We start from the raw sequence: 72,089 nt of genomic DNA, 5'->3' as shown, positions 1-72,089 counted from the left end.
TTTCATATAAAGTGCTTTTTAGCCTTAGCAATCTAAATGAAGTTGAAGTATACATTAAACCGAGAGCGTGCATAACAAGAACGTCCAAATCTTACTTCGTATGAGGAAGTTATGAATTTCTAAGATTTAGTATAGCAGTGTGCAGCCCGAAGTTCAAATTTTAGATCGAGCAATTATTAGCTGACACAACCTAAACGAGAATTGCAGATCTCGTCAATAGGAGCTCAACAATAAAAAGACAGACGAAAACAGACATCGGATGACAAAGTTATAAATCTTTAATGTATTTTTCCTGTCTCGTCCTGTTAAAAATATAGTTTTAAAACTAAATTCAAAATTAGCTAACAGATTCTAAGCGGAAGTTGTAGATTACGTCTCCACCTATTCGTGGATATAAAGAACATCAAAAACAGAAGTTGGAGGTGTAACTTGCGAAGGTTGTCTGAAGTACACCCCACGTAACAACATTACGCTCCGCGGTCTCGCCTACTCGGTCTTGAAGAAGCCACAATGCACCATCCGAAGTTGGACACGTAACCCATCGTATGCGTTGTGTACCTTCTTACGCGCAAAATTATGAGGAACGCCCAACGTTGTAAGGGTCAAAGTTGTGTTGTAATGAGTCGATGTCTATCTAATGTACCTTACGTATATTTTGTAATATATTTACTAAGGTGTCTTTTGTACGAAGCCTAATGTCTATGCCTTAATATTTTTTGTATGCTTTCACGTCTCTTATATATAGGGACATTACTTAGAGATAGATCTGAGTTTTTATAGAACTTGTCTATTTTTCTCTCTGTAAAACTGTTGAAAGCATAATTGAACTGAAACCATATTATATTTACTTCTCGTGTTCATATTACATTTTTGTTACTATGATTTGTTTCAAACTCGATTATCACATCATCAATTGGTATCAGAGCAGGAGTCATTACAACGATCTGTGTCACACCCCAAAACCAAGAACGGCGGAAACGTTCTGGGGCGGAGAACGTCATGTAGAGTATCACAACACAGTAAAAGTAAACAAGCAAACAACATCATCATTTGCATTAAATATATAATTTTAATACAAGCGTGTTCATTACAGTTATAGACACCAAAAATAATGTGAATCAAAATAATAAGATGAGTCTTGGATGCACTCCATCTTCTCAAAAGCTGGCCTCGGTACCTGTCTACTGATGACCTGAGAATAAAAGTTATTTTGAAAGAGTTTATCAGCATTAAGCCGGTGAGTTCATAAGTATTTTAGTGTCGGTGTTTGTATCAAAACGTTTGAACGTAGTTTTAAACATAAGTTTGTAAACATTGGTGATAAAAGTATATGAATGTTTGTGAGTATTTGTAAAAGTTTGAATCTCTTAGAAAAACCTATATTTTCTATTAAAAGTAGCCTTCTACCAAGGCATAATTGTTTTGTATGTTCGTTTACTGTAAAAGTGTGTAATTTCCCAAGTGTAACTATCATTAACAAAATATAGTTTGTACATTAATGTTTAAGTGAAATAATCACTAAATATATGTAAAGGGTAAATTATTGTAGTAATGTAGTGTTGTATTATAGGAACTACTGCTATACTAACTACCTTAAACCGGATTTATATTAAGGTATCATGTGATTAATTGTACCATACTATCGACTTGTAACAACGACATACGAATGGTCGTAAAATGGAATGACGTTTCGCACTGCAGGTCCGGCTGTAGCTAGCAGCAAGGTGTAGGATAGTCAATCCAGTATAGATCTATACGCAAACTCACGCTCTCCCTCCAAGAGAATTCTGGCTACAACTCGGGCCATGACATTTAAGTCATGCTCCGATACAGTGGATCACAATTATTAACGTATTCATGTATATGTAATGTAATGTTACTTGTTCTAGTATCGTTGTATATGTTCTCCTCTAAGTATAGTTGTATGTGTTCTTCTTCTAGTATAGTTGTATATGTTCTTCTCTAGTATAGTTGTATATGTTCTTCTCTAGTATAGTTGTATATGTTCTTCTCTAGTATAGTTGTATATGTTCGCATAGTAGTAAGTATTGACTCATGAATGAACTGACTCATTGATCTAGCAATTGTAGTAGTATGATCCTGTGTTACCCCGATGGTAACATACTAATGATGTAACTAATATGCATGAATATGGAAGTACTTTTATGTCTATATATGTACACTTGATATATAATTAATATTGAAACGACCTTCGGACGGCTACCCGACATCCCACAAGACCACATCCAAATCGAGGAAAAGGAAATAGGGTGGACGGCCTTCCTAAGCCTTTTAAACATTTCTTATATATCTATACATATATGGTCATGCAATTTATAAGCAGTATAATAAAGTTTAAATAAAAGTATTTGATAGGTAAAAGAGTTTGTAAAACATTTTGAAATAAAACAGTTTGATAAACAGTTTGAACAGTGATAAAATCATTGGTTTTATAGTTATTAATCACATGTGATTGATGTAATAACTATAAGTATTCAACTTGTATCCCCCCCCCCCATAAAAGCATTAAAAACATTTAAAAGTATTTCAAAGGTTAATTAAAGGGGTATAAACTCACTTGGGGTGAGTGGATTGGATTGAAGTGTCGGTTATGGTGCTAGGTGACAATTGAAGACTTGTACACACGCACGAGCCTAGTTATCATATAATGAAAATATGTTTAACTAATTAGCCTTATTATAACTAATAAAATGAGTTAGGACACTCTATAACCTGAAAACACTTTGTTTCAAGTGTTAAAGTTCACAAGAATTACATCTAAGTGTTAGTAGGGCAAAACTTGGGTGTTTGGGGTCCAAGGGTAAACTCCTTTGGAGTTTACGGTTTTGGTGTCAAAACTCAAAGCGTTTACGGCAGTAAACCCTATAGTTTAAGGTCGTAAACTCTAGTCCAAGTGACTAGGTGTTGTTTGGAGGTTTAACAAGTCATTTGAAGCAATCTTGCTAAGCGGTTTAGCCTTTAGAATGGACTAGGGCCACAAAACACACTCCTTGAGGTGTTTAAGGCCTTAGGGTATTTTCCCTTGGGTTTACTACCATAAACCCTCATGGGAAGGGATATTGCCTTTGTTTCAAGTCCTTATCACAACTAGGTAAACATCTAAGTTAGCTTTTAGGGCTAGGAAAGGAAAATGGCCCATTTAAACACCTTTTTGGGTGTTTACGGTTTTGGGATATCCTTAGACCGTAAACACCTATAATTTGTGATGTTTGATGTTTTTCAAAGCCTAAACACATCCACGGGTAGTTTAACTAAGTTAAGGTAAGTCTTAAACTTCAAACTAGGGCTAAACATGGGACTTAAGTCACTTTTGAGGGACTTTTTGGTGTTTACGGACCAAGCGTCATCTTGGACCGTGAACACCTCAATCATGGTGTTCTTGACTGATTTTCTTGGTGTCTAAATGATATACTAGCTTACAAGCACTAAAGGATGGAAGTACTTACTATAATGGTGCTTGATTTGAGCTAAAAGGCCAAGAACACTTAGTATGTGTTCTTGGTGTTTTGGAAAATCTAAACAAAATACATAAATGAAAGGATGAATAGATGCACAATCACTAGATTAAGTGTTTTACTAACTTGAAATGGTTAGAACACTTACAAGATCGTAGTTTTGGAATTAAAGGTCGGATGATAGTTGAGAGAGTTTTTGAAGTTTACTCTTTTGACTATTTGGGGACTAAACACAATGACAAGTTTCTTGGGGAGTAAACTCATACATAGTCATGAGTTTACGGTTTTTGGGTGATTCCTAAACCCAAAACATAAAAGTTTAGTCGGGTGATTCTAAAACGTGAAGTGTTTGCGGTTTTCAAAAATAAAAACCCGAGACGACACTTTCTTTCACTCGTTCGTTTAAAATAATATTAAAATAATCAAACGAGCTTTATATTTCTTAAAAATAAGAAATAATGATATTAAATCACGATACGAAGGGGTTGACTTTTAGGGTTTGACCAAAAGAAAATTTTGGGTTGTCACATCATCCCCCTGTTAAGGGAATTTCGTCCCGAAATTAAAGTCTAAACAAATAAAGCAGTTACACATAGCTAAGCAAAAAGATGAGGGTATTTCAGTTTCATATGATCCTCACGCTCCCAAGTGTATTCCGGTCCTCGCTTGGCGTTCCAGCGGACCTTCACAATCAGGATATGGCTTTGCTTTGTCTGCTTGACTTCTTGGTCCATGACCTCTACTGGTTCTTCCATGAAGTTGAGGCTCTCGTTGATATCGATCTCGTCGAGTGGGATTACGAGGTTCTCATCACACAAACACTTTTTGAAGTTAGATACATGGAATGTAGAATGTACGTTACAAAGTTCGTTGGGCAGGTTGAGTTTGTAAGCTACGGGGCCGATCCTTGCGAGGATTTCGAGGGGTCCTATATATCTTGGATTAAGCTTCCCACGCTTACCAAAGCGTATCAAGCCCTTCCAGGGTGAGACTTTAAGAAGGACTCGGTCTCCCACCTGTAATTCCAAAGGTTTCCTTCGCTTATCAGGGTAGCTCTTCTGTCCGTCTATAGTGGCTTTCAATCATTCACGAATTTGAACGATCTTCTCTGTCGTTTGCCGAATGATCTCCGGACCCATGAGAGTGCTTTCGGGAACGCGTCCCTTAGCTAATTGGGTATCACCCACCTCAGCCCAGCACAGAGAGGATCTGCACTTTCGGCCATAGAGGGCCTCGAATGGAGCTGCCTTTATGCTCGTATGATAACTGTTTTTGTAGGAAAATTCGACGAGGGGTAAATGGGTATCCCAAGCTTTTCCAAAGTCAATCACACAGGCACGCAACATATCTTCTAAGGTCTGGATTATTCTCTCACTTTGTCCATCGGTCTGTGGATGGTAGGTTGTGCTCATGTCCAGCCTTGTTCCCAGGGAGTGTTGTAGCGATTGCCAGAATCTGGAGGTGAACCTACTATCTCTGTCGGAGATAATGGACATAGGTACACCATGTAGTCGTACAATCTCCCTAATGTATGTTCTCGTAAGCTTCTCCATTTTGTCAGTTTCTTTGATAGGCAGGAAGTGTGCAGACTTGGTCAATCTATCGACGATGACCCATATGGTATCAAGTCCACCCGTTGTCTTGGGCAACTTGGTTATGAAATCCATAGTGATCCCCTCCCACTTCCATTCTGGAATCTCTGGTTGTTGTAATAAACCGGAGGGCTTCTGGTACTCGACCTTAACCTTTGCGCAAGTAAGGCATTTACTTATAAAGGTAGCAATCTCTGCTTTCATGTTAGGCCACCAGTATAGCTTTTTAAGATCCAGATACATGTTATCTGAACCTGGGTGGACGGAATACCGAGTGTTTTGCGCCTCGGTCATGACCAATTCTCGGAAACCACCGTTTTTCGGGGTCCAGATCCGGTCCATGAAATATAGGACTCCGCCACCCTTGGCTTCTAAATTCTTATCCATTCCTCTGAGGGATTCACTCGTCACGTTTTCAGGTTGCATAGCTTCATGATGGGCCGTCTGAATTTGCTTAGACAAGTGCGAATGGATAGTCATTGTCAATGACATTGACTTTTCGACCAAAATATTCTTTCCAACTTAGGGCGTCTGCCACTACGTTGGCTTTACCCGGATGATAACGAATGTCGCATTCGTAGTCACTGAGTAGCTCGACCCACCGTCGTTGTCTCATGTTGAGCTCCTTCTGATCGAATATGTGTTGTAAACTCTTGTGGTCGGTAAAGATAGTACTCTTCGTTCCGTACAAGTAATGTCTCCAGATCTTTAGAGAAAACACCACTGCTCCTAGTTCAAGATCATGAGTCGTGTAGTTAACTTCGTGTGTTTTCAGCTGTCTCGAGGCGTAGGCGACGACCTTACCTCGTTGCATCAGAACACACCCGAGCCCTTGATTCGACACATCGCAATAGACTACGAAGTCTTCTATCCCTTCGGGGAGGGATAGTATAGGTGCGGTGCACAAGGCTCGTTTGAGCGTTTGGAACGCTCTTTCCTATTTCTCTTCCCAGTCAAAGGCCACGCACTTCTGGGTCAGGGTTGTAAGAGGTTTCGCAATTCAGGAGAAGTTCTGTATGAATCTGCAGTAGTAGCCAACGAGGCCTAGAAATTGATGAATTTCTGTAGGCGTCTTCGGTGTTGACCAGTTCTCAATGCCTTCAATTTTGGATGGATCCACGTGGATTCCCTCTTCGCTTACCACGTGTCCTAAGAATTCGACTCTTCGGATCCAAAATTCACATTTAGAGAACTTCACATAGAGTTTCTCCGTTCGTAAGGTTCCTAGAACTTGTTGCAGGTGATCACCATGCTCTTCCTTACTTCGGGAGTAGATCAGGATGTCGTCAATAAAAACGATGACGAACTGATCCAAGTAAGGTCGACATACTCTATTCATCAGATCTATGAAAACTGCGGGCGCATTGGTCAATCCGAACGGCATCACCACGAACTCGTAGTGTCCGTAACGAGTTCAGAAGGCTATCTTCGGGACATCCTCCTCTAGCACTCGTAATTGATGATATCCGGATCTTAGATCAATTTTGGAAGAGCAGTTCGCCCCTTGAAGTTGGTCAAATAGATCGTCTATGCGAGGCAGAGGGTAACGATTCTTGACCGTTAGCTTATTGAGTTCTCTATAGTCGATACACATACGGAATGATCCGTCTTTGTCACACCCCAAAACCACGAACGGCGGAAACGTTCAGGGGTGGAGGACGTCATGTACAGTATCACAACAGTGTAATATAATAAACAAGCAACAACATCATCCATTGCATTATAAGTAAAGTTTAATACATGCGTGTTCTTTCATTGTAATAAGACACCAAAAAAATATGTAATCAAAATAAAAGACGAGACTTGTCTGCTCCGTCTTCCCAAAACCTGGCCTCCGTACTTGTCTACTGACGACCTGAGAATACAAGTTATTTTGAAAGCGAGTATCAGCTTTAAAGCTGGTGAATTCATAAGTATATAACTGTCATTGTTTTGTTTGTTTGAATATCTGTTTTGAAAGCCATGTAAACCTTTAATTGAAAATGTTGAGGTAAGTATGAAATCCCTAGAAAAACCCTTATTTTCTATAAGTATGAAATGTAGCCTTCTACCAAGACCCAAATGTTCTGTACGTATGAAGTGTAGTCTTCTACCAAGACCCGAATGTTTTGTAAGTACGAAGTGTAGTCTTCTACCAAGACCCGAGTGTTTTGTTTGTAAAATGATAGTTTTTCCTTTGTGTTGACTAGTACCAAAAGTGCTTAGTCTAACTCATCATTTATGTGAATGTATCACAAAATAAAGTAAACAGGAAAAATGTAATATTGTAAGTGTTGTCACTGGGTACTAGGACTAACACAACATCGCGTTAAGCGAAATATGTAACCTAATGAACATCCGAAGATTGTCCAAAACAAGTATTAATGTAAGTGTCATCGCTAGGTACTAGGAGTAACACAATCATCGCAATAAGCGAAAGGTATAACCTAATGAACATCTGAAGATTGTCCAATTGTCCTCTGTAGCAGCAGCAGGTGGGTGGAAGGGTTAGTCCCAATCGATCTACCTAATATAAACAGTAACCTTTGACCTCCGTAGATGGTCATCCACCACTGGTGCTGATCAGTGGGGTTCGGAATGGTAAGTCCCGCCTAGCTATCCCATTGAACCGAGATAGGAAAGACAATTTACACAGTAAGTACTAATAAGTCATCTTCGTAGTTCTAAGTACAAGTATCCAGGTAAGTGAATATAGGATAATGCACCTATGTAAAAGTGTTCCTGTATGGTATTCATGTATATGTGTCCATGTAACAGGTAAGTATATGTAAACATAATCATGTATCAGGTAAACATCTGTAAGTACTCATGTATCAGGTAATGTACTATTATAGACTCATGAATGAACTGACTCTTGTGTGATTCCTTGTAATGGAAGTAATGTTTGATATCTTCAAACTATCCCTATGATAATTTACTGTAATATAATTGGTTGATCATGTAGGTTTATACACTCTTACTACTCAAGGGTGTGGGAAACTAAATGAAAGATGTAAACTATAACATCAATACATATATAAGAATATAAGTGTATATGCATAGTTTAGTTCAAGGATGTAAAATGGTTTTGTAAGACATCTTATGGGTTTTGAACAATAATTAACAATGACTTGATGTCATTTTAATAAACATTTCAAAGGTAAAACATTTGGTAACAATGTGCTTTTAAGATGTAAAACCATTTCATGCATCACATTTTGTAGCATGTGAAATCTGTTAAATGACAAACACAGTTATAAAATACATATCAATGATTTAATAATATGTTTGTTTCTACCTGTATTCCCCCCCCCCCCCCATTAAAGCATTTAAAATCATTTAAAACATTGATTAGGGGTATGAACTCACCTGTAGTTGGTGATTGGAATGAACTGAACGGTATAGGACGGCTAGGTGTCAAGCGAGGACTTGTGCACACACTACGATCCTAATGAACATATAATCACACATATATGCACTCAATTAGACTCAAATGACTAATTGATAATGTTTAAGACATCCTAGACATAGTTAACACTTTATATAAGTGTTTTAAGTCGTAAGGATTACATCTAAGCTATTGTGGGACAGGGTACTTGTGTTTAGGGTTTCCAAAGGACCCTATATGAGAGTTTACTCTCCATAGACCATCACACATGGAGTTTACGGTTGTAAACTCTTGAGTTTACGACCATAAACTCCCAAACATATGTGTTTGCTGTGTTTTGAAGTCCCAAATGCTTTCTAGAATTATGTCCATTTATATGGAGTTTACGGCCTAAGCTTCACTTGGGTCGTAAACTCACTTTTGTTTGTGTCATTTGATGTGTTTAAGACCTTAAACTACTTGGGAAAATAGTCTAGATGCAAGCCTTAAAGTCCTAGAGTCCTTAAATCACCATTTAGTGTTAGGAAATGGAGTTTACGGCCTATGAGTGTTCTGGGCCGTAAACTCCTAATCTTGGGTGGATTTTGGCTTGTTTTCTTGTCCCTAACATGCATACATAAACATCTAAGGCCTTATCATAACACAAGTGTCGGTTTTGGCTTCGTTTCGGGAGTTTACCACCCAAGAACACCTTGGGGTGTAAACTCCTAGATCTAATGATTTAGCCATCTAAATCATGTTATTAGCATCTAATAAGCACTCTAATACTACTAGAAAAGGGTACTCACAATCTGGGATAAAAACCCGTAGATCCGTCAGAGAGAAAATCACTATTCTCTAGTTGGAATTGTGAATAATGAATTAATTTAATTTAGAAAACTATTTATAGTCCTGAAATATTTTGACAGAAAATATTTCTATTCTCGAACTTGGACTGAAACATTATGAAACATGAAATGTTCAAATTTCACAAAACCAGGAGCATCCACTCTCCTGATATCTCCTTAAACGTAAACCCTAATGTACACAATCTTGTTCGGAAAAGTCGGAAAATCACTGAAACTGGACTGGTTTCTATTGAATAGATTTGTTCGCACAAATGGAAATTTCGGGTTGTCACATCTTCCCCCCGTTAAAAGGAACTTTGTCCCGAAATTAGAATGTAAGCAAATAAGATATTACAAATAACTAAGCAAAAAGGTGAGGGTATTTCAGTTTCATCTGATCCTCACGTTCCCAAGTGAATTCCGGTCCACGCTTTGCGTTCCAGTGCACCTTCACTATCGGGATACGGCTCTGCGTTGTTTGCTTGACCTCTCGGTCCATGATCTCTACTGGTTCCTCCACGAAGTTGAGGCTCTCGTTGATCTCGATGTCGTCAAGTGGAATAACAAGAGTCTCGTCGGATAGGCACTTTTTCAAGTTTGACACGTGGAAGGTAGGATGTACGTTACTGAGTTCTTTCGGTAGATTGAGCTTGTAAGCCACAGGGCCGATTCTTGCGAGAATCTCGAAAGGCCCTATGTATCTTGGATTGAGCTTCCCACGCTTTCCAAAGCGTATCAAGCCCTTCCAGGGTGAGACCTTCATCAGTAGGACTCGGTCGCCCACCTGGAACTCCAATGGTTTCCTACGCTTGTCGGCGTAGCTTTTCTGTCGGTCTCTAGAGGCTTTTAATCGTTCACGAATTTGAACGATCTTCTCTGTCGTTTCCCGAATGATCTCCGGACCCATGAGAGTGCTTTCGGGAACTCGTCCCTTAGCTAACTGGGTATCACCCACTTCAGCCCAGCACAGAGGGGATCTGCACTTTCGGCCATAGAGGGACTCGAATGGAGCTGCCTTTATGCTCGTGTGATAACTGTTGTTGTAGGAAAATTCTATAAGGGGTAAATGGATATCCCAAGCTTTTCCAAAGTCAATCACAGAGGCACGCAACATGTCTTCTAGGGTTTGGATAGTTCTCTCACTTTTCCCGTCGGTCTGTGGATGGTAGGTTGTACTCATGTCCAGCCTAGTTCCTAGGGAACTTTGTAATGACTGCCAGAAGCTCGAAGTGAATCTACTATCTCGGTCTGAGATAATAGATAAAGGAACACCGTGCAGTCTTACAATCTCCCTAATGTAAGTTCCGGTAAGTTTCTCCATCTTGTCTGTTTCCTTGATCGGTAGGAAGTGTGTAGACTTGGTCAGTCTATCGACGATGACCCATATGGAATCAAGTCCACCCGTCGTCTTGGGCAACTTGGTTATGAAGTCCATAGTGATCTGCTCCCACTTCCATTATGGTATCTCCGGTTGTTGTAGAAGACCGGGGGGTTTCTGGTATTCGACCTTGACCTTTGCGTAAGTAAGGCATTTACTCACGAAGGTAGCGATATCTGCTTTCATGCTAGGCCACCAGTATAGCTTTTTAAGATCCAGATACATCTTATCTGAACCCAGGTGGACGGAATAACGAGTGTTGTGAGCTTCGGTCATGACCAAGTCTCTGAAGCCACCGTGTTTCAGTGTCCAGATCTGATCCATGAGGTATAAGGCTCCGCCACCCTTGACTTCCAAGTTCTTATCCATCCCTCTAGGGGATTCACCCGCAACGTTTTTAGGTTTCAAAGCGTCGAGCTGAGCCTCCTTTATTTGCGTGGACAAGTGTGAATGGATAGTTAGAGTCAAAGACTTGACTCTACGACTAGTATATGCTTTCCGACTTAGGGCGTCGGCTACTATGCTGGCTTTACTCGGATGATAACGAATTTCGCATTCGTAATTACTAAGTAGCTCGACCCACCGTCGTTGTCTCATGTTGAGCTCTTTCGGGTCGAAAATGTGCTGTAGACTCTTATGGTCTGTAAAGATCGTGCTTTTCGTACCGTATAGGTAATGTCGCCAGATTTTCAGAGCAAACACAACTGCTCCTAGCTCGAGATCGTGGGTTGTGTAGTTAACCTCATGTGTCTTCAGCTGTCTCGAGGCATAGGCTATGACTTTACCTCGCTGCATCAGAACACATCCGAGTCCTTGATTGGATGCATCGCAATAGACAATGAAGTCTTCTATTCCTTCGGGAAGGGATAGTATCGGGGCGGTGCACAAGGCTCGTTTGAGCGTTTGCAACGCTTTTTCCTATTTCTCTTCCTAGTCGAAGGCCACGCCTTTCTGGGTCAGGGTTGTAAGGGGTTTCGCTATGCTGGAGAAGTTCTGAATGAACCTGCGATAGTAGCCAGCTAGGCCTAGAAATTGACGAATTTCAGTAGGTGTCTTTGGTGCTGACCAGTTCTCGATGGCCTTAATTTTGGAAGGGTACACGTGTATACCTTCTTTGTTAACTACATGGCCCAAGAATTCGACTCGCCGAACCCAAAATTCGCACTTTAAGAACTTCGCGTAGAGCTTCTCCGATCGCAATTTTTCTAAGATTTTTTGGAGATGTTGACTATGCTCCTCCTTACTTCGAGAGTAGATGAGTATGTCATCAATGAAGACAATGACGAACTGATCAAAGTAAGGACGACACACCCTATTGATCAGATCCATGAATACTGCAGGCGCGTTAGTTAATCCGAATGGCATCACTACAAACTCGTAGTGCCCATAACGAGTTCGGAAGGCTGTCTTGGGAACATCCTCCTCTAACACTCGTAGTTGGTGGTATCCGGATCGCAGATCTATCTTCGAAAAGTAGTTGGCTCCTTGAAGTTGATCAAACAAATCGTCAATGCGGGGCAAGGGGTAACGATTTTTAATGGTAAGTTTGTTGAGTTCTCTATAGTCGATGCACATGCGAAACAATCCATCTTTCTTCTTGACGAACAAGACTGGTGCTCCCCATGGTGAGAAGCTTGGTCGAATGAATCCCTTCTTGAGAAGTTCGTTAAGTTGACTGGAAAGTTGCTGCATTTCAGCCGGTGCCAGATGGTAAGGAGATTTGGCTACGGGGGTAGCCCCTGACACTAAGTCGATTCTAAACTCGACTTGGCGTTGTCGTGGTAAACCGGGAAGTTCTTCTGGGAATATGTCGGGAAAGTCGCGTACTTCTGGGATTTTCTGGATGTCTTTCTGTTCTTGGCTGGTATCGACGACGTGTGCGAGAAATGCATGGTACTCCTTCCGCAAGCACTTCTGGGCTTGAATGCACGAAATGATGCGAAGGCTCGTACTAGGTTTGTCTCCGTAGATAATTAAAGTTTCGTTGTTAGGAAGGTTAAGACGAACTGCTTTTTCGAAGCACATAATGTCGGCACGCAGAAGACTCAACCAATCCATACCGATGATAACGTCGAAGCATTTAATGGTAACTGGCATGAGATCTATCTTGAAAGCATGGCTATCTAAAGTTAAGGTACAACCTACGTATATGCAGTTTGTACTCTCTGTTTTCCCGTTAGCCATTTCTACTATGAATGAATTATCTAATGCACATGGTTTTTGTTTAAGCAGGTGTGCAAATTTGTGACTTACAAAACTTTTCTCGGCTCCACTATCGAAAAGTATGCAAGCATATGAGTTATCGAGGAGGAACGTACCAGTAACTATCGTTGTGTCAGCTACTGCTTCCTCATAGCCTAGGGACATAACTCTTCCCACCCCTCCATCCATTCCTACTTTAGGGCAGTTCCTCTTGTAGTGGCCCACTTCGCCACAACCGTAGCAAGTTTGACCCATACCAGCGTTAGGAGCCTGGGCAGCTTGAGCTGTTGGAGTTTGGCAGAAACGGGTGGTGTGCCCCTTCCGGTTGTAGTTGGTGCATTGCATCTCTCTACAAGGCCCGCGGTGGTGGAAGTTGCACTTGGTGCACTTCGGGAGAGACCCAACATAAGTTTTTGCTGGTAAGGGGTTCGCAGGGACAGCGGGAGTCACTGTGGCAGCATTGATTGCCACAAGTTGTTGTCTCTTGGATGATCCTTGCGAAGCCCCCTTTTTCCTTTTGGACCACCCTTTCTGGTTGTTGGCAGGGCTGGACTCTTGGGGTATGGGTGTAGGGATTGTTGTGTTCTGAGGTTTCCGGTGATCGATAAGAGATTGTGCCAGTTCCTTGGCACTATCAAAGGTAATAGGCCTGGAAGCGATCACACTAGACTGGATCTGGTGCGATAGTCCCCAGATATACCTCTCGATCTTTTTGCTCTGGAGAGCAACCATATCAGGGCATAAGTTTGCCAAATCATAGAACCTATTTGTGTAGGTAGTGATGTCAGATCCAACCATTTGTAGACCCCAGAATTATTGCTCGAGTTTTTGTATTTCACCTCGAGGACAATATTCTTTCATCAGCATGTCTTTCAACTTTTCCCAGCCGATGGAATACGCCACCACCAAAGTTAGATAGTTAACATGGCTGTTCCACCATGTTAGTGCTCGGTCAGAGAAGGTACAAGCTGCGAACTTGACCTTGTTGCCTTCTTGGCATCCGTAGATCTCGAAGACAGATTCCATCTTCTCAATCCATTGTCTCAACACCATAACACCCCCAGTTCCATTGAAACTGTGGGGTTTGGCGTTAGTGAAGTCCTTGTAGGTGAATTCCCGAGGGTGTCCATGGCTTTCGCCGTGGTTCGAGGGAGGTGCACCTGCTCCTGATCCACTAGGGGCGGGCGCGTTGATTGCTGACACAGCAGCTGCAACTGCGGCTGTGAAAGCTGCCTGGAACATAGTGGCATCAAAAGGATTAGGTGGTTGAAGAGGTACAGGTGGTGGTGGAGGTGGTGGTATTGGTGCTGCGTTGTTTGGGTTCCTCCTTGGGTTCCTGCGTGGCGGCATCTTTAACTATACGTTTAAAAGATGACGGCATGGATAAGAATAAAGGATTAATGAATGTGTCTCATGGACTAATCCCCATAGTCCAACAACACATGGAATAGCTAAAACAGACGACTGACTAAGGTACTTATAGTAAGACTAAATACCCATATGGTATTTCTTTTATGGTTGTGTTGGTAAGTTTTTAGACTTGTTGCCCTATCACAACCATTCTTGGGCATATTCTAATCACTCCTCGGACCAGCATAGTTGATCAGGCTATGTCATTCTCAAGACTGACCATATATCCCCAGGCTTACTTGTGATATTCAACAATCGTAATACTTTTGTTCTTGTCGTTGTGACATTGATTTTAGTATGAATGCAGGCACGTATACTTACTTAAATATTTTATTATTTAAAAGTATAACTCTGAGACAGAGTGTTTTAATCCCATGTATTTATAGTTAGTATATCTTTTATGCGTTGATATACTTAATTCACTATAAACAATGCTCTGATACCAATCTGTCACACCCCAAAACCACGAACGGCGGAAACGTTCAGGGGTGGAGGACGTCACAGTATCACAACAGTGTAATATAATAAACAAGCAACAACATCATCCATTGCATTATAAGTAAAGTTTAATACATGTGTGTTCTTTCATTATAATAAGACACCAAAAAAATATACAATCAAAATAAAAGACGAGACTTGTCTGCTCCGTCTTCTCAAAACCTGGCCTCCGTACCTGTCTACTGACAACCTGAGAATACAAGTTATTTTGAAAGCGAGTATCAACTTTAAATCTGGTGAATTCGTAAGTATATAAGTTTCATTGTTTTGTTTGTTTGAATATCTGTTTTGAAAGCCATGTAAACCTTTAAATGAAAATGTTGAGGTAAGTATGAAATCCCTAGAAAAACCCTTATTTTCTATAAGTATGAAATGTAGTCTTCTACCAAGAACCGAATGTTCTGTACGTATGAAGTGTAGTCTTCTACCAAGACCCGAATGTTTTGTAAGTATGAAGTGTAGTCTTCTACCAAGACCCGAATGTTTTGTTTGTAAAGTGATAGTTTTTCCTTTGTGTTGACTAGTACTAAAAATGCATAAGGTCAATTCGGAATGAATGGTTATCTAGAGTTAGAGTACAGCTTAAGTATATGCTATTCGTGTTTTCTGTTTTTCCATTAGCCATTTCTACTATGAATTGTTCTTTAAGTGCGTGTGGTTGTTGTTTAAGCATGCGAGAAAATTTATGGTTCACGAAGCTTCGCTCCGCTCCACTATCGAACATAATGCATGCATAGGAGTTATCGAGGAGGAACATACCAGTTACCACCATCGGGTCAGCAACTGCTTCCCCATGGCCTATTGTCAGTACCCTCCCTCCTCTGCCAACATTTATGGCTTTAGGGCAGTCCCTCTTATAGTGGCCTGTTTCACCACATCCATAATAGGTCGGACTCGCGCCAGTGCCGGGGACTTGAGCGATCGGTCTCTCCGGAGATTTACAGAAATGGACTGTGTGTCCTTTCTTGTTGGAGTTTGAGCACTGCATTTCACGGCAGGGGCCGTTGTGGTGGTAGTTGCATTTGTTGCACTTGGGCAAACTACCAATATACTGTCCCACCTGAGCAATAATAGCAGCAGCAGGGGTTATTGCGACATGACTGCCACAATTTGCTGCTTTTTGGCAGCTCGTTATTTCTTCTTCTCATCCCAGAACTTCCGCTTAGTGTCAGCGGGTTTGGAGGGTTATGAGATGGTTAGGGTTGTTGTTGTTGCATGGGTTTTGACTCCATGGTCGATGAGTCGCTGTGCCAATCGCTTGGCACTGTTGAAAGTAGCGGGGTTCGATGATAGGACATTCCCCTGATATGGAGGCACCAGCCCCCATATGTACCTCTCGATCTTTTTCCCTTCGGTGGGAACCATATTGGGGCAGAGGGCCACCACTTCACTGAACCTGGCAGTATAAGCGACTATATTGGAGCCCTTCCTGGTTAGGCTCCATAGCTCCTGCTCCAGTTTCTAGATTTCGCCCCTCGGGCAGTATTCCTCTATCATGAGGTCCTTCATGGTATCCCAACCAATGTCATTCGCCACCACGAGAGTTAGTGCTCCAGTTTCTACTGATCTCCTTGTGGTATTGTTGGTAAGTTTTTAGACTTGTTAACATATCACAACCATTCTAGGGCATATGCTAATCACTCCTCGGACCAGCATAGTTGATCAGGCTATGCTATTCCCAGGACTGATCATACATCCCCAAGCTTACTTTTGCTATTTAACAATCGTAATATTTTTGTTCTTGTCATTGTGACACTGATTTTAGTATGAATGCAAACTGGTATACTTAATTAAATATTTTAGTATTTAAAGTATAGACTCTTGGTCAGAGTGTTTTAATCCCAAATGGGTTTATAGTTAGTATATCTTTTATGGGTTGATATACTAGATTCACTATAAACAATGCTCTGATACCAATCTGTCACACCCCAAAACCAAGAACGGCGGAAATGTTCTGGGGCAGAGGACGTCATGTAGAGTGTCACAACACAGTAAAAGTAAACAAGCAAACAACATCATCCATTGCATTAAATATATAATTTTAATACAAGCGTGTTCTTTACAGTTATAGACACAAAAAATAATGTGAATCAAAATAATAAGATGAGTCTTGGATCCGCTCCATCTTCTCAAAAGCTGGCCTCAGTACCTGTCTACTGATGACCTGAGAATACAAGTTATTTTGAAAGAGTTTATCAGCATTAAGCTGGTGAGTTCATAAGTATTTTAGTGTCGGTGTTTGTATCAAAACATTTGAACGTAGTTTTAAACATATGTTTGTAAACATTGGTGATAAAAGTATATGAATGTTTGTGAGTATTTGTAAAAGTTTGAATCTCTAAGAAAAACCTAGATTTTCTATTAAAAGTAGCCTTCTACGAAGGCATAACTGTTTTGTATGTTCGTTTACTATAAAAGTGTGTAATTTCCCAAGTGTAACTATCATTAACAAAATATAGTTTGTACATTAATGTTTAAGTGAAATAATCACTAAATATATGCAAAGGGTAAATTATTGTAGTACTGTAATGTTGTATTGTAGGAACTACTGCTATACTAACTACCTTAAGCCGAATTTATATTAACGTATCATGTGATTAATTGTACCATACTATCGACTGGTAACAACGACATACAAATGGTCGTAAAACGGAATGACGTTTGGCACCCGCAGACCTGCAGGTCCGGCTATAGCTAGCAGCAAGGTGTAGGATAGTCAATCCAGTATAGATCTATACGCAAACTCACGCTCTCCCTCCAAGAGAATTTTGGCTACAACTCGGGCCATGACATTTAAGGCATGCTCCGATGTAGTGGATCACAATTGTTAACGTTTTCATGTATATGTAATGTAATGTTACTTGTTCTAGTATCGTTGTATATGTTCTCCTGCTAGTATAGTTGTATATGTTCTTCTTCTAGTATAGTTGTATATGTCTTCTCTAGTATAGTTGTATATGTTCTTCTCTAGTATAGTTGTATATGTTCTTCTCTAGTATAGTTGTATATGTTCTTCTCTAGTATAGTTGTATATTTTATCCTCTAGTATAGTTGTATATGTTCTCATAGTAGTAAGTATTGACTCATGAATGAACTGACTCATTGATCTAGCAACTGTAGCAGTATGATCCTGTGTTACCCTGATGGTAACTTACTAATGATGTAACTAATACGCATGAATATGGAAGTACTTTTATGTCTATATATGTACACTTGATATATAATTAATATTGAAACGACGTTCGGACGGCTACCTGACATACCACCAGACCACATCCAAATCGAGGAAAAGGAAATAGGGCGGACGGCCTTCCTAAGCCTTTTAAACATTTCTTATATATCTATACATATATATGCATGCAATTTATAAGCAGTATAATAAAGTTTAAATAAAAGTATTTGATAGGTAAAAGAGTTTGTAAAACATTTTGAAGTAAAACATTTTGATAAACAGTTTGAACAGTGATAAGTATTCAACTTGTATTCCCCCCCCCCATAAAAGCATTAAAAACATTTAAAAGTATTTCAAACGTTAATTAAAGGGGTATAAACTCACTTGGGGTGAGTGGATTGGATTGAAGTGTCAGTTATGGTACTAGGTGACAATTAAAGACTTGTACACCCACACGAGCCTAGTTATCATATAATGAACATATGTATAACTAATTAGCCTTATTATATCTAATAAATTGAGTTGGGACACTCTAGAACCTGAAAAAACTTTGTTTCAAGTGTTAAAGTTCACAAGGATTGCATCCGAGTGTTAGTAGGACAAAACTATGGTGTTTGGGGTCCAAGGGTAAACTCCTTTGGAGTTTACGGTTTTGGTGCCAAAACTCAAAGAGTTTATGGCAATAAACCCTAGAGTTTACGGTCGTAAACTCTAGTCCAAGTGACTAGGTGTTGTTTGGAGGTTTAACAAGTCATTTGAAGCAATCTTGCTAAGCGGTTTAGCCTTTAGAATGCACTAGGGCCACAAAACACCCTCCTTGAGGTGTTTACGGCCTAAGGGTATTTTCCCTTGGGTTTACTACCGTAAACCCTCATGGGAAGGGATATTTCCTTTGTTTCAAGTCCTTATCACAACTAGGTAAACATCTAAGCTAGTTTTTAGGTCTAGGCAAGGAAAATGGCCCATTTAAACACCTTTTTGGGTGTTTACGGTTTTGGGATATCCTTAGACCGTAAACACCTATAATTTGTGGTGTTTGATGTTTTTCAAAGCCTAAACACATCCATGGGTAGTTTAACTAAGTTAAGGTAAGTCTTAAACTTCAAAGTAGGTCTAAACATGGGACTTAAGTCACTTTTGAGGGACTTTTTGGTGTTTATGGCCCAAGCATCATATTGGACCGTGAACACCTCAATCATGGTGTTCTTGACTAATTTTCTTGGTGTTTAAATGATATACTAGCCTACAAGCACTAAAGGATGGAAGTACTTACTATAATGGTGCTTGATTTGAGCTAAAAGGCCAAGAACACTTAGTGTGTGTTCTTGGTGTTTTGAAAAATCTAAACAAAATACATAAATGAAAGGATGAATAGATGCACAAACACTAGATTAAGTGTTTTACTAACTTGAAATGGTTAGAACACTTACAAGATCGGAGTTTTAGAATTAAAGGTCGGATGTTCCTAAACCTAAAACATAAAAGTTTAGTCGGGTGATTCTAATACGTGAAGTGTTTGCGGTTTTCAAAAATAAAAACCCGAGACGACACTTTCTTTCACCTGTTCGTTTAAAATAATATTAAAATAATCAAACGAACTTTATATTTCTTAAAAATAAGAAATAATGATATTAAATCATGATACGAAGGGGTTGACTTTTAGGGTTTGACCAAAAGAAAATTTTGGGTTGTCACAATCTGATTTTCACTTGAATCTTTTGTTTTTGAGTCGTAAAATTTGACTCAAAAGTTTTTGCACTGCTAGATTCAGAAAATCATTTCTGATCATCAATTTTGATTTGATTCTGCATTTGATTTGCATCATCGAGTGTTTGATTTTGAGTTTCTGATCAATTCATTCAATCATATTCAAATTTCTTCAAGTTTTCTAAAAATTCTTATCCGTACGATAATGGAAAACTTCAACATGAACACGACGACTTCTTTCTCTCATTTTTAGGATCTTCCACTAAGATTCCTATGTTGATTCCAGAGTATTATGACCAATGGGTTGATCGCATGGAGGATTATCTGAATGGTTCGGATGAAGGACTCTGGAATTGTATCTCAGGAACTACTCAACCTCCATTAAATGTTCAAAAGATCAGATCTTCAAATTCTAGTTCTGCTGTTGATGAACAATCCATAAGGTCGAAGAAAAACAAAAAGTGTTGTATGAGACAATTGAGAGGCGCACTGCCTCCTGAGGTTTACAATTACATGCGTGGTTGTAAGAGTACAAAGGAAATCTGGAATACTCTCAAGGAGAAATATCAGGGAAGCGAGAAGTATAAAATCAATTCAGTTAAGCAATATCTTGTGGAACTAAAAGAATTCAGACAAAAGGAGAGTGAAGCAATTGAAGTTTACTATGATCGCATGAATGAGCTGATTTATCGGTGCAATCAATATGGAATCACGAGGTCTGCTATGGAATTCAATCTTACGTTCTTTATGGGACTCCATAAAGAATGGAGGATTGTTAGCATGATGGTGAAGAATCAACAGAGTTTCGACACATCATCTCTAAATGATTTGTACAATCAACTGAAAACACACGAAAGTGAGGTGAATGAAATTGCAAAAGAGTCGAAGCTCAGTCTGGGAGGTCGATTAACACTTGTCTCTAAAGTGTCTGAAAAGGAAGCAGTCGAAAAAGGTGATTCTGATGATGAAGAGGGGTTTATCATGAATTCAGATGATGAGGCAATAGCTTTTTATTTGAACAACCGAGTCAAAAAAAATTATCAAGAAACCGTTCAATCCAAAAGTGAAGCAAAGTGAGGGAAAAGGAAGTCTCATGAAAAAGAATGTTGAAGAGGAGAAAAAGAAGTTTGATAAGAATGATGGGAAAGTAGCTGAGGATAAGAATGAGAGGTAGTTGAAAGGAGATTCGGGTGTGGATTGCCATTATTGCAGCGAAGCAAATCATCTAGTAAATTATTGCATGCTTCGTAAAAAGGATGAAAGAAAGAACAAAGTGAAGGACGAAGCATACTATGCTGAGAGGCTAGAGGAACTGAGAGCTAAGGCGAAGAATATGTCTTTGGTGGCAAGAGGTGAATAGGAGGATGATGGTACTTATCAAATATGGTCTTCGGGCTCAGATGATGAAGAAATGTGTAATCCTACGCATGGTGCCATGTATGCGAAGCTGGTGGAAGATTCGGACGAAGAGGTGATGGGTGGATGCTTCATGTCCAAATCTGCTGATAAGTCTCCAATGACAACTAAGGCACGTTCTATTCTTGAATCTTTCAATATTCCTTTGAGTGCATATAATTCTAAAATTGTTGCTTTTGATGATAATGTTGCTTACTTTGTTGCCTTTGAGTGCATATAATTCTATGAAATTAAGCACACAGTTGCTAAAGACTCAGAAGATGTTAGATTCGAAAATAACCAAAATAGAATTTTTAGAATTGCAAGTTACAAATATCATGTGTGATAGGGATTCTCTTACTAGTGATGTAAAACTTTTGTTAGCTCAACGTAATATTTACTGTAATTCTGCTAAACGAATTTATGGTAAATTGACTGCATTACATCATTCGTGTGAAATTAGCAAGGAACAACGTAGACAATTATTGCCTTTTCTAGCATATAAAAGAGAGAATGTAGATAATATTTTGTATGATTGTGAGAAAAATATTGTTGAGTTTGACAAAGTTCCAGATGATAGATATGCTTATGGAATTGTCAAAATTGATGAATGTTTTGATACAAATGAATTAGTTAACATTGTGAATGATACTTTAACTAAATCTAAACAAATCAAAATTTTAAAAAAGACTGAGAATCCGACATCTGATGCTAATTCTAATCTTGCCGATATTGAAGATAATTCTGATAATATTAGTGAAATTAGTGATATTGAGGATGTTGATTGTTCTAAGTTATTTGTCATTAATGTTGCATCAAAATCTAAGGAAAATAAATATGTAAGGATTCGAGTGTAAAGATTGACATTGAGAAACCCTCAACTTCGAAAGTTTGTGATCCTGGTTTTGTGAATATCTGAGATAGTCAAACGGATAGTAGTGATGAGGAAGATGATTCATACAAAAAGGTCTCATCAAACAAAGATTCGAAAGATATTGCAATTCAAAGAATATTTGTTGATCAAGTGTATGGGGATACAAAAAAATTTGACAAAGTGTTGTTAGAAAAAGGTGCTCATTTTATGGAAACGAACACTGTGGTGTATCCAAATTTCAAGTGCACTGATGATGTTATATTCCCGAATCAAGTCTTTGTTACTACTAGGAATGTTGAGAATGTAAAACCGGAGTTCAAGAAATTAGTTTAAGAAGACAACAAGAAAACAACAGACGAAGGATTCTTTGCCAATCAAAACACTATCAAAAACACATTAATAAAGAATTTGTATGTTTTTCAAAGACAAAAGCCTCAACGAAAGTGGGTTGCAAAAGAAGTTACAAAAGAGGTTATTGTGGAGACTGAACCAGTTGTCAAATTAAATTCAAAAGAATTTATAGAACAAATTGACAAGTTTTCAAAAGAAAATAAACTTTCAAAAAGACAAGCACGAAAGAAAATTTTCTGGCAAACCATTGAGTCTCGAAAGAAACAAAATGGTTTGACATTGAAAACATCTGAAAGCACAAAGACTCAATTTGTTAAGAACAAGTCTTCATATTCATCATCTTATTCAGACAAAAAGAAAAATCTCTCTCAAAGAAATAAATCAGCATCTAAATTCAATCCACAAAACAAGTTTTCAAATGTTCAGAAAACATCATTTTCTTCAAATGCTAATAATTCTTCCAAGAAATTTCAAAATCAAAAATTTGGAAATAGTTTTTCGTATCATCCACAACAAAGATTTTCTCAAAATCAGAACTTAAAACCAAAATCATTTCCACATCAATCAAAACATTTTCAAAATGGATTTTCTCCAAATACAAATGATGAAAACAAGGTTCACGGTAAATATGCTCAAACATTTCGTCCAATTCCAATGTTGATTTCATTCCACAAAAACCGAATTTTCCAAATCCTTCGGTGAAACAAAACTTAAAAGTTTCTTACACAAAAGGGTTGTCTCGAGACAAAAACATTAATCACTGGCTTGAAGGAACAAGACGAATGTATCAGTCAAGGAAATACTCTCAACAACAAATCCAAGAAGCTTATGAGAAGTAGTTTAATACTTCTTCAACTGAAAGCTCATCTTCAAAAGATTCGAATGATTCATTAAAGACTTGGAAACCGGTTTTGAAAGAAAAGAATGTTGATACACAACCTAAGAAGACGAAGGCATATGTCAGTGACAATCCCTAACTAATGAAAACTTATGTTTCGATTCAGTTACCTACTGATGTGGACTTAATTGATAGTCTCAAAACTAAAGTTTGTGATTGGGTTAAAAATTATGCATTTCATTTTGTTTTTAAAACTATTTCTCAAGGACCCAAATAGCCTTGGGTACCTAAATTCTTTCATTGATCGCAGGTACTCTGTGACGAGCAATATGATGAGAAATGGTATATCGATAGTGGTTGCTCACGTCATATGACTGGTCGAAAGGAAAAATTAACAGATTTTCGAAGATTGGAAAATGTTGGAGTTGTGAAGTTCGGAAACAATCACAAATGTCAAGTCAAAGGATACGACAAAGTAACGAATGGACAATTCACTGTAAATCGTGTTGCTTATGTCGAAGATCTTAAAGATAATTTGATAAGTGTTTCACAACTTGTTGTGGGAACTGGCAATCAAGTTGTGTTTAACGAAGTAGGAAGTATTATCTCAAAGATTGAAACGAATGAAGTGTTGCTGAAATCCGAATGATATGGTGATATGTTTACTCTTGATATCAAACCGATTTTTGGGAAACCTTCAATTTGTTTACTTCGAAAGCTACATCTAATGTTGGCTGGTTATGGCACCGTCGTATATCACATTCAAATTTTTAAAATTTAAATAAGTTGGTAATTGATGATCTTGTTAGAGGCTTACCGATTTTAAAATTTGACAATGATACCTTATGTGCAGCTTGTGAACAAGGGAAAAACCATAGTAAAGGACATCCAATTGTGATAGATTCGAAAATTGTGGAGCTGTTGGAACTTCTTCATATTGACCTTTGTGGACCATCAGCTGTTGAAACTCTCAACAAGAAACGGTATATTTTGGTTATTGTTGACGATTTTTCTCGATTTACTTGGGTGTATTTTCTCAGGTTAAAATCTGAAGTCGCTCAAATAATGATTGATTTTATCAAGAAAATTGAGAAGAGTTTTAAAAAGAATGTTAAAAAAAATCAAAAGTGATAATGACTCTGAGTTCAAAAATAATATGTTGGATTCATACTTAATTGAGAAAGGAATTTCGCATAATTTTTCGTCACCATATACACCACAACAAAATGGTGTAGTTGAACGCAGGAACAGGTTACTTTATGAAGCAGCCAGAACAATGTTGACATATGCAAATCTTCCTCAATATTTTTGGGCCGAAGCGGTATCAACAGCGTGTTTTACTCAGAATGGTTCTTTTATTCATCGACGTTTCAATGTCACTCCATATGAGTCGAAGTTTGTTTAATTTACCTTTCATATGTTTTGTAATATATTTACTAAGGTGTCTTGTGTACGAAGCCTAATGTCTATGCCTGAGTATTTTTTGTATGCTTTCACGTCTCCTATATATAGGGACATTACTTAGAGTTAGATAAGACTTTTTATAGAATTTGTCTATTTTTCTCTCTGTAAAACTGTTGAAAGCATAATTGAACAGAAACCAGATTGTTTACTTCTTGTGTTCATATTACATTTTTGTTACTCTGATTTGTTTCATACTCGATTATCACATCATCAAGTGTACCACCAAAGGTACGCGTAGCGTAGACCGCAGCTCAACCCTATAATTAAGATGCGATGCTTGCTTCATTTCTCACAACTTCCACTTTTTCTTTCTATATGTCTCTCTCTCTCTCTCTCTCTCTCTCTCTGTATCTATCTCTCTAAAGCTCCCAAACAACCTCCCCCCAAGCCTAGGAAACATCCCTAGCACTAGAAGAAAGCCCTGGAGCGCCCAAACGCTCTGATAAAAAGAGCTTTTAGGCTTGGAAAGTTTTGCCCCCGCAGAGCCTGTTTTCCAGCAAACCTCCCGGTTTCGTTAAAGGAAACCATATTTTTAATAAGCGAAGCACTGTCCACGATGGAATCACCGCCATATAGGTGAGTGCATAGTTACTTACGTCTTACACATAGATATGAAGTATTTTATATAAATGACATGCTATGTGTGCATATTATATGTTTATCTTGAGATCTTTGTTGGTTGAAATAGTTAAACTTTTTCAGATCTAAATTGTGTATGCATTTTATATCGTGTGATCTATGCTGGATAAAAGATTTAAAATTTGTTCTTCATGTATAAGTATTTTATACCTTGAGATCTATGCTTGATGAAATATTTAAGCTTTGTTTTTTCAGATCTAAACTCTACACGTACTTTATACCTTGAGATCTATGCTGGATGAAAGCTTTAAACATTATTTTTCAGATCTAGACTGTATATATGTATTTTAGATCTAAAAATATGTAGGGTAAAACATGGGCAGATGAAATAGTTGATCTGTGGTGAAATAAAATGAAGAGAGGCCTCAATGTTGACGGTGATCCAGTCATCTAGCGGGGTATAGATGATGACCACGAACTATTCTAGACAGTTATGTGGAACGCTAGCAGCGTCGCAACCTATAGGTGTTTATCTGAACTATGTGTTCACCAGATGTACTCCATCCCCCTCACGGTTTCTTTATTTGACATAAATTGCTCGGGAATCCCCTAAGCAGTGTTGTCACCCTGATGATATTCTTTAGGCTAGGTCCCTTATATTAGATGTTTTCGGGACGCAAAGTGACGATAACGGGAATGGGTAATCAGGTTGTTTGATTTGATCAAATTAATAAACTTATTTATTATGGGTTGAAAACCCTATATGCTCACTAGGCTCCCAAGCCGGACCCACTCAGTTTCTTGTATTACAGGTAGTGACACAAGAGCATATATGTGATGATCTGATGAGAGATTATGGATTATAGGCCAGTAGAAATAAATAGAATAATGTAAGGCCTATGTTGTTTAGAGCCCTATATTTGTTTCGGTTTGTGTTTTTGATCTATATTGACAATGATATCCCGAGGTTTTAATATAATGAAATACATTTCTTCGAAAATGTTTTTGATAAAATCTTTATCATATTTTTGGGAACACATTCCACAATACTTTCTTTAAAAAGTTAATCTGATGTTCAAATAAAACATAAACGATTCGGTCTTTTATGGCCGTTATTCACCATAATAATTGTATTAAACGTATTCACTTAAAGATAGACATTTAACTCCATAGAACCTGGATTCAAGATCCCGGAAAATTAGTCCCCACATGTTTTTAATTAAGGAAGTCTATATTAGTCCCCTCACATTTGTCATCTAGGAAGTCTATATTAGTCCAACCCAATCTACGTAATACCTTTTCGTCGACACCCACCATTGCTTGGATTTTGACCACGCCTTGTATTTCATATGACCAACATTCGTAATCTCTATTGTTGTGTGATATTCGGCATAAGGTTATTTTTCGATTTATTACATATTTTTCTATATAGAGACCATCAAAAGAAAATACCAAAAACTTTGTGAGTGTGTGAGGAAGATGCTCGATTGACTTCAAATTTTTACAGTCTTCAATACTAATCATCTCAAGCCTAAGAAGGGTTGTCAAACAAATGGGTATGGAATCGATAAAATTGTCATCAAAATATAAATCCTTTAGCATGGACAGGCAACCGAAGTCCATCGGAAAGGATTCAGTAGAAAAATTATTATTTGCATGTGACAAAGTTACTAATGACTTAGATAAAGAAAATGCAGAGAACTTCAAATGACTTGGTATATCACCTACAAAGTTGGAGAAGAGGTTCCTGTATTTATGTCAATTTTGTTAGCCTTGAGCATTTCTGGTGAATCCATATCCCTAATCTTGATTCGTGATTCCCCAAGATTAAAACCATCTAGAAACATTATTTTAACATTCCACAACATGCATATGATTTTTTGAAGATTTTCAAGCTTGTTGCAGTAGCTCAGATCAATGAAGACAAGTTTAATACATTTCTCAATTGAATTGCAAACCTCAACCAAACAAATGCAATTTCTAACTATTAATCTCTCAAGTGCAGGGAGTTGGTCAAAACCACTTGGACTACGAAGGTGTTTATAGAAACTTAAATTACGAATCTTTAATGATCTAGGTACCATTTTGTGTTTTAAGCATGATCCACTTAACTGTTGAAATGGGGATAAGTTAGAGTACTAGTGAATTTCACCAAATCAACATGGAATAATAATAAATGAAGATAAGTTACCATTTATCTGTTTCATGTCGTGGATTACTACCACAAATGACAAATGATTCAATATTGCTATATGACATGTCAAGAGCAACCAGATTCTCCATTGGTAAATTCAAAGGTGTAGAATTTAAAAGGTATCCATGCATGCATAAGCATCTTAATTCTTTTGGAAAATTTTCAAAAGAACCATTCATGTGCATATAATTAAGTTGTAGCAGCATCAGCTTATCCATGTTACTCAACGCATCTATTTTCAGCTCAAACGATGCACCCGGCATCTCATTCTCAACCATTCGCAAGTCCAAAGCAAGGCCTAGAATATTTCCCTTACGTTAAGAAAAGCCAAAACCCAACAAAAATTAGACAATACAAAATACTTTAAATGTGCACACTATTGACGACTATACATGGTTACAAAGGCCCTTACCTTTTCTTTCTTCGATACTTTAAACGACTCCTCATGACACCATAATCGACTGCGCTTCCATGGCTTGTCAAGTGATTCTTGACACATTTCAAATCTTCCCATCTGTTGAATTAATTGATGCATCTTCAATTCATTATTGCATCCAATACTAAGTAGGCATATGTCAATGAGATTTGTGATTCTGAATCTTATGTTTATATCGCATGCCTCTAATACTGTTTCAGTAACATCTCTATCTATTCCAAACAAAATAAGAAATATGCTTAAACAAGTCCTTATCAATGTTGGATGGCAAAGAATCAAAGCTCATTCTCAAGACATTATTTGTATCGGAACTTGTTTCTTTCTTTAGCCCTTCTACGTATCCTTCCCAGTAAGCTACATCTCGATTATGTCGCGAATTTCCCAAAACTTTGAGAGCCAATAGATGTTCTTGACAATACTTCATAAACTTATCTAACACCTCTTCATAAACTGCCTTGGGATGGTTGCACATGAATGCATGGGAACACAAATGTTGGGATGATTCAGTCTTACATAATCCTTTGTGGAAGCGTTCTACATGATTGGGTTTAATATTTATTTTGAATAGTGCACAACTCTCTGTCAACCATCTTTGCTTTTTTGTTATTATGAATTTGCTTTCGGGATGAAAGCCTTTGTTTCCAAGTAATGCATCCAACCTGTCAATAGTACTGATATCATCAAGAACGAGAAAGTCCCTTTTATTGGCTAATGCATTCTCTATCTTTGGGGTGTATGTTGAAGCATTATGAACCTAGATTGAGCTTTTTTTCTTTGAAATGTCATCACACAGTTGGTTTTATATATCAAGCAGCCCATTAAACTTTCCATCACATCTCCTATTGATATTTTCAATACAACTACTTGTGTTGAACTCATGACAATGTAACCCATAGGCATACATGGCTAAAGATGTCTTCCTAATTCCGCCTATACCCGTAATAGAAAGTGTGTCTGCCATATGTGAGGATCCATCTTCCAACCATGAAATCACGAAGTCAACATCATAGTTCATCCCAATAAGTTGTTGTCGAACACTCCTTAAGGGTACACGTAACCTATGGTGGATGTCATTCACAATTTCTTCAATTAATTTTGTTTCTAGCCTGAAACTTTATTTAATAAGACTTACAAAACACAACCCACAAAACTAACAAAATAGATTTTGAGATTTAGTTTATCCAAAGATCCAAACTAAAAGTATATCATAGCTATATTTTTAATTAACTTCTTCAGATCAAAACCATATAGGATAAGCATCTAACATGTAACGTCGTAAATATTGAAGTATGATAAAGAAAAGTCTACCAAAATATTAAAATTTCACTAATAGGCCAACTAACTTCACTATGTTTCTACAAGAACATCAAACTTATCTATCAATGTGGTTTTGCATGTGTCTAAAAAAATATGCCAGTTTTAGGTTATCCACTATTACTTATAAGTAAGAACATATTAAAATAATTGATAGTAGATGCATAACGAACTATTCAAAATTTGGTTTAAAAAAACCATATTAAAATAATTAAAAATAGGTTATCTTAAAGAACTATCTTATAAAAAAATACTAAATGCACAGAAGCATGTCAGATTTATCATAATGGTTAATCTATCTATCTATATTAGTTAATGAGATCACATAGCAGGATACATGGATTCACTTTTATTCATTTTCTTCATCCTAATACATGAAATATATGCCTATTTGATGATATTGAAAAGCATAGGCAGACGACAGAATTGACATTCATGTGTTTACTAAAAAAATCAAAGGTTTATGAAAATATAAAGTTGCTACCTTCCGTAAACATTATTTCGTTTTAAATTAGCAATTTTTATAAGCGCTTTATTCCATCGGTCCATCTTTTGAGCCCATTGACTTCTTTTATTTGCATTTGTCTTTTCCTCCACTGTATGTTTATGCTTAGCCATTGCATTTCCAAAGCTACTTTTCCGCTTCTTGACATGGGTGGGCTCCACATGATAAAAACGGCGATGACAATATTATTGGGTGTCATATGCTGCTCAAGGATAAGCACCAATTCATCGAGACACCATGTTGAAGAATCGTAATTCTTAGACAAAAGTATAATAGAAGCCCGAGATGCCTTAATTGTAGTCTCCAGTTCCAGTTTCAAATCTTCCCCTGTTTCAATCACTTCATCATCCAAGAAGGTACTGATATTGGCTTCAATAAGGGCCTTATGAAGGTGACCGGTGTAACTATTACAAGTATCAATACCTCTAAAAGCTAAAGATACATCATATTTAGGACCACTACGAGTTGATGGAATATGACTACGAGTTGATGAAGAAGATGAAGATCTTTCTGAGAGGAGTTCAGAGAGAATAACTATTATGAGTTATGGGTTGATGAGCCTTTGTGTAACTCAATAAGCTCTAAAACTCTTCACTTGTTGTTCAATGTCAAGATTTGGTACATAGTGCCTGTAAATAAAATCCAAATTATATATATTTAAAATATGCAACTTAAATCTCATCAAATAAACACTGCAAAGGAACACAGGAAAATAAGCAACAGGTTGTTGTAGTGTTTGAAATACAACGAGAGCCTGCTAAATCTCTGCAACAACAATCTCATGGTAGTAATAACTATGTGACAGGTTTTTGGATCCTTTACCTAACTAAGTCTTTATCTAGAATATTCTTTCCAACAAAAAAATATTGTAATTGTATAGAATAACCATTACATTAACACAATATCTACTTTATACGTTGTTACTGTTGGGTCAAAAATATGGTTTATACTTTGCTTTTCTAGGAAAATATATTTTTCTATAATTTAATATGTAATTTTGTGGCTGTTTATGGCCGTACTCATGTGTACGACCGCACACCTGTGTACGGCCGTACATGGGTGTACGACTAGTGTCTCATATATATATATATATATATATATATATATATATATATATATATATATATATATATATATATATATAGGGTGAGGAGTGCATGTGAGTATGTGGCCTAGGAGCTTAAGTATGCGAAATCAAAGGTGATCTAGAGAGAGAGAAAAGAGTGTGTGTTGTGTGTGAATCGTGTATTTGGATCTACATTCTAATCATCGAATAATACAAGATTCATCATCTTCTTCTTCTCCTTCTCTTCTTGTTGTGATATGGCATCATCCGTTTGATTGGGATTCTGCACCATCAAACGGATCTGATTGATACGCAAGCATTTTGGGGACTAACAAGTGGTAACAGAGCTTGGGGTTTGTTCTATGCATTTTTCATAAAAACGAGTTTTTGATCGAGTTTTGGAGCAAAAAGAGTGAAAAATGTCGTTTTTCTTCGCAAGTCTGTTGAAGGTGTGCGGCCAGTCGAAGGTGTACGGTCGCGGAGTGTGCGGTCCTCGGTGTGCGGCCAGCCTCGCATGTGACATCCTCGCATCGCAACTTCATATTAAAAAAGGTAAAGCGAAATTGAGGGTGTCGGGGATCGAACCCTGGACCTCTGGTTGATCAGGACAACGCTTTACCAACTCGACTAGCGGACACTTTGTTTCACTTCTTCAAATTTTTATTCAAAACAAGTCCTTCTCGGTTCCAACATTCAAAATTTGACTCTTTTAACCCCAAAAATCAATTTCTTTTATTTTTAAATTCCATTTTCTTCCAAAAAAGTTTATTTTTTATTTTTTTACTTTTATTTTTGATTTTTCACTTCAAAAATTAACTTTGACTTTAAAGTTTGACCTTTAACTTTAAATTTTGAGTTTCTCGTTTGACTTTAAGATTTTTCAAATTTAGCTTTTCGGTTTGACTTTTAAGTTTGACCTTTTAAATTTGACTTTTAGGGTTGACTTTTGAGTTTTTAGTCAAAGGGGATATTTTTAAAAAATAATGAGTTCCTCATCCATTCCGGTCAATGAAGTTTCATGTACTCCATCTTGTGAAGCTACGATTAAATTTCTTCGCGAACAAATTTATTGCTAAAAAGGGAAAATGAGGACCTAAAATACGAAGGATGTAAACTTAGGAAAGGTCAAAAACCGTTAAAAGAACAATTAGAAGCCAAAATCAAGGATTTTCGAAAGCTTCAAGAAGATTACAGCAACAAATGTGAAAATTACGATCACATTAAAAGCAAAATTGTTGCTGTAACTGAAGAACTTGACACTTTGAAAATTAAGTGTGGAAAAATAGATGTTAGTTTCAAAAATTATACCGCATCAAGTAAGACAGTCGAGTCCTTAGTAGAAAAACAATTGACTTTTTAAACATAATCAAACCAAGGGTCGAGGGTATCACAGTGTGCCACCTCCTTTTAATCACAACTATAACCCACCCCTTGAGACGAATGACGAAGAAATGCCTGCTCAGTATGGCCAAACCCCTATCCCAGCTTTAGTTAAGACTGAACCGTCTGGGTTTACTGAGGCTATTCAGGCGAACGTTTCTGATGCTTCTACTCCTTGTGCAGGTAAAGTAACGGAAGATGAGAACAAGGAGAAAACTATTGAACAAACCAATGTCTGCTTGAACTCTAAATCTATTGCTTCGAACTCAGTTGCTTCTGATCAACCTGTTGTTGAGAAGTACAGGGCACCAAAACAAGCGAAACAGAGTGCTTGTTGTAATTGTGCTTGTAGGAACAATAAGAGACAAGGCAAGGACACGCCACCATGGACAGGAAGAAACAACTTCAAAGTGAAGAAAAAGACTTGCTTTCACTGTGGAACACCTGGACACATTGCCAGAAATTGTCCTAATCTAGCATACGTTCCCTACTATGCACAACGCTGGCAAAACGCGCAAAGTGGGAGACTCTACAAAAGAAATCATTCGAGGTCACAATCGTGCAATGGTGACTGGAATACGCAGAAAGCCAATAATCAAACCCACAATGCCAAGAATCCAACTCCCAAAAACAAGCAGGGAAAGTCAGTCAGGAAGTCTAATCCAAGAGATGCTTCTGTGCAGCGAAAATCAAAGTCATCGCATCGGTTGACTTCAAGTTCAAAAGCAAGTACTGAGCCACCAATCAGATCGAAAAAGAAATGGGTTAAACCCAACTACAAATGGATTCCAAAAGCTCAATCTCCCAAATCAACTAATGACTCTAATATTTCTACATCTTCTGTTTGTGATAAATAGGACATGTCGTGGGAGAATGTATCTTGCATTGATGACAAAGGTCGACCAAGTTTAAAAATGTACTGGGATCCAAAGACCAACAGATCCTGCTCTGTGTCGGAGTAGCTATGGAGGCATATCATCAGACTTCGGTTTGTTGGTAGTGGCTGTTCCAGGAACATGATAGGAGACATCTCTCAACTGTACAACATTCAGACCTTTGTTTGAGAGTATGTGTCCTTTTGCGAGAAAAGAGGAAAGGAAGATATCACAAATGGGGTTAGTGCTTAATGACATGAAGAATTTTCGGATCTGTTATGAGATTATGCATGCTGTTCTCAGACCTTCTAGATGAAAATTTAATCGGTGAATTACGGTTTGCATTTTCTTCTCAATAATCCTGAGTTTATCTTACTCTGATTTGTTTCAAAGACAATTTTTCTTTTTTTTTTTTATAGTTTTTCGTTAGTAGTTATTATTGGGAAGTGATATCAAGAAAGTGATAATGGGCAGTCTAAAACATGTGTAAAGGACTGAATCTAAATTTGACAGTGTGGATTTAGTTAGGATTGTTTAGACTAACCATACGATGCTCAGGTAGATTGAGTAGTGAGATAAACACGGGAACCTATAGGATACACTAAATTAATATGCATCTAGAATGGTCAAATTTTCCTTGATGTACAGACTTATGTCCTTAATTCTGGTTCTGATAGGGCGATCGGGGGGTTCTGATAAAGTAGGTCTGTAGAAATTACTTTCTTGCTTTCTATCTGCAAGGCAGATGTTGCTTCCTTTGCGTGATTGGAACATATCCGACCTGGATTGCAACATATGAAACTCTATTTCAATGCATCTTCTTTATCTGTCCAATTCATTCTATCTGTAAGCCATATGCTGTCCCCTTTGCGTGATCGGAAGATCCAACCTGGGACACAGCATATGCAACATTCTACCGCTCAATCCGTCTATTCTAGTTAGCCATATGTTGTCCCCTCTGCGTGATTGAAAGAGATCCGACCTGGGACACAACATATGCATCTATCTCCAAATCTGACTTCCTTCTTAATAATTGTTTACTCACCTAAATTAAGGAGTTCTTAGGAAGTTCTTGATAAAAAGGGTATATCGGGAAGTGGAGAACACGTTCTAGTGCAACTAAAATTGAACCACTTAAGAGGTTGCCTGTAAATCTCTTTGCTTAATTTATGTTGACAACAATACCTGTGGTCATCATCAGCTAAATGCTTTATTTAGAAAAGGTTGCCAATATTCTTCGTGTTTAAATGGACCACAATACCGACAATTGACCAGATCTATTCGTGAAGGTGAAGGTACTGATAAACAAGTTCAGACTGTCTCACAACTTTGATCCCAAATATTTTTGTTTCTGTTAAATTTGTTCATAGTTTTCCTCTATGCACAAATTTAGGGGGAGAATAAGAAAATTCAAAAATCAAACAAAAATCAGAAAAATTCAAAAATCAAACAAAAATTAGAAAAATTTAAAATCAAACAAAAATTAGAAAATTAAAAATCCAAAAATAGTGTTATTTTTGTTTCATTTCAGAAAATATAAAAAATCCAAAAATATTGTGTGCTGAGTTTTCTTTTAGTTTTGTTTTTTCTTGAAAAGTGATTTCAGGTATAGATAAGACTAATAGAGACTGTATTGAAGATTTTCTGAGCCATGGCTTCATCCATGAGCATCGAAGAATTTTCATTCGAAGGAGCAAAAAATGAAGATTATTCTTTAAACATTCAATCCTTCAACCCCATAAGCAAGGTGAAGCTGTTCTTGAAGATTATGTGACGGAATGCATTGAAGTCTCCTCAATCAGTCTGCTGCTATCTTCAACCTGCTGAAGTGATCGGGAAGAATATTTCTCTCTGTTGTTCTCTCTGAAGATTCTTAAGCTGAAAGCGCTATCTTTCAAGAATCAGTACATCGAGCCTCCTCACCGAATGTGCGTTTGGAGTCAAATCTTGAAGAAATGCCCAACCGCTCAGGATGAAGTCATTTATTGAAGATTCATATGTTCATCTTGAAGCTGTGAAGAAATCAAAGATTAAAGCTGAAGCCAAAGCTCCCATTGAAGATTAACAAGAAAAACCAACTACTTTTTACGGGGAGCTTCTTGGGTCATTTAGAAAAGAAAGCTATAAACCAAGAGGGATATTATTGAGTCAAAAATATGGTTTATACTTTCTTTTTCTAGAAAAATATATTTTTCTATAATGTAATATGTAATTTTGTGGCTGTCTACGGCCGTACTCAAGTCTACGGCCGCACACATGTGTACGGCCGTACACGGGTGTATGGCTGGTGTCTCATATATATAGGGTGAGGGGTGCATGTAAGTGTATGGCCAAGGAGCTTAAGTGTGTGAAATTAAAGGTGTTCTAGAGAGAGAGAGAAAAGAGTGTGTGTTGTGTGTGAATCTTGTATTTGGATCTACATTCTAATCATCAAATAATACAAGATTCATCATCTTCTTCTTCTCCTTCTCTTCTAATTGTGATATGGCATCATCCGTTTGATTGGGATTCCGCACCATCAAACAGATCTGGTTGATACGCAAGCATTTTGGGGACTAAGAGTTACTCACTTAACTAAATTGGTTAATAAAAAGTAACACAAACACATGAATATACAACATCAACGGTTCTTATTTATTAAAAACCAAAAGGTTTTCAAGTATACTTACAAATCAAAACCTCACCACATAAAACACTATTCTCTCTACATAAAACATCACTACAAGTCACTCACCTAATCTACACACCTCATGAATGACATATTAAGAACAAAAGGTAAAAAAAACTATGAAATGGAAACCCTAATGACGAGAGAAATAAGACTATATCAGTGTGTATGAATAATTCTCTCACACAACATTATATTTATACTCTTGACTAGTCAACCGGGTCACTGATCAACAAAACAGATCGGATATAACCCGTGTAATTAAGAACTTCATGAGTATCATTATTTCAGTCCAATATTTATACAAACTATACACAATATACCCTCCTACACAAAACCATAACAAACAAATATATATATATATATATATATATATATATATATATATATATATATATATATATAATATACTAAACTATTAAATAGATACTCAAAAGGATACAATGAATTATAAGTTTGTAACATTAAATCTTTATAATTCATCACCCCTCTGCAAATTTATAATTCAAAACTAGTTCAACACTTATTCTGAAAACGATCAACAAGCCTTAAACATTTACAAATCCACGCATGTTGAACAACTGCCAAAGGTTTAGTAAAAATATATGCCAGATTAAAACCTCATCTTACTTTATGAATTTTAACAACACCTTTAGACACTATATCTCTTATAAATTTTAGTGTCCACATCAAAATGTTTTGTTTTATCATGAAACACTGGATTATGAACAAGTTTTATAGCTGACTCATTGTCACAAAAAATAGAAATGTGAGTTAGATATTTCAATCCAACATCAAACAATATCTTCAAAATTCATGTAAAAATTTCATACCATATTTCCTTTGACACCATTCTTTATGTCTATAACTTCAATACCTAAAAAAACTTTAATTTTCCCAAATCTTTGATCAACAACTTTGTTTTCAAAAAACTTTTAACTTTTGTTAATTTCTTCATCACAATTTCTACTCAAAATAATGTCATCAACATATACAAGTAATATAATAATATTACCATTGAAAGTTTTAACAAATAGTGAAAAATCATTCATACTTTGAACAAATCCAAACTCATGTAAAAAAACACATAACTTTTCATTCCACTTTCAGCCCATATAAAGACTTTAGGAACTTACAAACCTTGTTATTATTTTTATCATTATAACCAAGGGGTAATGACATATAAACATCTTAATCTATTCCTTCTCTTTGGTTATATCACTTAGCTGCAAGAGAAATAACAATCCTTATAGAAACCATTTTTACAACAGGTGAAAAAGTTACTTCAAAATCTATTCCTTCTCTTTGGTTATATCACTTAGCTGCAAGCATTGACTTAAATCTCACTATTTCACCATTAGATCTATAATTTATTTTATACATCCATTTACAACCAATTGCTTTTCTATCAGTAGCTAAATCATAGATTTCCCAAGTATTATTTCTATACAAAGCTTCAATTTCTTCATTCATAGCATTTACCCAGTTAGGATCCAAGGATGCTTGATAATAAGATTGTGGTTCAACAGACCTATTTAAATTGGTTGAAAAGCATTCGTTATCAAGACTAAGAAAAGAATAATTAAGAGATCTTCCAATCCCATATTTATACTTTCCTTCTATAATAAAATCATTAATTTTTTTAGGAAACCTAGACTCACGATTAGATTTTCTAATCCCTAGTGACTGAGAATTAGAAGTACAATTATTATTATTAATATTTTCCTCAGAACTACTAGTGGGATCGGATGCAACATACTCAATTTGCGAACCAGAAGTTTGACAACCAAGAGTACATTCTTGATTAGATATAGTTGCATCTAAACTAAGACTAACATCAACACCAATATCATTAGCACTAGATGGTTGATTAACAACTGCATCACCATCCTGATTATTATAACTTGACACTCCACTATTTTGATGATCATCAAAATTCTCAGAAAACACAACTTCATCATTAGAAAAGGGATCCCAAGGATCCTTATTATTTAAAATTGTTGTCTCGAGAAATTGAGAAACTTCATTTGATTTAGAAGCCAACTTAAAAGGAAAGACAGACTCATAAAATTTCACATCCCTGGAAAAGAAACAAGAACCATTATCAAGACTAAATAACTTGTACCCATTTTTAACATTAGAATAACCAATAAGAACACGTTTCTCAGAACGTTCAGAAAATTTCTCAGTATTGTTTAATTTTGTAGAAAAAGCCAAACATCCAAACACACAAATTTTATCATACACTGGAACACGATTATAGATTAATTAAAAAGGAGTTTTACCATTTAAAACAGAAGATAGAGTTCTATTTATAAAAAAACACCTGTAAAAATAGAATCTCCCTGAAACTTTTTAGGAAAACCAGCTTGAAACAATAAAGATCTAGAAACATTCAATAAATGTATATGCTTTTGTTCTACCACTCCATTTTGTTGTGCAGTGTGTACACAGGAAGTCTGATGAATAACTCCATGAGTTTCAAGAAAACTGTTCATTTTTTGATTAACAAATTTTGATCCATTATCATATCTAATTGTTGGGTTTTATGTACTATAACACTCCTATGGTGCACATACAACCCTAAATGCTTTGGATCTAAGTTTTCTCTAGTTATACATGCAATAAAATTTCCAAGGCATGAAACCTACAACTAGCATACAATTTGGCATATAAATCATAAAAGTAGGTTAGAAGATTACCTTTTGTTGTAGCTTGTTGAATTTGTCCTTTAAGAACTTAGCACCCCAAGTGCAATGCCTCAAACGGTTCACAACACACCATGAACAAATGGAGGACTTGAGAGAGAGGTTAAGCACACCAAAAATCGGCTAGGGCTCATAGAATGCTAGTGTGAATGATTTTTGTGTTAGTGGGTTACATATATAGTGTAGAATTCTAAGAGTTAAACCCTAATCCACTTCCTTGGGCCTTAATCCAATAATCCATATGATAATCCCTTTGGACTAACTCTTCATGGAGTCTTACATGAACTTAGTCCCTTACTAATCAATATGGATCATTAGCCAAAACTATACATGTATCACTGATTTACTTAATCAGTCCCAGTTAATTTAATTAGTCTCTTTTGATCACTAAATTAATTCCAAATTAATTATTAATCAATACTAATTAAATAATATGATTTCTCCATCAATATATTATACTTATAATCTATTAGTAAATCATAAAAAAATCTTACTCAAATATCCATCCTATCAAATTGTCCTGGTGATATGCAATTAGAAATGGACCATACTACTCTCAGCTCAAGTACATACCAGTTATAGTTATAGTCTTAGACACCTGATCCAACACTAATAACCTTTAGGTTACCACTAAATTGATTTTTCAATAACATAACAAATTCATTAAAGCAATCAAACACTTCATCTTTAGATTTTATTAAGAAAACCCATGTTACATCAGTGAAATCATCTACAATAGTGAGAAAAAAAATCTAAAACCACCAATAGCAGAAAATCTATATGGACCCCAAACATCTAAATGAACAAGTTCCCCTAGAATAAAGGACTTATGCTCACTCAAAGGAAAAGGTTCCCTAGTTTGTTTAGCCTTATGGCAAACATCACATGACATAACTGACTCACTATTAAAATTCAAAAATGGTTTTAAAACATTTAAAGCTTTATCTGTTGGATGTCTCATTCTATTATGCCATGTTAATTTTGATACAAAAGATTTATGACTATTAATTACTGAATTTGACCTACCTAACAATGGATTTTCAAAATAGTAAAGACCTCCGAATTCTTTACCAGTCTTCACAGTCTCCATTGACAGTGAATCCTGAATAACAAAATTATTTTCATCAAAAACAAATTTGCACTTGTTTTCTTTACAAATCTTGTGAACGGACAATAGATTGACATGAAAATCAGGAATAAAAAAAAACATCATATAAAACAATAGAATCGGAAAGATTAATATTTCCAATCTTATCTATTTTAGCAGTTGAACCATTAGGATAATCAACTCTTAGATTAAGTTTGGAGACATTAACCGCATCTGCACTCATATGTTGACTAGCTCCTGAATCAATAATCGATTTTCTTTTATTAAAGAAAACATTATTACAAGTCATACATGCCATATTAGCATTAGCAAGTACACCTTCTGATAACTCTTTCTCATGAAGAAGTGACATTAACTTTGTGTATTGACCATTTGTTAACAACCAATGATCAGACTTGTCAGAGGAAACAACTGAAGCATTAATACTTTCACCAACATGAGAAGCAGTACCAGATACAATAGAAGTAGATGACTTATCAAACTTAGATTTGGGTTTAAAATCCTTAGGATACCCAATAAGCTTATAACATTTTTCAATGGTATGACCTTTAATTCCACAATTTGTACAAACTAGATTATGAGTTTTACCTTTAAATTTTTTATTATCAGTAATTTTACCAGCAAAGCAGAAGAATTTTGACTTTTATTAGACGAAACTGAAATATTCCCATGTTTCTGATTAGACTCTTCTCTGGATACAATGGAAAAAGCAATTTTAACATCACGCAATGGTTCCATTATAAGAATATGACTCTTATCCTGGTTATAAGAGTCATCAAGACCACTAAGAAATTGTATAAATTTCTTGAGTTTAGAGTGATTTTTAGTATGAGTAGCAGTTTACCAAGTGCAATCAAGACACTTAATAAGCCATCGAATTCTTTCCATAGACCATCCAACTTCTTTAAATAATCGGATACAGACGAACTACCATGAGTGAGATTATTAATGTGTTGATGAACTAAACCATTAGCCAGATAATAGGTTTCATAAAGCTCATTCCAAACATCCAAAGCATACTCCGAACAAGCATGTCCAATGTAAATGGATTTAGAAAGAGAGTTAAGAATCCAAGAACATATAATAGCATTAACTCTGTCCCATTTTAGAGATTTAACAAGATCCTTACTATCTTTTAGTACAGTTCCTTCAATAAACCCTTCTTCATTTCTGGCTTTAAGAGCCCTGGTCATGGAACTTTTCCAAACCCTAAAATTCTCAGTACCAAGAAGTTTGAAACTTATAACAGTTGTCACACAATGATCCGAAGGATGCAAATATAGTGGATCATGAAAATCAACAACATTATTTTTACTAGATGATTCAGGTGGTGTATCAGACATGATTAAAACAAAAAACTAATGAAGAAATCAGATAAATCAGGAATCCAACACCAAACCACAAAATTTTACAATTGTTTCTATAAACTAGACAAGAATCATAGCACGTAAAACTCCAGAGAAAGCTAGTTTACATACGTGAGAAATATATGATCAAAAGATAACTGATCTATCAAGAACAATACAAAACATAGAGAGGTGTGTGAAAGTTACAAAGATCCACAAATAATAAGCTCAGGAAGCAGCAATCTAGTTCCGATGAATTCTGAAAACAAAACCACCGCTGAAAATCGAAACAGGCATTCAAATGCTAGAATCAACCAGATTTTAGAACCTTGTTTTCACAAGCTTAACGTTGATCATCGTGATAGCGTTGGCCATTAGGATTAAAAAAAATAACCCTAATCGTTTACAACTACCACAATCGTTTACGCTTAAGATGTTACAAGAGAACAACTAGGTTGACGAAATCCAACCTCAAGATCTAAACATATCAAAAAACAAACCCTAGATCTGAAAATAGATCCAAAAAACCCAGGAGAGGAAAAGAACGAACCAGAATCAGATCCAGACAAAAGACCTAAAACCCTAACTCGATCTAGTTACAATAACCTGAAACTGTAACTCGATCTAGACGTTAAACCCTAACATGATCTAGACAAAGAACAGACCATAAACCACCGTAACTGGTTGTGATATCATCAAAAGAAAGACACACACATGAATATACAACATCAACATTTCTTATTTATTAAGAACCATAAGGTTTTCAAGTATACTTACAGATCAAAACCTCACTACATAAAACACTCTCTCTCTACATAGAGCCTCACTACAAATCACTCACCTAATCTACACACCTCATGAATGACAGATTTAGAATAGAAGGTAAAAAACTATGAACTGGAAACCCTAATGACAAAAGAAAGAAGATGATATCAATGTGTGTATGAATAGTCCTCTCACACAACATCATATTTATACTCCTGACTAGTCAACCGGGTCACTGATCAACAAAATGGATTGGGTAAAACCCGCGTGTTTAACAACTTCGCCATATAATTCCTTCAATCCAATATTTATACAAACTGTACAAAATATACAGTCCTACACAAAATCATAACAAAGAAAAGCATATACATACACACACACATAAACTATTAAAAGGATACTCAAATGGATACAATGAATTATAAGTTTGTAACATTAAATCTTTACAATTCAACAGTTAACCTATTTTTCCAGCTATGTTTAGGTGCAAGAAAATAATAAAACAATTTATGCATCTAAGCTACAACGCCTATGTTTTCATTTGATTAACCTACATAAACATCCTTAGTTGTCTAAGTAAAATACATTTGAATTTCAGTAAAATGATCCTCAATCAAATTAACGCCAAAATACCATTCTAGAAATAACTACAAGATCCAATATTACTTCCGATGAAGGAAATTGCAAAACATATAGGAGTTTTTAAACAACCAATTGAAAGATTTAAACAAAAAAGTAAGAGTTTCTTGGCATAGTTGTTTATGTATCTCCAAAATTAGCAACAACAATCTACTCATATTTAAAATTCCTATATCGCAGGATCTAGTATGATTAGCATACCTCTTATCAAAAGTGTTTCAACTAACAATGATGGGCTTGTTCCAAATGATATAATTTTGTAAACAAGAAAACAATCCATCCACTTTGCCCATTAAGGGTTCAATTTCAACTCAACACTAGATGAAACTTCAAAGGTAAATGAACTCTATAGTCTATGTACACAAGCGTATAGATATCATTAAGTGTTGACTTTAATTGTAAGCAAAAACTTCACTATGGCAGTAAAATACTAAAAATTGTTCATAATGAGTGTCTAGCTTAGGAGCAGATAACATCATTAAAAAAGAATCAAAACTAAAATTCGATTTATGAATTAGAAAATATAAAGGAATTGAGGAAGAAAATTTAGAGTATTGAAGAATTTCACAACATGCTAGAAATTATGTTCATTAGTTTGGAGTTTACGGAAGATGATTGTGTTAATGGAATAACCAAATGATTATGATGGAAAAAAGTCAATCACATGTTAATGAAATTAACAGGTGATTATGATGTGATTTATAATTAATAAGACGAAATTGTCTAAGCACATGTGAAACTATCATAATTACTTGCCTACATGAAGACAAGGAGATGTGAAGCAACGATGATAGAGGAAGAATCAGCAGCGACGACGTTGAGAAAGATGATGACTGAAAACCACAAACTGAACGGCATTAAGTCAGCAGGGAAACGAAGAATCAACCACGACGAATGGGAGAGGACAAGAGAGTCAATGAGGATGTGGTGATTTTCCTTTGCCGCTTTAGGTGTTGCTTCTTTTTCTTTTTTTCTCCTTTCGGCTTAATATGTCTATTAGGACAACGCAAGTTCCAGGAAAGTAATGCTACCAAAATCCAAAAGCCTACACCCCAATTCCTTATATATATATATATATATATATATATATATATATATATATATATATATATATATATATATATATATATATATATATAGTGTGAGAACGTAAAAACACTACTTTTATGTTATTATTCTACAATGAATTTTGTATCCACAACTTTATGTCATTATTCAGCAATGACTAAATGAATTTTCGCATGCTAAAACTAAAATTAGAATTTACAACAAAAATGAATATGCATAAATTTATAATAGAATACTAACATTCTAATGAATATATGAATAACCAAACGTTAATATTCATATTAAAATTACTTCAACAATGAACATATACAACATTCATTATAGAATAATAACATAAACATAGTGTTTTTACGTTCTCACACTATTTACTGTTTTTATTTGAACTTACTTCTCTCTCTCTCTCTCTCTCTCTCTCTATATATATATATATATATATATATATATATATATATATATATATATATATATTGTTGAATTGCCATTCAATTTTAAAAGACATTTTAATACTGTTTACAGATACATTGACATGCCTAGTGGTTTGTTTTCGATTTTTTAGGAAACTGATCCTATATTAACGGAACCGACTCTAACATAAATAATATAAAAATGATAAAACTTCATAAATGATCCTTGTAGTTTCACAAAATATGAAGTTTAGTCCCTAAGTTTAAAAAACCTCATAGATGGTTCCTGTGGTTTCAAAACTTTTAACAAATGGTCCTTTTAGTTGACGTCGTCATCTTTTGGCCGTTAATAGAAGGGCATTTTTGTCATTTCAAAAAACAGAGACCATTTATGAAGTTTTGTTATTTAAAAAAAAAATATATATATATATATATATATATATATATAATTTTTTAATATATAAAGGGCCTCTCTCTCTCTCTCTCACTCTACCATAAGAAGAAAAAGAAAATGGGTCTCCTTTTCTTCTTTCTTCTTTCTTTCATTTTTGTTTCTTGTTTTTACTTTCTTTCTTTGATTTCTCTTTCCCTTCATATATTAGACATCACAGAATCAAACATTTTGTCCTTGAGAAAGAGTTTTTATCACATATTCATATATTGGGCTCAGTTTGTCACTCCAACGTAATCAAATTGTTATGTTGTATTTCGACTGAGGATTCTAAGATTTTTGTTAATGAGTATATGCATAATCAAGGTCTTGATAAGTTGTTACATGGGAATAAGAGAAAATCACAACACCCTACGATCTTGGATTGGTCCAGGAGGTTGCAGATCACCATCAGAGATGCTAGAGAGCTCTATTATATACACCATGACTGTTCTCCAACTATCATTCATAGAGATGTGAAGTCAAACAATATTTTGTTAGACTCCAAGTTCAAAGTAAGGATAATAGATTTTGGACTGTCAAAGATTTTGACCAAACCAAAGCCCGGTCAATCCAACACCTTGTATGTTATAGTTGGCTCATTTCGTTACATTCCACCTGATAAAAACTAACACTTTTACTGAATCATCTTGAATATTTTTACTGAATTGATTGCAGAGTATGCTGACTACTAACATGTTTCTGCGTGTATATTAAACAAATAAAATTATCACTGTTGGTTGCACTAAATATGTAGCACATGAAAGCAAGGTCGAATCCTCAGGTATGTAGCCTTAAAGTCAATGCCTTTTGCATCAGGCACAATCTAGTCAAAAGATAAATTATTAAGAAGGGGGTTTTAAATTAAACTAAAAACTAAAATTGTAATGAAAATAAACTAAATGAAAATCAATAGTAAAAGCGATTCCAGCTCTGCTGCCATCAGTTTAGATCTGCTTATTTGAGATACGTTCTATTTAAGGTGGTACTAAGAAAAACTAACAAGCTCTAATATAAGCTCTTTTACCTAAATTAGTTAACCATAACAATCTCTTTGAATTAACCCTAACTTTTTACTGTTCAATTAAACAAACTCTTAATTAAATCAGAAAAACAACTTTATGTTATGTGTAATATTTCCTGCAATACCCAATACTTCTCACAAGCTCGGAAGCGTAAATGTATGATTTTTATAGTTTATATCAGAGTTCAAACCAAACACGGAACCAATCTGATAGTAGTTACTTCTACCGGTTAACAAGAACAATTGCGGATTCTATTAACTGATTAACTAGAATGATAAAACCCTCGCTAGGTGATCAGACTAACAAGAATTTAAAACCAAACATTCATTAAGCTCAAACGGAAAAATCTAGATAGAAACACAAAAAGAAAACCAGATCTGAAAACTAATCATATGAAAAATATTAGTCTATGCAAAACTGAAAACTAAGGTTTAGCTAGACATGGCTAAAAATGAAACTAAACTAGATAAAAGAAACATTTACTAATAAATCTGGATAACTAAATGTATGAGATGATTCGCAGTTTCAGATCTCGAAAACGTTGAAAGGTATTAGAAATCGTCTTCAGAAGTGTATTCAACCGTATGGATTCATCTAACCACCGAATATGATAATGAAGGTCATATTTATATGCGAGACGGAAACTTCTGGAGAAAGAAACTGAAAAATGCGATCGCAGGTTTTCATAAAAATGTACATCGGTCCGATTTAATGATGTACATTGCTTTTCTGGGGCTTTTGGACAAACATGCGATCGTAGGTTTGGAGATATGCGATTGCAGGTTTTTGAATATTTTCCAGGATTGCATTTGAATGAAGAACGAAGCCAAATTTGAAGTTTCTAGAGTTGCGGTGTCACACCCGGAAAACCAAAGGCGGAAACATTTCCGGGGTTGACTCCACGTTGAGTATCAAATCCAATGCACATAGTAAAGCAGTAATCACAAAACATTACATTACATAATATTGTTTACTTCTGATTGAAAGTAAAGTTGTACATGTATTATACATATGTAATATAGACAAAAGTAAAGACGAGTCTTCGGGACGCTCCGTCTTCTCCAAAAGGTTGCAATGTACCTGTCTAACGTTGACCTGAGAATACAAGCAGTTTGAAAATCAGCATAAAGCTGGTGAGTTCATAAGCGGTTTAGTTTTGAAAAAGCGAGTTCCTTTACGTTCGAGAAAAGTTGTTGATGAAGAAAATCCCATATTTTCTTATTCAAAACAGTTTGGTTATCCTTTGTTACAATTCCGAAAACGATTGGTTATGACATTCCAGGAAAATCCCATATTTTCCTTATAGTTTTAGTTATTCGTTTGTTTCTTTATTCGTTTATGTGCTGTTGTGTTACCCAGGAAAATCACATATTTTCCCTATAGTTTTAGTTATTCGTTTGGTATATAGGTTCGTTACTGGTTTTAATGTTATCCCAGGAAAATCCCATATTTTCCTATGTGCGGTGTTTTGCCTTTAAGTCTGGTTTCGAAAATCAGTATTTTTTACTATATGAGTAGTATTAGTTATGTGTTCTACTTCCTTGGTTATTCTACAATCGGATGACTATAATCTACTAACTTAGTTGTAATTTCGAAGCTCTGTCAACATTCTGAGGGGGATATATTCGAAACTCAGTAGAGGTCCAGAGGTGTATTTTCGTAATAAATTCGAAACTCTGGTGACACTCAAGGAGTACATTAACTGTATATCCGAAGTCTTAGTGTCAACCAAAGGCGTTATTTCGTATTCGTAGTCGTATTCGTATTCGTAGACGTATTCGTATTCGTAGACACATTCGTATTCGTAGACGTATTCGTATTCGTATTCCTAATTAGTATTCGTTCTAAATTACATTCGTATTCGTATTAGTATTCGTATTCGTATACCTATTAGTATTCGAATTCGTTATTCGTATTCACACTTAGTTATGTTCGTATTCGCATTCGTTTTATCCTATTAGTTATATTTGTTATAATTAGTATGATTTCTTTTACAAAAGACAATATAGATCAAAACACTTTTCAAAAGAAATCTATAATTAACCTGCAATTCGAAACATCAGTTATCATAATCTTTGGAAATCATGACATTTAGAAACTAAAATCATTAAGTTGTAAATTAGTTTAAGTACAAGATACACTTGTACTTTTGCTTGTATTCCCCCCTGAAAACAGTTAAAAACAGTGAAAAAGGGTAGGGGTATGAACTCACCAGACGAGAAACGTGACGATTTCGGATGCTAAACTTTGGTCCGGGGCTTGTAAATGCGCGAGGTTCCTAAGTATAATTTAAAGATATACATTTGTATCTAATTAGGACTTAGTTTATTTATATGTTAGGGACACTTGCTTCAAGTCGCGAAAACACTCCGATACAAGTGTTTGGAGGGACCCGGGTGGCGTTTAAGGACGTGAAATGACACTAGGGACTTGGGACTTGAGTTTACTCCCCATGAGTAAACTAATATAAGAGTTTTTGGTCTAAAACACCCATTCCCCATGAGTTTACGGCCGTAAACTCATGGTGGGTGTGGTTTATGGTGCTAAATGACTTCAAACACTTAGGGGATAATTTCTAGACTTGGTTTAAGGACTTGAAATGATTTTAAAACATAAAATAGACCCACTTATGGGAGTTTACGGCCTAGCATGGCTTCATGGCCGTAAACTCCTATTTTTCCATGAAAATGGTGTTAAATGGTTCCAAAACAAATCACATGTGATTAATAGAATTATTCCAAGGCCTAACATGAATTTGTATAAGACATTTGAGGGTTTTATGGAGTTTATGGCCCATGAGACCCCCCTCATGGCCGTAAACTCTTCTATAGGGTGCTACAAGGTGTTTCAAGGTCTAAAACTTGCATGAAAGGGCTTCTAAAATTCATCTAAAGCCTTTAGGGGTGTTTAGTTAGCATTCTAACACTATGAATCAAGGAGTTTACGGCCCAAGAACAAGCCTTGGCCGTAAAATCTTAGAAATCCTTCAAATAATGTTTTTAAGGTCCTTAAACTATTTTTGGTTGGTCCTATGATTTATTCCAAGGCTTGTGGTGGTGTTGGATGGCTTTCTAACACCTTAGAATTGAATTTATGCCATGTTTTGTGGAGTTTACGGCCCAAGCACATGCCTTGGCCGTAAACTCACTTAAATCCCCCAAAAATCATGTTTCAAGTGTCCAAATGCTAAAACCAATATTCTATAAATCATATCTAAGCCATAATAGTGATTTGGAAGGGTTTAAGGTCAAGAAAACCCCATTTATATGAGTTTACGGCCCAAGCATGAGGCTTGACCGTAAACTCCTTCAAAGCCTTCAAAATTCATGTTTTAAATGTTCTATGTCCATATCATGAAGTCCTTTAGCCATATCTAGGGTCCAATTGAGTTTAGGAAGGGATTTAAGGGCTAAAAACCCTTCAAATTGGTGTTTACGGCCTAGGCAGCCTCCTGGGCCTTAAACTCACATATGTTGTCCTATTTCATGATTAAATGTCGAATTTGAAAGCCAAATATGCTATAGATTAAGGCTAGGAAGGTACCCTAGGGATTTGAGGCCTTAAAATTGAGTTTTGAACCCTTAAACTTTGGATTTAGGAGAGAGGTTAGAGAGAGAGTAGAGAGAGAAGGAAAAAGCTTCAAATGAAAGGTTTAACACGTTTATATAGTTCCCAAAACTTGGACACAGTGGAATTCTACCCGATACCGGCCTTAAACGGGGCTTTAGGTCGCACCCGATTAAGTTTCCGTCACCCGGCGGGGACGTTTCTAAAACTTATGAAATAAATGTTTTGGGCTAATTTCATGAGTTCCTAAAGGGTTTGGACACTCATTGGATGATAATAAACATATAACTTTAGTTAACTAAACCCAGAGACGATATCGGGACATTTCGATCTTCGACGAGTTATACGGGTAGAATAGGTTTTCAGCGATGAACAACTTCGGGTTGTTACATTATCCCCCCGTTAGAGGGAAATTCGTCCCGAAATTCAAAGAATAAGATATAGGTCATGAATTGGAATGAGGTACGAATGGATTTGTCGCCTCGGATCTTCACTTTCTCAAGCGGAATCTGGTCTCTGCTGGGCGTTCTAGCGAATTCTTACTATCGAGACGTGTCCTTGTCTTGCACATTGACTCTCTCTCAATCTATGATATCAATCGGTTTTCTAATGGAAGTTCCAACCCTAGACGACTTCGAATTCCTCAAGGAATCACTAGGGTTTCGTTGGGTAGACGCTTCTAAGGATTTGAGACGTGGTGATCTAGATAGATGTTATCAAGTTCTAAAGATATCCGAAATCTAAGGGTTGTAGAATCGATTTCTACAAAGATCTCGGAGGGTCAGATGTGAGACTAAACTAGACGTTCGAAAGAAACTCCCGGGAATCCTTCGGGATAGACATTGAGAGGAAAGAGCTGTTAACTTCCCGTTTCTCTATCTTACTGGTTAGTTATCTTGACGGTGCACGTTTCAATTATTGACAAAGGATTTAGTCTAGATAGATATTTGAATGAATGATTAGCAAATTTTTACCACATTAAAATCGAGAAGGATCACAGGCACAAGATTTATCAAAGAGAAGTATACCTGTAGCAACGGTGGGATCGGCGGCTGTCCTTTCTTGTCCCATGGTTAGGACTCTCCCTATGTTGCCAGATGTTACTGTCTTCGGACAGTTTCGCTTATAGTGTCCGACCTCTCCACAACTGTAGCAGGTTTGACCGATACCTGCTCCGGAAGCCTGACTAGTTGACGGGGTTGGGGTTTTGCAGGTTCGTGCGAGGTGACCTTCCTGGCCACAGCTTCTACAAAACTTTGCACGACAAGGGCCAGGGATGCGATGGTGGTAACTACAATGGTTACACAATGGGAGGATACCAGCATATCCGGTGACAGGTGCTTGAGATGTGGAATTGACAACAGAAACAGCAGCAGGGATAGTGGCAGCGTGAACTGCCATTATTTGATGTTTCTTTGAGAGTTCTGGGGAAGACTGACTCTTCTTCTTCTTCTTCCAAAACTTTCTTTTCTCGCCACTCTTTTTTGTGGGCTCGGGGGTGGTGTCTGCTTCTTCCTGCACATCACTGTGATCGATCAAAGTTTGAGCCAGACACTTTGCACTGTCGTAGGTATCTGGCTTTGCTGCTATAACGTTCCCCTTTGTTGGCTGGGTTAATCCCCAAATGAATCTTTCTATCTTTTTGCTTTCCGGGGTAACCATTCCCGGACAAAGCAGTGCCAAGTCATCAAACCTTGAAGTGTAAGAGGCGATATCGGAACCTTTCATCTTCAGGTTCCATAGCTCGTTTTCCAGCTTCTGGATTTCACCCCGAGGGCAATACTCCGCACGTAGGATTTCCTTCATTACTTCCCATCCCATAGCATTTACCACTGATAAGGTCAGGGATTTGACTCGGCCGTTCCACCAAGTCAAAGCTTTATCGAGGAGAGTACAGGCGGCAAACTTTACTTTGTTGGAATCCGAACAGGCACAGATCTCGAAAACAGATTCGATTTTCTCTAACGACCGAGTTAGAGCAATGACACCCCCTGTGCCATCGAAGAATGTAGGTTTTGCGTTCATAAAGTCTTTATAGGAACACTCCTTCCGGTGTTCTTGATTGCCTTATTGGTGTTGGGAACCACTTCCTGGACCATTGGGGTTAAATTGAGGTAGGAGGGCTGATATTGTGGCGGAAATGGTTGCCTGAAAAGTTTCCAGATCGATTTGAAGAGTAGGTGGTGGCGGAGGGTTGCTGGTCTTAGAGCTGGGTCTCTTCCTTGGAGGCATATTGATCTAATAAGATCAAGGAAGAGAGGATGATAAGTCCTTTGAATTGAATCAAGAGATATGAGACAGGAGATATCTCATCAAGACAAATATAGCATCATACTAAGCGATAAAGCAGAAAGGAGTTAAGATAGAACATTTTATTGCTAAAGGAATGATCAAGGAATAACGCGTATACGAGGATTTCTGCAAAGGATCGGCTCGAGAAATACTCCCATAGTATTTCATGGTTCGCTGCAGCGACGATTCGTTGTTTGAGATATTGGGTAAGTTTTAGGTATGCCGCATGCCACAGTCACTCCCAAGCACATGTTGGCCGTGTCTCGAATGAATATAGTTGGCCAGGCTATATTGACCCTAGACACGACTACATAACTGCCCAGGTTTAACCGCGGTGTACAACACCCATTTATTTATGTTTTGTTCTACTTATAATTACGGATTTCGACGGCTCGGCATACTTAAATACTTTTGAAAATACTTATATATTGTAGGATACTTTTAGTTCACAGCACTTAGGCCCTTTAATGTTTATAGTCTTATACCATGTAAGCTTTGGTATACCAGTTCACTATAAACAAGGGCTCTGATACCAATCTGTCACACCCCGAAAACCAAAGGCGGAAACATTTACGGGGTTGACTCCACGTTGAGTATCAAATCCAATGCACATAGTAAAGCAGTAATCACAAAACATTACATTACATAATATTGTTTACTTCTGATTGAAAGTGAAGTTGTACATGTATTATACATATGTAATATAGACAAAAGTAAAGACGAGTCTTCGGGACGCTCCGTCTTCTCCAAAAGGTTGCGATGTACCTGTCTAACGTTGACCTGAGAATACAAGCAGTTTGAAAATCAGCATAAAGCTGGTGAGTTCATAAGCGGTTTAGTTTTCAAAAGGCGAGTTCCTTTACGTTCGAGAAAAGTTGTTGATGAAGAAAATCCCATATTTTCTTATTCAAAACAGTTTGGTTATCCTTTGTTACAATTCCGAAAATGATTGGTTATGACATTCCAGGAAAATCCCATATTTTCCTTATAGTTTTAATTATTCGTTTGTTTCTTTATTTGTTTATGTGCTGTTGTGTTACCCAGGAAAATCCCATATTTTCCTTATAGTTTTAGTTATTCGTTTGGTATCTAGGTTCGTTACTGGTTTTAATGTTATCCCAGGAAAATCCCATATTTTCCTATGTGCGGTGTTTTGCCTTTAAGTCTGGTTTCGAAAATCAGTATTTACTATATGAGTTGTATTAGTTATGTGTTCTACTTCCTTGGTTATTCTACAATCGGATGACTATAATCTACTAACTTAGTTGTAATTTCGAAGCTCTGTCGACATTCTGAGGGGGATATATTCGAAACTCAGTAGAGGTCCAGAGGTGTATTTTCGTAATAAATTCGAAACTCTAGTGACACTCAAGGAGTACATTAACTGTATATTCGAAGTCTTAGTGTCAACCAAAGGCGTTATATCGTATTCGTAGTCGTATTCGTATTCGTAGACGTATTCGTATTCGTAGACACATTCGTAGTCGTAGACGTGTTCGTATTCGTATTCCTAATTAGTATTCGTTCTAAATTACATTTGTATTCGTATTAGTATTCGTATTCGTATACCTATTAGTATTCGAATTCGTTATTCGTATTCATACTTAGTTATGTTCGTATTCGAATTCGTTTTATCCTATTAGTTATATTTGTTATAATTAGTATAATTTCTTTTACAAAAGACAATATAGATCAAAACACTTTTCAAAACAAATCTATAATTAACCTGCAATTCGAAACATCAGTTATCATAATCTTTGGAAATCATGACATTTAGAAACTAAAATCATTAAGTTGTAAATCAGTTTAAGTACAAGATACACTTGTACTTTTGCTTGTATTCCCCCCTGAAAACAGTTAAAAACAGTGAAAAAGGGTAGGGGTATGAACTCACCAGACGAGAAACGTGACGATTTCGGATGCTAAACTTTGGTCCGGGGCTTGTAAATGCGCGAGGTTCCTAAGTATAATTTAAAGATATACATTTGTATCTAATTAGGACTTAGTTTATTTATATGTTAGGGACACTTGCTTCAAGTCGCGAAAACACTCCGATACAAGTGTTTGGAGGGACCCGGGTGGCGTTTAAGGACGTGAAATGACACTAGGGACTTGGGACTTGAGTTTACTCCCCATGAGTAAACTAATATAAGAGTTTTTGGTCTAAAACACCCATTCCCCATGAGTTTACGGCCGTAAACTCATGGTGGGTGTGGTTTATGGTGCTAAATGACTTCAAACACTTAGGGGATAATTTCTAGACTTGGTTTAAGGACTTGAAATGATTTTAAAACATAAAATAGACCCACTTATGGGAGTTTACGGCCTAGCATGGCTTCATGGCCGTAAACTCCTATTTTTCCATGAAAATGGTGTTAAATGGTTCCAAAACAAATCACATGTGATTAATAGAATTATTCCAAGGCCTAACATGAATTTGTATAAGACATTTGAGGGTTTTATGGAGTTTATGGCCCATGAGACCCCCCTCATGGCCGTAAACTCTTCTATAGGGTGCTACAAGGTGTTTCAAGGTCTAAAACTTGCATGAAAGGGCTTCTAAAATTCATCTAAAGCCTTTAGGGGTGTTTAGTTAGCATTCTAACACTATGAATCAAGGAGTTTACGGCCCAAGAACAAGCCTTGGCCGTAAAATCTTAGAAATCCTTCAAATAATGTTTTTAAGGTCCTTAAACTATTTTTGGTTGGTCCTATGATTTATTCCAAGGCTTGTGGTGGTGTTGGATGGCTTTCTAACACCTTAGAATTGAATTTATGCCATGTTTTGAGGAGTTTACGGCCCAAGCACATGCCTTGGCCGTAAACTCACTTAAATCCCCCAAAAATCATGTTTCAAGTGTCCAAATGCTAAAACCAATATTCTATAAATCATATCTAAGCCATAATAGTGATTTGGAAGGGTTTAAGGTCAAGAAAACCCCATTTATATGAGTTTACGGCCCAAGCATGAGGCTTGGCCGTAAACTCCTTCAAAGCCTTCAAAATTCATGTTTTAAATGTTCTATGTCCATATTATGAAGTCCTTTAGCCATATCTAGGGTCCAATTGAGTTTAGGAAGGGATTTAAGGGCTAAAAACCCTTCAAATTGGTGTTTACGGCCTAGGCAGCCTCCTGGGCCGTAAACTCACATATGTTGTCCTATTTCATGATTAAATGTCGAATTTGAAAGCCAAATATGCTATAGATTAAGGCTAGGAAGGTACCTTAGGGATTTGAGGCCTTAAAATTGAGTTTTGAACCCTTAAACTTTGGATTTAGGAGAGAGGTTAGAGAGAGAGTAGAGAGAGAAGGAAAAAGCTTCAAATGAAAGGTTTAACACGTTTATATAGTTCCCAAAACTTGGACACAGTGGAATTCTACCCGATACCGGCCTTAAACGGGGCTTTAGGTCGCACCCGATTAAGTTTCCGTCACCCGGCGGGGACGTTTATAAAACTTATGAAATAAATGTTTTGGGCTAATTTCATGAGTTCCTAAAGGGTTTGGACACTCATTGGATGATAATAAACATATAACTTTAGTTAACTAAACCCAGAGACGATATCGGGACATTTCGATCTTCGACGAGTTATACGGGTAGAATGGGTTTTCAGCGATGAACAACTTCGGGTTGTTACATGCGGGAAGAAATTGCGATCGCAGGTTGATTATATACGGTCGCATATTTGGTCTCTTCTGCTCAGATGGCTTCCAGATGACTTATTTTGAACCTAAGAAACTTTGTGGAAAAAATGTGATCGTATATACTGGAAATATGATCGCAGATCTGGTTTCTGGCACATTTTGGTTGTGATTTTTCAGTTTAAGCATTCCTTGTTATTCCTTAGCATTCTCCTTCATTTCCAACTCCATTTAAGCTCTAAACATGCATCCAAGTGCTCCCAAAGTACTACTCTACTCGAAATATTTGAAAATAACACAAAAATGCTAGAGGTACGGGAATTATGATAAAAAAATGAGTTGAACATTATTTAAACAAATGATATGCAAATGTACAAAATAGGATGGTAAATGGCAATAAAACTATCCTAAAAGATGCGTAAAATGACATCTAACATTAAGTCAACAACTATAAATGAGAGGATAGATGTAGGGATGAGCAAAAGGACCGAACCGGCCGGAACCGGCCCGAACCGGACCCGACCCGGGAACCGGCTTCGTCCAAAATCAAGAACCGAACCGGCCCGGCGGTTCTACCGGTTCCCGATTCCTACCGGTTCTTGTCGTGTCTTCAAATGGTGGAACCGGTCCTTGAAAAATAGCATCATACGGTTCTGGTTTTTGTCGGTTCTACTGGTTTTTGCCGGTTCTACCGGTTCTGATTATATCGGTTCCCGGTTCCAAAAATTCACAAAAATAACGTCCCGGTCCCGGCCCGACCGGTTCCATCGGGTTTCGGTTTCGGTGACGGTTCCGGTTTGGGTACCCGTTCTGGCCGGTTCCCCGGTCCATATGATCATCCCTAGATAGATGTAGGGGTGAGCGCGGTGCGGTTCGATGCGGTTATTAGCCAAAACCTCACCACTAACCGCAAATGCGGTTAATCCATTTTCAAAACCGCTTGGTGCCGTTATTTTTGCGGTGCAGTTAGGCGGTTATTTTTGCGGTGCGGTTTTGTTTTTTCTGTGTTGCGGCTATTAACCGCATCGATTTGGTGCAGTTATTTTGTGTGGTTTTTAACCACAGTTTAGAGCTCAAACGATTTTAAGAGTTCAAGCATATTACTTGTAATAATAAAAAAACCATAAAGTATAAGACAATTAAACTTAAATCACAAACAACTAATATCTTAAAAATGTGAAATCAATAGTAATTAACAAGAAATATCTTAAATTGTCTAACTTCATCATTTTTAAAAGTTAAACATAACAAAAAATCAATACTTTTGTCTTCTAGTATTTTATCCATCTTTCATCCATGAAAATTGTCTTATTTTTAATATTTAATATATTAATAATTATTTAAAAAAATTGTATATAATATACGCGGTGCGGTGCGGTGTTTTTGCGGTTTTTGAAAACTAATAACCGCACCGCACCGCAAATTTGCGGTTTTTGAAAAACAGATAACCTCACCATCGGTTTTTATTGTGGTTGCAGTTTATCGGTTACGGTTTATGCCGTTGCGGTTTTTTATTGCGGTTGCGGTTTATCGGTTGTATACAACTTCGGTGTAGTGCTATTAGAACCGGTAACCGGAAAACAACCACAAGAAGGAGATGGGGATATGAATGTAGTAGAATGGGCATAGAGGTATTTAAATGAATAAGTGTAAAACTATACGATTTTGACCCTTGGTTGCCGGCGTGATCGGACCGCATAAATCACTGTGAACTAGTTCCAATGGTCGTTTTGCTTTGTATGTCGCCATAGTTGGGAATGACTTTCTTATTTGCTTTCCCACCAAGAAAGACTCACACAATTGATTCCTATGATCAAATTGGGGTAACCCTTTAACTAGACCCTTCTTAGACATCTTTTTCATTGAATCGAAATTGATGTGCCCAAGTCTTGCATGCCATCATCATGTATCTTCACTTATTCTCGAATGAAGGTAGATAAGTACTCCAATTTGTAATTTTATTTTATAAAGGCGGTTTAGAGTTCTTTGTAACTTCATTAATAAGCAATTATCAACATCGTGCATGGTCAAATAGTTGTCTTTCATTCGAATATAACACCCGACTTTGGTTGCTTGTCTAAGGCTAATAATAATGTTGGTAGAAGCAAGCATCAGACATGCGACTGTGGTTGTCCCAACCTCATTCACTCTCACTGGAGGAAGCCCTACACCATATTCTACGTCTGACATATTGACCTAACTCATCAATAGGTAAACAACTCGATCTCACAACTTCTTAACTCAAGCTCTGAAAGTCAAGAATGTATAAGACAAACAATTAATCAAACTATCTCTTTGATTAAATGAGAAAATAACTCAAAACTCAATTTGTAAATATAATCTCTCTTAACCCTACACAACTAAACAACATGTTTATATAAATTCTAATTACCAACTTGTGAATTAGAATATGCAAAATAGGAACCGACTTGAACATAGTTTCCTAAAACTAGGTTGCCTTAAATTGAATTGCTTGGTCTCCAAGTCCTACTTGACATAAAATTCCAACATTCAAGGTGCGGTTTGATTGTAGAAATGGTGGATGAAAAAGATAGCTAGATTAATGCAAAAATCATGAGAACAATGGCAACTCTGCAATTACATTTTAGACTTTTCTGCAATCACATAAACCAAATCAACAAAAGATCGAATATATATAAAGTAATCAAAATGACATGACGACTTACATCATATTCCTTACATTCGTATTAACTAAACTCAAAAATAATTCATATTGTTTTCACCTATTTTTCACAATTCACATGATTAATTTAGGTAGTTCAGTTATCCATATTTACTAAATGCATCTATTTTGACTTCAGCCAACCATGTACAGTTACTATAGCCTCTCTTTCTCAAGAAGTTTCACATGAAGGATGAGACCTTGAAGATTCCCCCTTACCCTATGATCAATAAAGGAAAAGTAAGAAAAATTTAAAAGTTACATAGGTATATGATGATAACAGGATACCTCATGCGCGCTACCAGTTATGCCATGATTTCTTTGAGAAAAAGCTATGAACCAACAATCTTCCTTTCGTTCTGAACACAAGTTGTATCGGGCATAAATATATGCATGTGATCCAACATATCAAAAGATACAGTCAACTGACATAACAAATCGACCCATTTAAATGGCTCGATACTTGGTTCGATTCACTTAAAAATTAAAAGTAAAACTTTTTTTTTTGTATATTTATAAGAACAAAATCTTATCTTATAGGTCAATAAACTCAATAATAAATGGGTGGATTTGGATCATATGATCCATTTGTTTAAAAGATTTAAGTTATGATCTATCTATTAAAAATAAATGGGTCATCATCCATCTATTTAAAGAAACTAGGTCATGGGTACACAAGACATAAGAATAAAATATATTTAACAAAAATGACATCTACCTTGAAAGCGGGGCCCGTCCATAACAAATTTACGATGATATGGATGCAATTTAATGCCAGGCACACGAAAATGCAAGTGGCATAGGATGTATTCTCCTGTTGTAGTTTGAAAAGGAGAGAGATCTCCACCAATTATGTGATTCCATGACCTATAATAACTCAATGCATCTTCTTCTTCATCCCTGTTCTCTCCATCATCATACACAAGACTCACCCCACACTCCTTTATAAGTTCATGTTGTGGTGCTGTAACACTAATGGTAATATGGTCACCAGCCGTCATCTCATTCATCCCAAAAATCCAATGACTTAACATCACCCAACAGTAATTTTCATATACACTAAATTTGTCTTTGTAACGTTCGTATATCCACATGCGGTTCTTTGTTACATTAGTAATCGTGATCATTGGAGAACTAGGAAACTCATCACCTAGACGTGGAAACGTCTTCACAAGAAATAAGAACCTAAGAATCTCATCATCTGGAAGGTGAGACGTGTGCAAAGAGCTGAAGTTGAGCCCTCTAAGGTTCTTTGGAGATGATGAAGGGATGGTAAATGATATTGATGACCCCAAGCTTCTATGCCTAAACCAACTCGGCATCTCCTCCGCCTCATACTCTGTGCTGAATATTCCAAATTCATAAAACATCCTCTGCCAAATACAACCACTTAAATTAATCACCATGACAATTATATTATACATATTCACATAAAAAAAGTTAACTAGACAAAACCTGGATTTTATAACCCCAAGAATCAGTTCCCATGTGCCTCTTTTTAAAGAAGTCTAGATTAGTCCAGCCCAAGCTACATAATATCTTCTCCTCAACACCCACCATTGGTTGGATTTTCAATATGCCTTCAATTTCATATGAACCAGGTACGGGACCTCTAGAAGATATGACTAAGTTGAGGGGGGACATTTCTGGATCAAATACAATTTTTTCTAGAAAAGGTTTATCCACATTATAGAGCAGCAGATCTGTTAATGTACGTGGAGGATACTCGACCGACTTCAATTTGTGACAATTTCTCATACTAAGTATCTCAAGCCTAGGAAGAGTTCTCACGCAACTGGGCAGAGCTTTGATAGGATTGCTATCTAAATATAACTCCTCTAACATGGATAGGCAACTGAAGTCCATGGGAAATGATTCAGTTGACAAATTATTATTTGCGAGTGACATCCTTACTAGTAAAAAACTAGCAGAGAACTTTAAAGCATTTGGTATAGCACCCACAAAGGCAGAGGAAGAGGTTGTTGTGTTTATACCAATGCTTTTGTTAGCCTTGCACATTTGCAGTGAATCCATATCTCTATCCTCGGGTTGAGATTCACCAAGACTACAACCATCTAGCAACACTGTTTTCACCATCTTTAACATACCTATAATTCTTGGGAGTTTTTCAAGCTTTTTGCAATAGCTGAAATCGATGAGTACAAGTTCTACACATTGCTCAATTGTTTCACAGACCTCACACAAACTAATGCAGTTTCTAACTATTAACCTCTCAAGTGCAGGGAGTTGGTCAAAGTCACCAAGACTACGAAGTTGTTTACAAAAACTTAAATTAAGAATCTTCAATGATCCAAGCAACATTTTGTCTTTTAAGCACGATCCATCCAACTGCAGAAATGGAAATAAGTTAGAAAAAAGTAGTGAATTTCATCAACTCAGCATGGATGAATAATAAATGAAGATAAGTTACCTTTTGCCTCTTCTCAAGCCATTGTCGATTATTACAACAACCGACAAATGATTCAATATCGCTATATGACATGTCAAGAGAAACAAGATACTCCATAGGTAAGTCTAAAGGTATAGACTTTAAACGGAACCCATGCATACACAAGCATCTTAATTCCTCAGGAAAGTTCTCATAAGACCCTTTTATGTGTACATAATTGAGCTGTAGTAGCATCAGACAATCCATGTTACTTAATGTATCTGTTTTCAGCTCATACGATGCACTCAACTTCTCTTCCTCAAGCATCCGCATGTCAAGGGAAAGGCCTAGAATATTTCCTTTACCCTAAGAGGATACAAAATAAAATAAATAAATAATAAAAATAAATAATAAATAAAACTAAAAAAGTTAGATGATACATAATATTTTTGACATGCCCGCCGCTAAAAGCATAGATGGCCTCTTACCTTTTTTCGTTTTAACACTCTGAATGACTCGTCATGACGCCACAATAAACTTCGCTTCCATGTCTTGGCAAGTGATTCTTGAGATACTTCGAATCTTCCCATGTCTTGAACCAACTGATGCATCTCCAATTTATTATTCCATCCGATACTAAGAAGGAATCTGTCGAGGAGATTCGGGATTCCAGATCGTGTATTTATATTACATGCCTTTAATATTGTTTCAGTAACATCTCTATCTATTCCAACAAAAAAACAAGCAATATACTTAAACAAGTCCTTATCATTTTTGGATGGCAAAGAGTTAAAGCTCATTCTCAAGACATTATTTACATGAGAATCTGTTTCTTTCTTTAGCCCTTCTATGCATCCTTCCCAATAAGTTACATCTCGATCATATAGAGATTTTCCCAATACTTCAAGAGCCAATGGATGTCCTTGACAATACTTCACAAGCTTATATGACACCTCTTTGTAACCTTTCTTGGGATAGTTGCATTTGAATGCATGGAAACACAAAAGATGCCATGATTCGGTCTCATGTAAGCCTTGAAGCACGAGCTCTTTATGCTTGGGTTCAATGTTTGTTTTGAATATTGCACACCTCTTTGTCAAACATGCGTTCTTTGTTGTTATAATGATTTTACTTCCAGGATGAAAATCTTTGCTTCCTAGTAACGCATCCAACTGATCAAGCGTACTAATATCATCAAGAACAAGAAAGACCTTTTTACGGGCTACTGCATTCTCTATCTTTGAGGTGTACGCTGAAGCATCATGAACTTTAATTGAACTTGTTTTTGAAATGTCACTGCACAAATGTTCTTGTAAATCAAGCAACCCATTAAACTTTCCATCACATGTCCTACTAATATCTTCTATACAACTGCTTTTGTTGAATTCACAAGAATATAGCCCATAGACATATTTGGCTAAAGATGTCTTCCCGATCCCACCCATACCCGAAATAGTGAGTATGTCTGCTGTGTGTGAGGATTCATCTTTCAACCATGAAGTTACAAAGTTAATGTAATAGTCCATCCCAATAAGCAGTGGTCGAGCAATCCTTAAGTGTACATGTAATCTACGGTAGATGTCCTTCACAATTTCTTCAATAAACTCCGTCTCTAACCTGAAATCTGATATTATAAGAACCACAAAACTAACAAACTAGATTTGGAGATTTAATTTGTCCAAAGATCCAAAATCAAAATTAAATCATAGCTATTAATTTTAATCAAGTCCTTCACATTAGAACCATGCTGTGTTTACACTACTAAGTTCTAACCATACAAGTATCCAATGTGTAACGTCATAACTATTTATGTATAATAAGATAAAAGATGCCAATGTAATACCAGATTTCAGTAATGGGCAACCTAACTTAACTACGTTTACACAAGACCATCATAACTATCATTGTGGTGTGTTTGAAAATAAGTGCCCGTTATAGGTAATCTGTAACTAATTGAAGGTAAGATAAGTTATTTATCATTAAAAACACTATGATTTGAAGGTGGTATGGTATAAGTAATAGTAGATGTATAGCAAACCCTTTAAATCTTCTTTTTGTAATAGAGAACATAAAAAATAGTTGAAATAGTTTGTCTAAATGAACTACCTTATGATGAAACACAAAATGCATAACAAATGTGTGGAATTTATATCCTAATACATCAAATATATGCTATATAATGGTGTTAAAAAAAATTACTGAAATGCACTGGGAGAAGATGATACTAACATTCATGTGATAATCAAACACAATTCAACGATTATGGAAATATGGGTAAGAAAGTGGTTACCTTCCTTTTATGTCATTTCCTTTTAAATTAGCAACATCTACAAGTGCTTTATTCCATTGGTATATCTTTTGAGCCCATTGACTTCTTTTATCGGCATTTGTCTCCGCCTCCATTGTCTGTTTATGCTTAGCCATTGCATCTCCAAAGCTACTTTGTTGCTTCCTGACATGTGTGGGCTCCACATGATAAAAAATTGGGATGACAATATGGTTGGATGTGATACGCTGCTCAAGGATCAACACTAATTCATCCATACACCATTTTGAAGAAGCGTAATTCTCAGACAACACGATAATAGAAGCTCGAGATGCCTTAATTGCACTATCCAACTCTGGTTTAAGATCTTCCCCTGTTTCAATCTCTTCATCATCAAAGAAGGTATTGATATTGGCATCAATGAGGGCCTTATGAAGGTGATCGGTAAAACTTTGACGAGTGTCAACCCCTCTAAAACTTAAAAATACATCATATCTATGATCATCAGTTGATGAACTATGTCCATGAGTTGATGGAATATGGCCACTAGTTGACGAAGAAAATGAAGATCCTTCTGAGAGGAGTTCAGAGAGAATAACCATTATGAGTTATGGGTTGATGTGCCTTTGTGTATCTCAGTAAGCTCTGAAACTTTTCACTTGTGGTTCAATGTCAGGATCTGGTACATAGTGCCTGTACATAAAATCCATATTATTAATATTTAGAATATGCAACTTAAATCTCATCAGATAATTTACACCTTAATAATGGCAATACCTTTTAATCCTTCAAAATATAACTTTAAGTGATTAAAATACAATACATATGCACCTCTGAGTTTTGACTTGGTTTTGGAGCTTTATACTGCATAATGTGTATTATGTTTAAACACTTGATTTTAATTTTTGTGTTCAAAGGCTATTCTATATCTTAATTAGTGCTAGACTTGGTTGCTGTGTGTGCAAAAGATGTATGGGAATCGCACTTAGGCATCTAAACACTAGAAAAGGAATACAACATAATAAACATTAATCGGTTGCTGGAGTATTTGAAATACGAAGGGAGGTTGCCAAATCTCTGCAACAGCAATCTCTTGGCAGTAATATTTATGTTACAGGTTTTTGGATCCTTTAGCCAGCACATATATAGCTAACTAAGTATTTATATACAATATTCTTTCCCACATAAAATGTATTGATATAGAATAACCATTACATTGCCATGAAAATAAGAAACCAATTTATTCATTTAAGCTACAACACCTCTGTTTTCATTTGATTAACCCACACAAACATCCCTATTGTTGGATAACTAAAATCCATTAAATTTCAGTTAAGTAATCCTCAAACAAATCAACACCAAAATACCATTAGTGAAATAACTACAAGATCCACTATTACCTCCCATGAAGGAAATTGCAAAACAAATAGGAAATTTCAACCTTCTACTATATATCAAATTGAAAATTCCTATATCACTGGATCTAGTATCAGCATACATCTTATTTTAAGTGTTTCAACCAACAATGATGGGCTTGTTCCAAATGATATGTTTTTGAAGCCAACAAAACACGCCTTCCACTTTGCCCTTTCTAAGGGTTCAATTTAAAACTCAATGCTAGATGAAACTTCAAAGGTAAATGCACTCTATAGTCTATACACAACATATAGATATCATTCAGTTTTAACTTCAATTGGAAGCAAAACACTCATTAAGACAGTAGAATATTGAATCCTGTCCATAATTAGTGTCTAGCTTACTGTTAAGGACCAGATAACATCATTCAAAAGGAATCAAAACTAAAAATCGTGTTATTAATTAGAAAATATAGAGGAATCGAGGAAGCAATTTTAAAGGATTGAAGAATTTCACAACATGCAAGAAATTTTGTTCATCAGTCTGGACTTTACGGTAGGACTGTGTTAAGGGAATAACAAAATGATTATGATGGAAAAAAGTCAATCACGTGTTAATGAAATAAACAGGTGATTAGGACGTGATTTATGATTAATAAGATGAAATTGTCTAAGCACATGTGAAACTATCATAATTACTTGCCTACAGGAAGACAAGGAGATCTGAAGAAGCGATGATAGAGGATGAATCAGTAGTGACGAGGCTGAGAAAGATAATGACTGAAAACCACAGACTGAACTCGATTAAGTAAGCAGGGAAACGGCGAATCAATGACGAATTCGAAGGAAGGGAGACGACAAGAGAGTCAACGAGGATGTGGTGGTTTTCTTTTGCCTCCTCAAGTGTTGCTTCTTTTTCCAGAAAAGTGCTACAAAAATCCAGATTACACCCCAATTTCTTTCCAATTTATTATTATTATTATTATTATTATTATTATTATTATTATTATTATTATTATTATTATTATTATTATTATTATTATTATTTTGCCATTCAATTTTAAAAACATTTTAACATTGTTTAGAGACGCATCAACTAATTACTTATCTAGTGGTCTGGTTTAAGTTTTATAGGAAACCGATCGATCCGAACCGACTATAACATAAGTAATATATAAATTATAAACTATAACTTAAATTGATTAATATGATAAATTATAATTTGCATTTAGTTGGTTTTTATTTAGTTCGTTTTAAACCTTTTTGGTTATTTTAGTATAAATGACAAAATGTAAAGGTTGGCATTAAAACTAGTTAGTTTAAATGGTATCCATGGTTTATTAGTTTTAGAAACAGTGAAAAAAAAACACTCGACTCTCATTGCTAAATCAAAGTGTTTGGAATATTTCACTTAATGTCGCCTTACGATTCTTTTTGTAATAATTATGGAGAAAATGACACATTAGCCTTACAATGTTTTGTGCATTTGTTCATTCAGTCCCCTAACTTATTTTCGTGTTTTTTGAGGAAATAAAATTATTTTTGTCGGGTATAAATGGCCATTCGGGACAAAATGAAGGGGTCACCTGGTTACTTCTTCGCCACATAGATATTTGTTAACCCATTTTTCTTTAACCCACATTAACTTTGAATCCACAATTGTGACGTCCGTGAATTAGGGCTATACGTTTTAAGGATTATAAATTATATATATTTGTTTTATCAAATAATTAAATCCTCGAATCGGATACTCGTAAATAAATAAGAATCCTTCATATCCAATAAGAGTTATATAAATGATACTTATATGTTGCATACATGTTTGGGCTTATAATATTTGTATAAAACATTATTATAAATGTAATGAATTGCAATAAATAAACGTCTAAAAATAAAATATTATTTACAATAAATGGTCTTGATAAAAGTTGCAATAGTCGCGATGACGATTATGTGGGTATAAAGAACACCCGAATCTGACTTCGTATTAATAAGTTGTGAATTTTCAAAATTTCACGTTCAGCCCTATACGACGCAGAGAGCGTCATAAAAGATGAATCAGATATAGGGTGCTTATAAGACTAAGTAATATAAATGAAAGTCATAGTAATCGAAATTACGAAAGTGTTCATATAAAGAACGTCTACATAGTACTTCGTATAAGGAAGTTATGATTTTTCGAAGTTTCGGTGCAACACAATACAACAGTGTGCGACACAAAAATCAAAATTAAAATTGGTTGATTGTTTGCCATAACAATGTAAATGAGAGTTGAAGATCATGTAAAATTGTCGATATAGAGACAGTCGAGATCAGGGTTCATATGAAGGAGTTATTATTTTTGCATTGATTTTAATAGTGTGATATCTATAAAATATGAATTTAAAATAGAGTAATAATTAGTTGTTAAGATCTAAAGGAAAGTTGTAGTACTCGGAAATAAATACACGTGGATATAAAGAACGTCGAAAACGGAGTTTGTATGCGAAAGTTATGATTTTTTGAAAATTGTGAAGAAAAGACTTGTTGAGGGTGACGTGGCGACACTGGAGTGCGCCATATGGCGAAGTGACATCCTCTTCTCCCAAACGACACGACAACGTAGACCACATGAATGATGACGCATGGCAAGAACTAAATAGGATCAACGCTTCAAAGAGCGGCACCCTCTTATCCTTAGGAGTGATGCGCCCCCTAGAGCAGCCTATAAATAGCAGCAAAAATTAGCTCATTTGCTCACACCTTACTTTAGATCTCTCCCTCAAACTCTGTCCCAAATATTTGGGATCCAAATTCTGAGTCTCAGGAATTTTAGCAAGGTGTGGTGGCATTTGCAATGCCGATGAGATGAAGCACTCGGAGTCGAAGTTCTATGCGGGAACTTACCGACTTTTCGCTAGAAACTTTGTAAGTTAAGCTACACTTATTATGCTTTAAGTGTAACTTATGTTTAAGTTCATTATCATTATTATGAACATAAAAAGAAAATTTATCAGTAATTCCAATTGTTATACTGATTGGTCTACTTACATGAGTGATGTCAATGCTAGATCTAGTGAGGTGTTTAAAGTGGATTTTCCAAATTATATATATATATATATATATATATATATATATATATATATATATATATATATATATAATGACCCAAATTTTCAAAAGATAATTTTCATTTTGAAATAATCAAACATATTTCCATAAATCATGAAATCCTAAAACAATTGTTTTCAAATCCACATTCATTACAAATTTACAACTTTATTTAAAAACATCAGAGCGTTCCATTACAATATCGATGAGAGAGTGCTTGTCGCGCCATCAAGCCTTGCCCTTTCCCTTGGGCTCAGATGAACCTGAAACAAAACCACGAAATGTAAGCAGATGCTTAGTGAGTCCCCCAGAGCATACCCTAAACACACAAGCCACATAACACATATCATATCAGCTATAAAAGCTACCTCTACCACATATTACATATCACCTTAGCTACAAAGTTATCTCTACGATTAGCCATAAAGGTTATTTCTATCGTTAGCTATAAAAGCTATCTCTACCCTTAGCCATAAAAGCTATCTCTATCGTTAGCTATAAAAGCTATCTCTACCATATCCCTAGAGGCTATCTCTACCGTTAGCCATAAAGGCTATCTCTACCACATATTACCACATAATCATGCCACACACCTCTTACACAACAAGTATACCAACAATCATAAAATGGGCCAGCCTTAGTGCCTTAGACCCATTGGTATGGTAAGAAGACTCACCTTTTGTCTGAAGAATCCAAAGGCTGCTCTCCTGACAGTCTGTAACCACCTGCACTGAATAATAACATTACCCAATGTTAGAACTTCACACAATCAATAGAAAACCTAAACTTTAAGTCCCTCCATAAGGCCCATATACTCTTCCTTTTGATAATGAGGCCAAAGTCCATCATGGCCCAATAAGGCCCAATCATAGCATCAATGGCCCAAAACAGATAAACTGGCCCACGATCCCCAAAATACAACCAGGCCCAACAGTTCAAAGGCCCAAAACAGATCCAAGCCCATCTTTCATGCGTACGCTTAGCGTACCACCCTGGTACGCGTAGCGTACTGAGTCTCTTGGCCTTACGCGCTGCCTACACAAGGTTATGCCCAGCGTACTAACAAATTAAGCACTTTCTCCATTAAGTTCTTAATACTTAATTCTCTCACGTCCGAAGATCAGATCTAAGCTTATTAAGACGGCCTAAGGCATAAAGTTGGTAACTATATGCATTTGCATGTCTCATATGTTCCCAATACTCCCATTAAGACCTTTTAAGAGTCTTAACCCATGCATGATGTCAAAACACCCACCAGGACTTAATTTTTATGTTATAAATGGACCAAGGGACCTCAGATCTAACATTTCCATCCTTTGGAGTTTCCCAACTCATAAAAGGAGATCCAAAACCAACAAAAGGAACAAAACTAGAAAACCCTAGCTAGATCTAATGATTAAGGTGCAAAGGTCCAAGCTTTATACCTCCAGAAGCTCCCCAAGTGAACTAGATGTAGATTCTTGAAGCCCAATGTAACTCCAAGCTTCCTTGACAACTTCTCCTTCTTAAATGACACTAAAAATGGCCACCAACACACTTTCTAAGCTCAAAATGGTCTCACAAGCTCTCTCTGGAGTAGAAGAATGAACTAAGGCTATGGAGGCTCTCTAGGGTTAAGTCCCAAGGGCATAAGTGATGGGTTTTACACATAGCAAACAATCTTATGTGTACATGTAACCCTAATTTGAGGATCAATGTTTTTCACTATTAGACATACAAGCATAGAACACAAAAAACTAGAAAACCCTAGGAAGCACATGTAATTTTCAAAATTAACATATAATTAAGGTTAGGATACATACCTTGATTGATATATTGTAATAACAATCAAATCCTTGAAGATCTTGAACTTTGGTAGCAAGCGCCAAAAGTGTCACGCCTCTAGTGGTTCACAAACAAACCTAGCAACCAAGGATTACTATGGAGAGAGAAGGGAAGTGGAAAATTCTGCTCTAAGCCTCTCTTGGAGTGCCTTAGACGAAATCCAACCCTATAGGGGTTTATATAGGTGATAAGGAAGGATAAGGCAGGTGTATCTTAGATAACCTTAATCCCTTAACTTCCTCCCTAAGGCTTCAAAGGTACCCTTAGAGCCCAAGGAAACCATAGGACACTCTAGATTTTGTTCCCCACCTCTAAGGAAGGTTCTAGAATTCTTTAATGCTCAACTTTTGTAACAACCCGAAATTTCATATCATTGCTTGTAACCCTTTTCGTAATCCATTTCGATCAACCAATCGTCGTTTTCACATTCGTTTCCGATTTAGTCATTTAATTAAGTCATTAAATTGTAATTATCTAAAATGACTTAATGGGTGTCCTAATACATTTAGAACTCATTCTAACACCCCAAATTAGTAATCAAAACATTTATAGAATCAACCATATCGGGTTACGGCAACTTGATCGGGTGCGACCAAAAGCCCCGTCTAAAGCCGGTATCGGGTAGAATTCCACTGTGTCCAAATCCCGAGCACTATTTAAAGTGAATCAAACTTCCATTTGAAGATTCTGCTTCATCTCACTAGTGTCTCTCTAACCTCTCTCCTCAACCAAGAATTAAGGTCCAAAAACATTGAATTAAGGCTCCAAATCTTTGAGGTAACATCCCTAACTTGTTATTTAAGCTCTTAGGCCTTCAAATTCGTGCTTAAATTATCATTTTGGACCTGGAACATGTGTTTACGGCCAAGGAATATGCTTGGGCCATAAACACCTAAAAACTTGGGTTTTGAGCAATTTAACCCCTCCAAACCAACTTTGGGACTTAGATATGACTATATGACTTATCATTCTGGACTTGGAACACCCTAAACATGATATTTGAGGATTAAAATTGACTTTACTGCCCAAGAACTTTCTTGGGCCATAAACACCTTATACATGGGAATAAACTCATTTTTGCATGTTAAAAAGCCATATATCTACACCATTAGCCTTGGAATAAATCCTAGAATCATCTAAAAATAGTTTGGGGACCTTAAACATGTCAAACACCCTCCATTTAGGAGTTTACGGCCAAAGCTTCCCAAGAAATAGTTCCAGGGCCGTAAACTCATAAAAACATGTCAAATGGTGCCCTAAATTCATACCAAGGCTTGTAAAAATTGTTTGGAGACCTTAAGCATATCAAACACCCTCCAAATGAGAGTTTACGGCCATGACACCCCAAGGACAAGTTCCAGGGCCGTAAACTCCTCTTTAGGTGTCAAATGATGCCCAAAACTCATGCCAAGGCTTGGAAAATTAGTTGGAATCACATGTGATTGTCCTAGCCTCACAAAATAATTATGGATTGAGCTTGGGGGGAGTTTACGGCCGTAAAATCCATGTTTACTACTGTGAACTCCCATAAATAATATTTATGCACTTTCAATCCATTCCAAGGCTTTAGAAAAATCCATTCCATCAATTCCCATGAGTAATCAAGCCATTTAGCACCCCAAAACACCCAATCATGAGTTCACGGACGTGAACTCATGTATCTATGGGATATGTGGCCGAAAACTCCATAAGGAGTTTACTCTTGAAGAGTAAACTCAATTCCCAAGTCCCACGCATCAATACACGTCCGTAGATGTCACCCGGGTCGCTCCAAACACTTGTTTCGAAGTGTTATAGTTCATTGGAGTGTAGTATCCCATTTAATTAGTATTTTTAAATCTAATTAGATATATTTGGATATTATTTCATATTACATAGGAACCTCGCATGTAATCAAGCCCCGAACTAACGTTTAGTGTCCGAAACAGTTGCGCTTTCTCGTCTGGTGAGTTCATGCCCCTACCCTTTTTCACTGTTTTTCACTGTTTTCAGGGGGAATACAAGCAAAGTACAAGGGGTTACTTGTACTTAAAACTTGTTTTACATGTGTGTGTTTCAAAATTTATATGCTTTTAACACTGATAATCACAAATCGATAACCGTTTGAAACTTGCAGGGTAATCATATACATTATTTATGAAATTAGTTGTAAACTGTTATGTTTTATTTATTTCACAAATGGTTTTCCAAATTTTATCAGTTAAAAGCATCACATTAGAACCTTTGAACATAAAACTTGTACACTGTTTTGTCATCGGTAACATTCCACAGAGATACGCGAGTGGAGGATTATCGTATTATTACTAGTAAATTGTTAATCCTATATAATTGGAGACACGTCCTCGGTGAACACTCCACATAGATATGCGAGTGGAGGACAGCAACCGTAACTAGAATCTCTTAGATAGGGAGCGTGACTTGAGTGTATAGATCTATACGGGGCTGACTACCCCACACCTGGCTGCTAGCTACAACCGAACTGAAAAGGTTCAAGGGTGACGAAAGTCATAAGGTGATGTGGACTCCTTATTGTCATATCTAGTCTATCGTATGGTTATGGAACTCGCAATTATGATAACAGAGAATTACTTAATAGTAATAATGAATAAAGTATTTAATTTACTTCGTAAATATTAGTTTTAGATACGTGTTAAAACAATACACTTCACAAGATAACCAGGTTTTCAGTGTACATGTTTTACATTTGGTAACCAACATTCAGGAAAATATGAGATTTTCCTGGGAACATTTGTACATAACCAGAAAAGTGTAACAAACCAGATAACTTACATTTCATAAGAGTAAACATGTTTCAGTGTACAACTTTACATTACATTTTAGGAACCAATAACTAACCTTTTAAGAAAATATGGGATTTTCTTGGTGTGTATAACATTTTCAGAAAACGGAAAGGAAACTTGTACATTTTTCACAAAACAAAACCGCTTATGAACTCACCAGCGGTATGTTGATTTTCAAACCGCTTGTATTCTCAGGTCAGCGTTAGACAGGTACCCGAAGATCCTTTTTGTTCGAAGTCGGAGTGCTCAGAAGACCTGTTTCATTTTGTTTATATATACTATGTATCACCTGTATAACTTTACTTTTGAAACAAATGTAAACTTTTCTATATGTAATGTAATGGTTGTTTTACTTTACTTACTATGTGCATTAGATTAGATACTCAACGTGGAGTCAACCCTAGAAATGTTTTCGCCTTCGGTTTTCGGGTTGTGACAGATTGGTATCAGAGCCCTTGTTTATAGTGAATAAAGTATATCAAACCTTACATGGTATAAAACTATAAACACTAAAGGGCCAAAGTGCTCTGAATTAAAAGTATCTTTCAAACTATAAGTATTTTCAAAAGTATACAAGTATACCAAACCGTCGAGATCCGTAACTACAAGTAGAACATAACATAAGTAAATCGGTGTTGTGCACTGCGGTTAAACCTGGGCAGTTATGTAGTTGTGTCTAGGATCAATATAGCATGGCCAACTATATTTATTCGAGACACGGCCAACATGTGCTTGGGATTGACTGTGGTATGCGGCATGCCTAAAACTTACCCTAATACCACAAACATCGAGCCAGTGTCATAGCTAATCATGAAATACTATGGGAGTATTTCTCGAGCCAATCCTTTGTAGAAATCCTCGTTCATTCATTGTTCCTAGATCATTCCTTTAACGATAATTTATCTATTTTGATAACTCCTTCCTGTTTTATCGCTTACTCGGAATATATATCTGTGATATCTCTTGATTCGATTCAGAGGACTTACCATCCTCTTTCTTACTTGATGTCATTAGATCAAGATGCCTCCCAGAAAGAGACCCATCTCCAAGACCAACAACCCTCCGCCACCACCTCCTCCTGAAATTGACCCCGCAGTATTTCAGGCAGTTGTTACCGC

General features: G+C 36.3%; 2 protein-coding genes across 2 annotated transcripts; both read right to left on the bottom strand.

The window, feature by feature from the left end:
- Positions 1–29,595: 29,595 nt before the first annotated feature.
- On the bottom strand, positions 29,596–40,727 carry LOC145061855 (uncharacterized). Its single transcript, XM_079009437.1, has 8 exons — positions 40,245–40,727; positions 40,003–40,143; positions 39,497–39,886; positions 39,303–39,378; positions 38,875–39,006; positions 37,694–37,814; positions 36,950–37,648; positions 29,596–29,983 (listed from the first exon to the last, which is right to left on the bottom strand). The coding sequence occupies exons 1-8, from the start codon at positions 40,725–40,727 to the stop codon at positions 29,596–29,598; spliced, it is 2,430 nt and encodes an 809-aa protein (XP_078865563.1).
- Positions 40,728–57,216: 16,489 nt separating this feature from the next.
- Positions 57,217–62,590, bottom strand: LOC145098993 (disease resistance protein RPV1-like). The gene is made up of 7 exons (XM_079036586.1): positions 61,926–62,590; positions 60,124–61,252; positions 59,678–60,001; positions 58,702–59,595; positions 57,965–58,619; positions 57,535–57,605; positions 57,217–57,466 (listed from the first exon to the last, which is right to left on the bottom strand). Exons 1-7 carry the CDS (start codon positions 62,501–62,503, stop codon positions 57,419–57,421), a joined length of 3,699 nt encoding a protein of 1,232 aa, XP_078892712.1. The 5' UTR covers positions 62,504–62,590; the 3' UTR covers positions 57,217–57,418.
- Positions 62,591–72,089: the final 9,499 nt, after the last annotated feature.

Source organism: Lactuca serriola, chromosome 1 (assembly GCF_051521515.1).
Source record: "Lactuca serriola cultivar US96UC23 chromosome 1, Lser_US96UC23_V15, whole genome shotgun sequence".
NCBI classification, from domain to species: Eukaryota; Viridiplantae; Streptophyta; class Magnoliopsida; order Asterales; family Asteraceae; genus Lactuca; species Lactuca serriola.
Note: the sequence above shows the minus strand (reverse complement) of the source record. Positions and strands in the feature narration are given on the sequence as shown.

What these genes read in the sequence shown, in the direction of transcription:
- LOC145061855 (XM_079009437.1), bottom strand. Translation starts at nt 40,727, where the DNA reads ATGTCTGATACACCACCTGAATCATCTAGTAAAAATAATGTTGTTGAT. An exon ending in AAAATTCTTCTGCTTTGCTG is followed by an intron (nt 39,887 to 40,002) that starts GTAAAATTACTG and finishes GGGTATCCTAAG; the next exon opens with GATTTTAAACCCAAATCTAA. An exon ending in TTAATCTTTCCGATTCTATT is followed by an intron (nt 39,379 to 39,496) that starts GTTTTATATGAT and finishes TTTGTTATTCAG; the next exon opens with GATTCACTGTCAATGGAGAC.
- LOC145098993 (XM_079036586.1), bottom strand. Translation starts at nt 62,503, where the DNA reads ATGGTTATTCTCTCTGAACTCCTCTCAGAAGGATCTTCATTTTCTTCG. An exon ending in CTTGGGGTTATAAAATCCAG is followed by an intron (nt 58,620 to 58,701) that starts GTTTTGTCTAGT and finishes TGTATTTGGCAG; the next exon opens with AGGATGTTTTATGAATTTGG. An exon ending in TAACTGGTAGCGCGCATGAG is followed by an intron (nt 57,467 to 57,534) that starts GTATCCTGTTAT and finishes TATTGATCATAG; the next exon opens with GGTAAGGGGGAATCTTCAAG.